The sequence below is a fragment of the Carassius carassius genome, chromosome 1 (genome assembly GCF_963082965.1).
Source record: "Carassius carassius chromosome 1, fCarCar2.1, whole genome shotgun sequence".
Classification (NCBI taxonomy): Eukaryota; Metazoa; Chordata; class Actinopteri; order Cypriniformes; family Cyprinidae; genus Carassius; species Carassius carassius.
The window spans coordinates 32,791,034-32,844,361 of NC_081755.1; the positions used below are offsets into that span (position 1 = coordinate 32,791,034).

Sequence of the window (53,328 nt, forward strand, 5' to 3'; positions counted from 1 at the left end):
GGACCATGGTTTATACCTGTTCTTAATTGTCCAGCAAACTCACCTGACCTTAACCATATAGAAAATCTATGCGGTATTGCGAAGAGGAAGATGCAATATGCCAGACCCAAGAATGCAGAAGAGCTGAAGGCCACTATCATAACACCAGAGCAGTGCCACAGACTGATCGACTCCATGCCACGCCGCATTGCTGCAGTAATTCAGGCAAAAGGAGTCCCAACTAAGTATTGAGTGCTGTACATGCTCATACTTCTCAGTTTTATACTTTTTAGTTGGCCAAGATTTCTAAAAATCCTTTCTTTTGTATTGGTCTTAAGTTATATTCTAATTTTCTGAGATACTGAATTTGGGATTTTCCTTAGTTGTCAGTTATAATCATCAGAATTAAAAGAAATAAACATTTGAAATACATCAGTCTGTGTGTAATGAATGAATATAATATACAAGTTTCACTTTTTGAATGGAATTAGTGTAATCAACTTTTTGATGATATTCTAATTATATGACAAGCACCTGTATAGCAGTGGTTCTCAAACCGGTCCTGGATTACCCCATTGACCTGCACATTTTGTATGTCTCCCACAATTATCACACCTGATTCAATTCATCAGCTCATTAGTGGAGAATGCAAGACCTAAAGTGGCTGTGTCAGATACAGGGAGACATAAACAGTGTGCAGTGCTGTGGGTGCTTCATGGAGAGGTTTACAGAACCGCTGAACTATATATTAGTATTCACTCAGCTTGTGTGAGAGCTGTTTGTGATGAGTTATCCTGTTGTTCGCCACCTATTTTTGGTGATTCAATGTAGATATAATTAATTCAGAGGAGTTGACATATTAACATTATATCAGATATTGAAACAAGTGTTTTTTTTCAGTGAAATGAAGTCTGTAACCTAAAATGTTGTTACCATATTTTTACGGTAAAGTTCTGGCAACCACATCCTCCGGTATTTTGCAGGAAGTGTCACTGATTGATGGTTTATTTATTTTTTTATTATTATCATTATTATTTTTTTTACAGTGTACTTGGTTATTTTGAGATTTTTTTTTTTTAAAGACAAACTCAAACTAGATTTAAAATGACAGAGTGAATGACAGGACTTTATATTATATTAATGTCCAACCTGGCTGCTCAGCTTATTGAAAAAGATCCTCAACCTGAAATTGTTGCCTCATTCTTTTCCTTGTCTTTGTATATTTTAGTTTAAACACTGCACTGGTATTTACCTTGACTGTTTTTTTTTTTTTAAAGAAAAGAATCTCTAATAAAGTTAAGATTCTTTTGTTTATAATGTTTCAGCTCTTAAGTCCAGTTAAGAGCTGTTGGCCTGATGTAACCAGTTAAGTAACAGTCTAACTGTTAAACACTCTTGCAAATCCTCTTGCTTAAATTTGCTTTCATCTACAGTTTTCTCCCATGCAGCGTTAAAGATTATGCAAAAAGAAGCAAGTTAAAAAGTGCTGGGAGGGTGTTTTTTTTACGTTCAAACATTAACACACTCCTCTCTCTCTCTCCACGAGTTATCATGTTCTGTTTTAACAGGCTAAATTATAGCTGATATGGGTTAAATGGCCCTATCCTTGACTGGAGATTGTTTTTGTGATTAAAGTTATGATCATTGTGTTAATTTTTAACTACTCACGCAGATTATGATTTAGCAAATTACAGTTCAGGAGAATCTGTCTGTGCTATCTGGCTCAAACAGGTCAAAACAGTCTTATAGATCTAACATTTTCAGTCATACTGAGACTGAGCTGATTTCTTGCATTAGTAAGTCCAGACACAACACATGAAACTAACATTACGGTATAAGAATGAATCATAAGTTGAATTTCTACTGTGTGCTAACTTCATGCCATATGGACTTGTAAGTGGTTTATTTAAGGTTTGTGCAAAGAAGACAATGTGATGGTAGATGAGTGATCATGCACATAAAGACACAAATAAGATAAGCTCCAGTGGGATGGATGAGTTTCAAGTATGTGCACATCACAGTCTATTTTAAAAATACCAATATTACATGTTGTCTCTCTGTTAACCTATGGTCAAATATTTACTTGAAGATCTCAAACATTCACGGATTAAAAAAAAACCTAAAATCTAATAGGTAAAATTTAGTAGAAAAGTAGGCTACATTTTGACAAGATTTTAACGTGCAGTATATGGGCGGGCAGATTAGGAGGAGGGGCAGTTTTTCAAGCCTAACCCACATTCACATAATGCAACCCCCCTCCCCTCCCCTCCCCTCCCCCCGTTTAGGGGAGACCTCATTTTGACTCGCTGAACTATACGTTGATACCCTTGACTCGTCCTTTTTTCCGTTATATTCACAGAGTGAACCACTTGAGCGTCTCTGTACTGAAGTCAATACCAGGAGAGGACTCAACGGCGTAATAAAATGACTAATGAGAAGTCGACGTTAACTTACGTGATAACCGGAGGATGCGGTTTTCTCGGGCAGCACCTGTTGAGAGTTTTGCTGGAGAAGGAAAAAAATATCAAGGAGATAAGGCTTTTCGATAAAACCGTTTATCCTCTACAAAGTCACAGTACAGGTAAGAAACACTTCAAACAAACTGTTCATTATGATGTCTACGAGCTTGTTAGTGTCCACGGTGATTATGAAATCGTTTTCTTGTTGAACATTGCGTTCGGTGTTGTGTTTTACGTAGTTAACTTACCCTGCAAATACCATGTCATGACCAGATGTTTCTTCAATAATTTCGCACTTGGAGTAATTTATTTAATCTCCAAAGTATATATAAATCACCAAGGATGCTATTCAGTGTTGTTTTAATGCAATTGAATTGTGTTTTTGATAATTGTGTTTTTGAATTTTGACGAAATGACAAATAGCCCCTTAAAAACTGTATATTCACAAGATTTACAATCTTTATTTTCTACATAATGCATCATATTTCATGTCGAGATGGTCTTTCACTTCTCAGAATTGACGCAATTTTGGTGGTTGTGTTATAAATAACGCCACAAAACCTAGAGAAGTGTGATATTTTTTTTTGAAACATTACATACTCCAGGAATAAAGAAATTGTTTGTATATTGTTTATTTAGATTATCATAGTTCTTAAAATGTATTTTTTTTCATGGAGGCATGGAAAAACATTTTCTAAGTTGGGGTGGTGAGACACAAAAGTGGCCATCATTAGAAACACTCTTTGTTTTATTAACTAGTTCCTGATAATTTGTCTGCATCCGTGATGTTCACAGTATAGGGTGTAGTTTCTGTACGTGCCCACGGGAAACATCTGTTTCTGTGACTCCAATAACGGGAAAGGGCATTGAAATGACAAAAGAAATGGAAATGTTTTTCATATCCTTGGATTTATTAGTGTGTATTTGGGCTTGGTTCAGGTCGTAAGGTCAGTCCACACCAGTCATTTCCATCCAGTCCAGTCTCCTCCTCTCACTGGGCATCACCAGGATGCTCCATCCGGCTGATGTCTTGCTTCGTACAATGGGATTATGGGATGTTATTCACTGTATTCACCCACCCTCATTGATCACATTATTATGGAGAAACTGATCTCTCATTTTCAGCAAATATGTAGTGCTTCTTAGCTGAAGCACAATGTCCTTTTGCACTATATCATCATGCAACGTCTGCCAGAGGAATAGATTCACGAGGGAAGTTAGAATTAAAATTTCGGTTCCCTGGTTCTTATTTGTGTTCCTAATGTATTCTAGCCCTCACATATTGCTAGTTTTTAATCCCAGGCTCTAATAGGGGAGAGTTCACTTTACTTCCACAGAGATACTTGAAAAAGCTTAGCATGTGGTCAAAGTCCATATGGCTACAGAAAGAGGTTAGATAACCTTTTTTTTTTTATCAGAAGTTTCAAACATCGACCTACTTGCATAGTGAGCTAGTAAGTGATTTTTGTATGTGACTGATTTTGTGTTACTTGGAAAGCTTTGTTCATAGGCAGACTTTATTTTTTACGATTATAAAGTGAAGTTAACTAACCATCACACAGATGTGATAGAACCTGTTTATTTGAACATCTGCAATGCACAGCAGCTGATAGCGGCTCACATTAATTGTTTGTCTTGTGTAGTGGTTTAAAACCTGTAATTCTGTGGAGTTGTTAAATGCATGTGTCCAAAAGCAAATGGAAAATTCAGAGATCAGAAAGACGCTACAGGAGTTCTTTGCCTGGGAATGAAAAACACTGCATTTTGTTTACCAAGATGAGGGTGTTGCTTCCACCAAGTAGATGGAGTTTATTGTTTGTTTCCTGCTTCAGGATAATTGTCATTGTTATCAAGAATATCACTTAGGATCCCTGAAATCATCAGGAAACTTCCAATGGTTTATTATAGAGATAAAACACATCCCTGGTTACACCCTTATTCACTGGAACACATGAAGCTCACCCACACTTTGTTGTGCTACTAAGAATGCAGATGATTGTCAGTAGACTGGACTACTATTGAAATCTTTTCATCATATAACCGTTGCTTTATTGTATGTACTGGTAGTCACGTCAATTCTCAGCTGCCTGTCTGTTTGCATGACAACTACCTCATTGTACATAAAAACACTTTATATAGATACACCTGCTTATCAGAACTCTAACAATATGCTTTTAACAATGTACTGTATCTTTCTCTTTTATGCGCAGAGCATGTGAAGGTGGTGGTGGTACCTGGAGATATAACAGACTATGGGAGCGTGCGTGACGCCTTTCAGGGAGCAGACCTGGTTTTCCACGCAGCTAGTTTGGTTGATGTCTGGTATAAGGTTCCTGAGAAGGCCATCTATGCTGTCAATGTACAAGGTGAGTGTAGAATAAGGTAGCAGTGACCTTGTAGAAGTGACGTCAGTGTTTTGCACTTTGAAAGGGTTTAGGAGTTGCTTCAGAATACGCTTTAGGAAATAAACTTTGAAATACAGAGTAGATAGACTGGAGATTACTTTAAGATTAAAAACACACTGCTGTTTGGAAAGTCTCTCATGCTCACCAAGGCTATATTTATTTGATCAAAAATACAGTAAAAACTACAGTCAAGGCCAAACGTTTTTGCAGTGACAAATTTGTGTCAAGTTTGTGGTGTTCATTCACATAGTTTCTAGATTATTATGTAGACTGAACAGATACATAATTGCTAAAAGAGTCATTGGCCAAAAAAATGAACTTTTCACAAAAACACACATTTCAGTTTTTTGATCCTGACACAAAATGACCAGCCAACATTTATTGACTTAACATACCAGCAGCAGGTCGGTGTGAGGGCATCTGCACACACAGTGAGGCCAAGAGTTTTGGACAACAACCTGGAGTCAAAAAAGGCAGCAAAAAAGCCACTTCCTCAAAGAGAAACATCAAGGACAGACTGAAATTGTGCAGGAAGTACAAGGATTGGACGCCAGAAGACTGGTGCAGAGTGATTTCCTCTGAAGCTTCCTTCCAACTTTTTGGGAAATCTGAAAAATCAATTGTTCAGAGAAGAAAAGGTGAAGACCATTGAGACCATTCATGTTTGGGGTTGCTTTTCTACCGAGGCAGAGGGCTCTCTCATAATTCTGCCCAAAAACACTGCCATGAATAAAGAATGATATCAAAACCTTCTGCAAGAGTGACTTCTTCCAACGATCCATGAGCAATTTGGTGATCCGTGCATTTTCCAGCATGACGGTTGTGATAAAGTGTTGCTCGAAGATCATAACATTGAAATGTTGGATCCGTGGCCAGGCAGCTCCCCAGATCTCCATCCCATAGAGAACCTGTGGTCAGTCCTCAAAGGTGAGTGGACAAGAAGAAGCCCACAAACTGTGATCAACTCTGAGAACTAATAAGACAACAGTGGATCTCCAACAGTCAGGATTTGGCTCAGAAGCTAATATCCATCATGCCAGAGTGAATTACAGAGGTTATGAAGAACATGGGTCAACTCTGGAAATATTGACTCATATTGCCAATAAAAGCCTTTAAAACTTATGATATGTGTATAATTGTTTTTCAGTATACCATAGAAACGTGGGGAAATAATTTACAAAAACTGAAGCAGCAAACTTTGCAAAACACAAAATTTGTCACTGCCAAAACTTTTGCCTGTGACTGTAATATTGTGGAAATATTATTACTATTTTTATTATTATTATTTCTATTTTAATATATTATGAAACTGAATTTATTCCAGTGATGGTAAAGCTGAATTTTCAGCAGTTATTACTCCAGTCTTCAGTGTCACATGATCCTTCAGAAATCATTCTAATATGATTTACTGCTCAATAAATTATTATTATTATTATTATTATTATTATTATTATCAATGTTTAATTGAAATTGTGAGTTTTTTTTTCAGAATTCTTTGACAAAGTTCTGCATTAAAAAAAAAAGAAAAAAAGAATTTATTTTAAAAACATCTTACTGACCTCAAACAGAAGTGGGTTTTTATTGTTAGAGTAAATGTTAGTAGGCGTTTTGCGTGCTTTGGTTTGTCCGACATTTCCAGTAACCTTAAAGCTGGTCTCTTTGGTCCGGAAATGCATCGTTTACCCTCACAAAGGTGGCAGGAATTCTCATCTCACTCTTCCTACATGTAATAAAGTGAGCATAATAAGAACAAAAATATGTTGTTTTTAACCATAGTTCACAGCAATTGTACAATAAAACCTCCTGCAAGCCTGGACAGATCATGCTTTATGAGAAATAAAGCATACGCGTTTCATAAAGGTCAACGCACACCTGAATGTGTAAAAACATCTTCTGTATATAACCACAGATAAGAGTATTTATGTGTTCATATCGCCTTCATCCCTTTTATTGTTTTACACTTATTCATCAGCATGTTTTCAATTCTGACTGTTTGTGGTAGACCTTACTGGTTAAAGGGATACTTTCCAAAATAAAAATGTTCATTTATCACTTACCCCTATATTTTTGCTTTCTTCCTGTAAAAAAAAAGTATTGTTGTTGCTTCATAATGTTACGGTTGAACCACTGATGGCAGATGAACTATTCTGACGATGTCTTTCATACTTTCTGGACCATGACAGTGTAACTTACTTGGCAGTCTATGGGACAGTCACAAGCCTCCTGGTTTTCATCCAAAATATCTTAAATTGTATTCCGAGGACGAGCGAAGCTTTTAAGGGGTTTGGAATGACATGGGGGTTGGGGGTGATTAATCAATTTTCATTTTGGGGTGGAGTAACCCTTCAAGGGTTCCTAACATGTCTTGAGGCCCGTGTCTTTATTGCATTAGTAGATACAGATAAACCCCTGGTTTACAGATGAAAACAAGAGCTAGAGCTGATGAATGTGTGTTCGTACTGGAATTTTTCCTTTACTTTGGACCCTCTCCTATCATATCATTCTTTCCATTGCTCTCACATTTGCACTCCACCTTACTTCTCTAGAAATCTTCTCTTTAAAAACCACTGAATGATCTGATTAGCAAAAAAGCCAACGCACATCTAGTTACCTTTTTTGTTTTTCCTCTTATCACTTGATCTATTCAGTTTCAGACTTAATCGTTCTCATTAATGTCAGCTTTTAAGTCTTTCTTTTGTTTTTAACCGCGTTCCTGTTTTCTTCACCCTTTAGCTGTTTGCCGTGCATTTTTAATATTTATTATTTTTGGATGTTGTGCTCCATCAGGGACGGAGAATGTAATAAACGCTTGTGTGGAAATTGGTATTCAGTATTTGGTGTATACAAGCTCCATGGAGGTGGTTGGTCCAAATGTAAAAGGAGATACATTCGTCAGGTAAGTGACTTTATTTTAATAGCTGTTTGATATATGCAAGAACTCCTTACAAAGTGGCATGTTTTAAATTCAGAACATTCATTAAAAATAAATAGTTAAAAGTGTTTAAAGATTTGGGTATCATGGAGGGAATGTCTGAGATAACTGAAGGGAAGGGTTTGAACATGCTGAACGCATTCTGGAATGACAGCAGAATTTTACAACATACACAACATTCCATCTTGAAATATCTTTCAAGCTGAAGAATTACAGACCACAGTCAAGATGGACATGCCCTGGGAATGCTATTCCAACTTTAATTATATATAGAGAGAGTCTGTTTATGCTGTTTTCCTATAAGTCACCTGATAAGTGGCACTAATATGTCTCAAAGCACGTCTTGTGATGATTTGTCACCTGATTTCTGAAATAGCAGTTGCCAGCTCTGTAAATAGTTTGCACAGATGGAATCTGGTGTTTTTTCTCCATTTTTTTTTGTGCTGATTTTGAAGGGAGCCCATGTATTTTGCATGTTATGTGGGTTTAAAAGTTCTACACTGATATTGGTTGATGAAAGGACAATCCATCAGCCCAAAAAAACAAACCTGCAAGGGGCGGATCATGTGTAGGAGTTTGTGAATGCTCTGTTGCGGTTTGGCCTGGAAATCAACCAAAGAAAAATGTCACTTGCTTTAGGGTTATGTTTCAGTTGTTTCACATCTGACAGTTTAATAAAGGCTTTTAACTGAAGTAGTCTAGCTAGAACTCTAATTAAAACAGCACACCGAGCAAAGCCTTGGCTTGAAGGTTTCCATTACTGCCACATGCTAAAAGCATTAACATTTTCCTTGGAGAGTGACTAACACACACACACAGATTTTTATTTCTCCCTGAGTAATATCAGTAAACCGAAATATTTTCCTATATTTTTGGAAATAAACATGCACACATTCAAATGAAAATGTCATTATTTAAACAGCCTCAGTATTATATTTCATCTCTCTCTCTCCATTTCTTTCTCCTTTCCTGCACATTTGTATGAAGTCCTTGTGGACTGTTTTGATATTTAATATTGTTGCTAAACATTGGTTGCATGCCATTGGTAATGCCTTTCTAGGGTCATGGTAATAAAAACAGTTTTTGCAGGAAAGTGTGTACGTGCTGTCACAGCCAACTATATATAAAAAAAGATAAAAAGGAAAAAACCTTCACAACCTGGAAATGTTATAATGTCTGCTGCTTTTACATTATATTAATTGCTTAAGTAAAATGAAACAAAGTATTTCTAGAAATAATTGTCATTAATAACAACCATAACCCAACGTTATACTTCAACTAATAATCATACTAAAAAAATAACTAAACTAATAATCATACATACTCAAATACAGTATTTTACCTAAAATTTTAGATTTTAAACTACCTTTTGCAGGATAGACAGGGATAGGCATCAACATTTTTTTGAATCTGTTATGTTTGGGTCATTGTTTGGATATAGTGTGATTCTGTGCAAGCTGTAAGAATGCATCTTTGTCCACTCATTTAGAGGGGAGAATCTCTGCATTATGGGTCTGAGTTGGGGTATAATTTGGCTGCACTGGTCGGTCAGGCACATGACTTCAGTTAAGGACCTCCTGAGCACATCTCGGAGTGCTGTTTCTATAGTAACCGGGACACTTCTAATGGCAGCTGCAGTGACGTGCTGACTTTATTAGGGATTGGCTCTTTCATTTAGAAGGCGGAGTTTCCTGCAATTGAGAGGCCATATTGAGCGTTGCATTTTTCCCCATTCAAAACTATATGAGTGACACGTCATGGGTATTATATAGTCTTTGGTATGAGTAGCTCTGCTACCTATTACTTGAATAACTTTTCATTTTGCAAAGATTTGAACTCTTGGTGTTGTTCTTCCTTTGCACAGAGGGAATGAGGATACTCCATATAATATATTCCATGAGATGCCCTACCCTAAGACCAAAGCTACAGCTGAGAAAATGGTGCTGGGAGCCAATGGTACAAAGGTACAACACAGTCCAGGGGAGTACAACAATCATGCATTGGTTTAGATTGGACCATGAATTTCCCTTTTTAGCATGTTTAATTATATCGAAGAAGTACAATCAGCATTTACAAACACAGAGTTTGATTAATATATTAGTTGCAGCTTTCTCTTATTTTATTTTATATTTAATTTTTTTTTTCTTTAATAAAGCAGTTTCCTATCTTTAATTCACATGTAGGAAGTTCTAAACTCACCATTTGTTTTTAAGACTACATTCTGGAGATGCATACTACATGTTAGGATTTTTGACAGTCTAGAAAGTTTAACTGTTTTATTCAATCTACTGATATTTTGATGAAATTGGAACTCATGCTTCTCACTTTGCACAATGCTGCACCCACCCAAGCCCAAGGGAAAGGTACTGCATATAGCAGTCAAGTTGGAAGCCTTAAATTATTGCATATGGTTGCGTTTAGCTCTTTTTGTTTCAGCAAGCCATGCATTTATTGGCGTTTCCCAGTTAATACTATACATCTTTGTAACACTGTTGATGGATCTTCTGCATCTGAGTGAACTGTAATGTAATCAAAAGACAGTCTCTTTGCTTTTCTGCTGATGTCAGTTATTGATTGTCACTCTTCATGATTAGGTCAAGGGAGGGAACTCTCTCTACACATGCTCACTACGGCCAACAGGCATCTACGGGGAACAGCATCAGCTCATGAAGGACTTCTATCTGAATGGGGTGCGGACTGGTGGTTGGGTGATCAGAGGAGTTCCACAGAACACTGAGCACGGAAGGGTCTATGCAGGTAACCATGGTGACAGCAGAAGACCGTGACCATGGGAACAGTGTAACCCGTTTAGAACTACCGGATAAAGAGAATTTTATATGTGCCGAATATATGTAGAGACTCTCACAGAAACCTGTACATATAATTGTATATGCAGAGTCTGGTAATGCCAGGAAAGTGCCCTGACACATAACTGTACATGTAAATGCTGACAAATAAACACTGTCGTAACCGTTTAGGCCGTTAGGCTAATGTCTTAAACAACATCGTAAAGGTATTCTCAATAGTCAATATTTACATTCATAGCCATGAACAATTTTTAAAAGCCTTTATTATTTTTTAACTCTGTGCAGTGAAATTCACTTTATTGAAAGTTAAGTTTTCATTCATGAAGAAATGTGCCAAAAACGTTTCTCTTGGTAAAAAATAAAGACACTTTAAGATGAAAATGAAGTTACTGTTAATAGCACGGGATGACAGCTGAGGATCACTCATTGGCTGCAGCTGCCATTTCAGCTCCCTCGTTTTTTCATGTCTTTTGATTTATTATAAAATAAGTATTATAACACATTTAGTACTTTATTGCACTGAAGTATAAAGTATAGCAAGTGCAGGAAGTCACAAAATCACTTGTCATTTGAAAAAATAAATAAATAAATAAATAAGGCCAGACAACAGCCTATAATCCTGAATTATTAAAATCCCTTTATAGTTAAATACATATTTAATTAGCTGGTATAACAATTAAATAATGCATTGAATATTTTGAAATGTTTCGATATTATTTAATAACTACATCGTTTAGGTTTTCTCCAGCACAGACGTGTTGCTGCTGTAGTTTTGTTATTCTGAATTTAGTCTGACTCACACAGCTCTGTTTTGACATCAGCTCATCAGATGATTCATTCTATTACCACCGTCAATCATAGCAATGATTCACGGCATGATTTAACGGATTCCCTCGCGTAAATTTAACATTCGTGTTTGCCATTCCTGAAACTGGTCCTCTTAGACCAGGAGTGTCAAACTCAATTCCTGGAGGGCTGGAACCCTGCAGACTTCAGTTAATTGTGATGAATCTAATTTTTATCCAGTCTTTAGAAAGAATCGTAATTTAATTAAAAACTAAACTCAACATAATTCTGTGGTCCCCCAGTACTCTTGGCTTTATTAAAAAAAGGAAAAACAGCTGTACATAAAATGTGAATTTATCTGTGCTGTTTGTATATTTATGTAATGGTTTTATAATTGCTGTAATTAAATTGCATAAGGTTCAGCCCTGTAATCTTCAGATTATGTGATTTTGTGCATGCAGGGAACGTGGCATGGATGCACTTGCTAGCAGCACGTGCTCTGCGGGAACATCCTGATAGGCTGGGTGGGGAATATTATTTCTGCTACGACGACTCCCCATATAAGAGCTACGAGGACTTCAACATGCAGTTCTTGTCGACGTTCAACTTTCGCTCGTTGCACGTGCCCGTGTGGGTGCTGTGGTTCATAGCGTGGATGAACGACTCGATACGCTGGCTCCTGAAGCCGTTCTGCAACTACACCCCACTGCTTAATGGATACACACTCGCTGTGGCCTGCACATCCTTCACTGTCCGCACAGACAAGGCTTTCCGTCACTTTCAGTACCGACCGCTCTACAGCTGGGAGGAGTGTCTGGCCCGCACACAGAGCTGGGTCAACACGTTCCCTTTAGAAACCCACACTAAGGACTCCTAACAGCTGCTTCATTGTCAGGAGGACAGTTTTCATAAACACATCTGTGTCCAAAAATGAAAGATGAGGTTTTGTGACTCTGTGTGTAAAGCATGTGTGTCAAGCATTTGACTTTTCACCTGATGATGAACATTTGGACGTTGTTTTGCAGTATTCAGTATGTGTTTTCATATAAATACACATGAACCAAGCACCTCTTAATCATATAAGCCCTTTTGATTTGTTCACAGTGATCTATTAGATTAATAAAAATATTGAATTATTAATGTCATAGTAACAGCTGGGAGCATAATCTTTACATTACATACAAGCACTTTCATGCAAAATGCACAAGTGAGGCTATTTAAAGAATAGTAATCCTGCAATTAAAAAAAACATTATATTCTGTTAATCTGAATCTACTTTATCAGTTAAGTTTTGTGTATAGTCCACCACATATGGGGGTATATTTATACATTTCTTTGTCCGAATCATTTCACAGGAACATTACATAACATCACTGTTAGACGATTATGTGCTAATAAGCACAAGCTTTTAAGTTAATTGTTTATTAAAATATTTAATTGTTTGTATGAAACATTGCTAATATATACACAAGTATTAAGCTTTTTGAATTTTATGCACATATAGTGCATGGACGATATTTAGTTTTCAACACTGCTTTTAACAAAAGCAAAACAGCAAGATTTATTTGACCTAAGAATAAAAACTTCAAAAATGCTCTCTAATCATTCTTGTGGTATTTTGATGTTATACACAGAATGGTCTGTCCAGTGCTGCTTCAAGTCAAACACCTTCTGTGTTTGTCAGGAGACGCACAACAATGATGTACAGGGAAAAAAAATCAATAGAATAAAATAATTGTGATTAATCTCATGATTTCTGACTAGTTTTTAAACTGCAAAAGGAAACCTAATTTGGCTATTTTTTTATTTATTAATTATTTGTGTGTGCGTGTTTATTTGTTCTATTTAGAAAATGTGTCAATTTATCTACATTTTACACCTTTTACACTCAAAGATTTTGCCTCCTAGCACTTTTGGGTTTACTGAAAAAAAAAATTGCAGTACATAAAACTTTATAATTTATTGGTGCTTTTTAACAACTTTTAAATTGCTATAATTAAGCTGCTAAATCCCTTGTGTGTAACTCAATTGCAGTTTTGCTCTCTGAAACACAATCTTAAAGAATTATTACAGTGACTCACAAAAACCATCTCTGCCTGGACAAGATTAAGACCAGATTTTCCACATCAGCTTCTATTGTTATAGACTAGAGTTATAATAGCAACGATTCTACGTATAGACGATTCTATCTGTTTAAAGGTGAATGTTTGAAATGCATAGGACACGAGATATCTTTTGCTAATTTAGTTGGAAAGTATAGTTTTTTATTTCTGTGTGTGTTCCACAAAAGAAAGCAAGCTCATGCATGTTTGCTATATCATGATGAGGGCGGTCTTTTCATTTTCGTGTGGACTATTCCTTTGAATGTTGTTTGAAACTTTAAAGGGGCAGATAAAAATCGGAACCTTGAAGGATCAGAAAAAACACACGAGTGTTCTCAACTGGCTTCAATTCATGGGCATTATTTTACAATGAGCTGTAGTACTGTGACTCATGGGATTTCCTCTGGCAGAGCTTCCATAGTGATCCTCACAATATTTACTCTTCTGTAATGGATGAGTGACACTTGACAGTTTAACAACCCTAATTGCCTGTGGTGTAACCTCGAGTGAAGTATTGACATTACAGTAGTTTAAGTTACAGATACAAACTGTGTGTCCACTGCGACATCTAGTGGTTAATACACATGACCTATCCGAGTATATCCGAGTTCTTCTGCTGCGTTCCAGGAGGGGGTTTTTGAGCCCGTAAGTCACGATTTGAAACCACGACTCACGACTTTATAGCATTCCAGGCAAGTCACGCCAAACTTCCTGAGCGCAAGCAATTGTAGCTAGATTATTAATTTTATTGCAATGTTATATTGTCCTAAAATTGTTTTTTCAACGTGCACCACTTGCGTAAACACTGCATCCATAGGCAATATTATCCGTAGAGGCATGCCATTGTTGTTTCGCAGGCTATGTGACGTCAGAGTTCGTAACTCGGAGTACATCTATCTGAAAATATTTTAACGGCGCACGTTCTGGAGACCAGTGTTGCCAGATTGGATTGACGATTTCCAGCCCAAAATCTCAGAATAAAACCGCCCGAAATAATGTATGTCAGTCAAGGTTGTTAGGAGCAGTTTTTAACTACTTAAAACAAAATAATATATAATAACGATAGCCTAAATTTCCCATGAATCATATGGGGGCAAATACAGCTCAAATGTGATTAAAATATGCAAGCAGTCATTGTCAAAACGTCAATCAAGTAATTTACCGATACCCTCGAAAAAACACATGCATCATTTTCAGTCAACAGTCAGAATTTAAATTCAAAAAGTGCCCAAGATACAGATGCATCTGAATAAATTAGAATGTCGTTGAAGTTCATTTTAGTAATTCAACTCAAATTGTGAAACTCGTGTATAAAAAAATTCCGTGCACACAGACTGAAGTAGTTTAAGTCTTTGGTTCTTTTAATTGTGATGATTTTGGCTCACATTTAACAAAAACCCACCAATTCACCATCTCAACAAATTAGAATACTTCATAAGTAATAAAATAAAATTAAAAAAAACATTTTTCTGGAAAATACTTTCCTTCTGGAAAGTATGTTAATTTGCTGTACATTTACTCCATACTTGGTAGGGGATCCTTTTGCTTTAATTACTGCCTCAATTCAGCGTGGCATGGAGGTGATCAGTTTGTGGCACTGCTGAGGTGATATGGAAGCCCAGGTATCTTTGACAGTGGCCTTCAGCTCATCTGTATTGTTTGGTCTCTTGTTTCTCATTTTCCTCTTGACAATATCTCATAGATTCTCTATGGGGTTCAGGACTGGTGAGTTTGCTGACCAGTCAAGCACACCAACACCATGGTCACTAAGCCAACTTTTGGTGCTTTTGGCAGTGTGGACAGATGCCAAATCCAGCTAGAAAATTAAATCAGCATCTACAAATGCTGGTGAGGAAGCATGAAGTGCTCCAAGATTTCTTGGTAAACTGGTGCAGTGACTTTGGTTTTCAAAAAACACAATGGACCAACACCAGCAGATGACATTGAACCCCAAATCATTACAGACTGTGGAAACTTAACACTGGACTTCAAGCAACTTGGGCTATGAGCTTCTCCACCCTTCCTCTAGACTCTAGGACCTTGGTTTCCAAATGAAATACAAAACTTGCTCTCATCTGAAAAGAGGACATGGGCAACAGTCCAGTTCTTCAATTCTTGAATCGATTTTGCTTGACAATCCTCATAAGGCTGCGGTTGGTTGTGCAACTTTTTCTTCCCACTCAGCTTTCTGTTAACATGCTTGAATACAGCACTCTGGCAATGAATGTTTGTGGCTTAATCTCCTTGTGAAGGATGTCAATTATTGTCTTCTGGACAACTGTCAGATCAGTGATTGTGTAGCCTTGCGAACCAAACTGAGAGACCATTTTGAAACCCAGGAAACCTTTGCATGTGTTTTGAGTTGATCAGCTGATTGGCATGTCACCATATTCTAATTTGTTGAGGTTTGTTGGATTTTGTTTAGGGATGGGCGTTTTCCACAAATATCACATTCGAATATTTGAGCTCACAAAAAACGAATATTCGAATATTCGTTTATTTAAATTAAGTTTAATGAGTCAGACGTTATTTTTCAGCAACATTTGTTTTCGTCATTTTGAAAAAGCTTACAATAAGCTTGAACATTACACATCGTGTTTTGTAGCTGAAAACCTTTAACAATGCGTGCAAACAAACAAAAGTACAGATTAAAAGCAAAAAAAAAAAGTGAACAAAGAAAAAACGTAAAGCAGCCTGCAGCAATTAGGCTATTGTACAGAATGTAGCTTACACTTAACTTTTAAACTGTCAGCAAATCTTTTTTGCTTTTTTTCTGTTGTTTCAAATGTTCTTGTTAAGAAATACGGGCATGTAAACATGATCGGAGGAAAGTCGGCTCTTTAGTCTGTTAACAATAAGGCCGGCCGTGGAGAAAACACGCTCTCACGACACAGATGTTGGCGGGACTCACAAATAACGGTGTGCTAAGCGAATCAGTTTTGTGAAGCGCTTCGTGTTTTCGTTTCACCACTGAATGGGATCCTCATCTGGTGGAATACATGGCTCCAGCAAGAACTGTTCCCACTCGTCTCGGCTGGACTCTCTGTAATCATCGCTGAAGAACTGGCTCAGCCTTTTCGGACGATTGAGCATTGCATCCTCTTCATCGTTGGTGACAGCGGCTGCATCCGCACCACTCGCATAAAGGGAACAGGGCACAGCATCGTGTTAAAAACATCTCAACTTTTCAGAATGCCGCAAGCAAACCGCGGGTCATGTGACAAGAACTAAACATTCAGCTTCATCCTTTCCTGTAACAACGTTGAAAGCTCAGCCAAGATGAAGGAACAGCTGATCATAGCTGTATATGGATTGCCATTTTGAAATAAATTTAGTAGCAGAGCTACTGAAAGCGATTTTTTTTTGTGCTGCAAATCCATTTATCCTTTGCTGAAATTTCCGCGTCTTCATGGAGAGAACACGTCGCCTCAGGAGCGCTTCTGCCCGAGCGCTTTGGAAAGAAGGAGAAAGCGGCGCGCATAGCCTTTTCCACGCCTTATTAGGCGCGATATGTGAATGGCCCCTTAATCATTCATTAATTATTTTTTGCTTGCATACACCTTCAAATATGCCGTGGAGAATCACAGAAAGTGACCAAATTAGGTTTTATTGTGAACTTTTTTTTTCTTTTTTTTTGGGGAAATTCGAATATCATTTTTATTTATCGAATAATTAGAGCAGAACGAATATTCGAATGTTCGACTATCCGTGCACATCCCTAATTTTGTTAAATGTGAGCCAAAATCATCACAATTAAAAATAATCAAAGACTTAAACTGCTTCAGTCTGTGTGCATTTAATTTATTTAATACACAAGTTTTCACAATTTTAATTTAATTACTGAAATGAACTTTTCCACAACATTCTAATTTATTGAGATGCACCTGTAAGTGATAGGAGAAATAAATGTAATTTAGACAATAAAGGTCCACATGAAAAACAATTACCGTCCAAATCGGGCTTAAGTCTTTTGTGAAGTTCATACAGTATTGTAGAACATAAGGCTACATTTCTTTGCAGAGTCAAAACTATCAAGTCTATCAAGTATTGGTGAGATCTGTGCGGCTGCCGACTGGTTGTTGCCATCCACATTTGCCAGATTTTATGACTTAGATATCCCTGCTTTAATGTTCCACTCTTTCCCCTTTGGCAAAGTTGGTTATATTGGTGCTTCTCAGCTACTAGCTTGGAGCACAGTGTGCTCAGGTTCTTAGGGGTCATTATGAGTGCTCCAAGACTGGGCTCGCAGAGCAGGATGTCCTGTATCTGCTTATAGCATGGCGTGACTGAATGCACTCCCCATACACAACGTGATGTAAATGTTCGAAAGGGAACGCTCTAGTTACTGACATTACCTTGGTTCACGAAACGAGCGCTCGGTCACTTGCCATTCTATAAGTTTCACGCAAATCGATGACTGACACTTCAGTCAAATGATTTGATGAACTGCAGCTCCAAGCCACCTTATATACAAGTCGGCTCCAATGGCGGGATAAAGTGCCATTGGTTTGGCAGCTACACAAACGTGAACACATCAGGCTTCAGTACAGAGTAAAACAAGAGTTTTTCCATACACAACACTGATTCCCTTATCTCAGGGAACCTGAGTTTTTTTTTTTTTGCTTTTTAGAAAGTCAATGGAGAATGTTGGATTGCCCCCCCCCCCCGGTGTGGGTGTGGCCTAAATGCACTCTCTCTGTATAGTCCTTTGCCACGTCACAAAATAGCAGAAATGAAAATATAGAGATGAAAATAGCAGGAAAAAAAGCTTAAAATTAACAAGTTTTCTCCAACAATTAAAATTAATGGATGCTAACATTGTCTTCTATGATGTGCAACACAATCACCTCTGCTAAAATCTCAGAAAAAGTAGTTTGGAGTTTCATGACCCTTTAAACCAGTGGTCACCAACCTTTTTAAGCACAAGATCCCTGACCTTGGCCTTTATGAAAGACAAGATCTAGGCTACATATCGAAGAATTGATAGGAAAAGACATCCCAGTTTGTACTTCCAATTTGAGGCCTTTTATTTAGTATTTTAATTAGTGATGCACCGATCATGACTGACTCAAAATCAAGTTTTTTTTTAGGTGTTGTATTTTTAGGAAATTGGTTGATTCTGATACTGATTGCTGTTTCTCTGCCTGCTCCAGTATTTTCTCCTCTTTGTGCTCATCTTCAGCGTCTCTTTAACGGCCTGTGCGATGTATTTTTCTGTATTTACTGTCCCAGTAATTCCTGAATAACAGAAAAATAAGCACAAGATAATAAAGTACAAAGAATGGAGAAATGTAATGCTTCGATCATGATTGACGGGTTGGCGACCACTGCTTTAAAGTCACCCTGAAATAAAAATGGAAAATTCTTATTTTTTTAATGGAATACACTACAGTCGTGGCCAAAAGTTTTGAGAATTACATAAATATTAGTTTTCAAAAAGTTTGCTGCTAAACTGCTTTTAGATCTTTGTTCCAGTTGTTTCTGTGATGTACTGAAATATAATTACAAGCACTTCATACGTTTCAAAGGCTTTTATCGACAATTACATGACATTTATGCAAAGAGTCAGTATTTGCAGTGTTGGCCCTTCTTTTTCAGGACCTCTGCAATTCGACTGGGCATGCTCTCAGTCAACTTCTGGGCCAAATCCTGACTGATAGCAACCCATTCTTTCATAATCACTTCTTGGAGTTTGTCAGAATAAGTGGGTTTTTGTTTGTCCACCCGCCTCTTGAGGATTGACCACAAGTTCTCAATGGGATTAAGATCTGGGGAGTTTCCAGGCCATGGACCCAAAATTTCAACATTCTGGTCCCCGAGCCACTTTTGCCTTATGGCACGGTGCTCCATCGTGCTGGAAAATGCATTGTTCTTCACCAAACTGTTGTTGGATTGTTGGAAGAAGTTGCTGTTGGAGGGTGTTTTGGTACCATTCTTTATTCATGGCTGTGTTTTTGGGCAGAATTGTGAGTGAGCCCACTCCCTTGGATGAGAAGCAACCCCACACATGAATGGTGTCAGGATGCTTTACTGTTGGCATGACACAGGACTGATGGTAGCGCTCACCTTTTCTTCTCCGGACAAGCCTTTTTCCAGATGCCCCAAACAATCAGAAAGGGGCTTCATCGGAGAATATGACTTTGCCCCAGTCCTCAGCAGTCCATTCACTATACTTTCTGCAGAAGATCAATCTGTCCCTGATGTTTTTTTTTGGAGAGAAGTGGCTTTTTTGCTGCCCTTCTTGAAACCAGGCCATCTTCCAAAAGTCTTGGCCTCACTGTGCGTGCAGATGCGCTCACACCTGCGTGCTGCCATTCCTGAGCAAGCTCTGCACTGGTGGCACTCCGATCCCGCAGCTGAATCCTCTTTAGGAGACAATCCTGGCGCCTGCTGTACTTTCTTGGACGCCCTGAAGCCTTCTTTACAAGAATTGAACCTCTTTCCTTGAAGTTCTTGATGATCCTATAAATTGTTGACTTAGGTGCAATCTTAGTAGCCACAATATCCTTGCCTGTGAAGCCATTTTTATGCAACGCAATGATGGCTGCACACGTTTCTTTGCAGGTTAACAATGGAAGAACAATGATTTCAAGCATCACCCTCCTTTTAACATGTCAAGTCTGCCATTCTAACCCAATCAGCCTGACATAATGATCTCCAGCCTTGCGCTCGTCAACATTCTCACCTGAGTTAACAAGACGATTACTGAAATGATCTCAGCAGGTCCTTTGACAGCAATGAAATGCAGTGGAAAGGTTTTTTGGGGATTAAGTTAATTTTCATGGCAAAGAAGGAGTATGCAATTCATCTGATCACTCTTCATAACATTCTGGAGTATATGCAAATTGCTATTATAAAAACATAAGCAGCAACTTTTCCAATTTCCAATATTTATGTAATTCTCAAAACTTTTGGCCGCGACTGTAGTGTTTATTATAAATTATTTATCTTTGCACTTTTTTAAAATTCATCTTGCCTCCTAATCTTTAATCAAAAACATTAACCTCCCCTCCCCCTCAAAACGCCTCATCTTCTCTTCCAGTCAAGGGCTATGGCACAAGCCAAGGGCGGAGCTAGTGACGTGAGGGGTAAACTCTGGTTGTTAAAACAGAAGCTGATGCTTCACTTTATAGTAATCAATGCATTGACCAGTGCTGACGTAAGCCATGGGGAGTACACTATACCCTTAAAAATGTAAAGGATATTAGGATATTATCACAACATTCCTCTTAGGACATCTCAAACTATTATATATATATATATATTTTTTTTTACCTGACTTAAACTGATGGAGGACGTGCTCAATCATTCAGCCAGTCTCTCTCTCGCGTGAACATGTGCGAGAGCTGTACAGGTGCATCTCAATCAATAAGAATGTAGTAGAAAAGTTCATTTATTTCAGTATTTCAAATCAAATTGTGAAACTTGTGTATTAAATAAATTCAATGCACACAGACTGAAGTAGTCTTTGGTTCTTTTAATTGTTATGATTTGGCTCACATTTAACAAAAACCCACCAATTCACTATCTCAACAAATTAGAACATGATGACATGCCAATCAGCTGATCAACTCAAAACACATGCAAAGGTTTCCTGAGCCTTTAAAATCTCTGACAATCATTGACACCCTTCACAAGGAGTGTAAGTCACAAAAATTCACTGCCAAAGAAGCTGGCTGTTCACAGAGTGCTGTATCCAAGCATGTTAAAAGAAAGTTTAGTGGAACGAAAAAGTGTGGAAGAAAAAGATGCACAACCAACCGAGAGAACCGCAGCCTTATGAGGATTGTCAAGCAAACTGGATTCAAGAATTTTAGAGAACTTCACAAGTAATGCACTGAGGCTGGGTTCAAGCCATCACGAGCCACTACACACAGACGTGTCAAGGAATTTGGCTAGTTGTCACATTCCTCTTGTTAAGCCACTCCTGTACCACAGACAACGTCAGAGTCATCTTATGTTTTGTGCCGTTGATCTTCCTTGTTAATTAAAAAAATTCTTCATGCTAGGTGTCGCCGGTGAATCCAGTGGAGAGAAATTCCCTCACAACTAATCACAAACTGGCATTCAGATCTGCTTAAATTTTGTTAGCAACGCCCCAACTTCCAACTATCCAATCAATTCCAGAAGGGTGAATTCAAGTACCGTCCTCTCATTTCAGATGCTGTTTCAGTCGGATAGATGTCACAGTAGGGAAAAAAGTTAAATCGCTACTTCTGTTTCATGCTGACTTTAAAGGGATCATATGACATGCCAAATCGTTTTGAAAAGCGAGGTGTGTTCTGATTGGTCAGCTATCCAGTGTGTTGGGATTGGCTGAATGCCTCAAGAGTGTGATGGAAATGTTATACCCCTTAATATACTATGATTCCGTCTCCCAGCAGGATGAGACAAAAACAATAAAACCCATTAAAAACGAGGCATTTGTTGCATCCAGTGGGGACAAAATTACTGATTATAATGACTTGTACTGTCTTTTTGCCCGTTGTGTTGCGTATCATGCGTGTAAACATAAAACCATGTCTGCATTTGTGATCAGAGAAACGATAAAGAACAAGCCTACACTACACTGCTGAATCATCAGTGGCAAATTCTTTAAATATAAAAAACGTACTTACAGGCTGTGAGTCAGAAGCGCCAGACTGTCCTTGCAAAGGACACGGCCGTTGGCTAGAGTGAGGCCGGGGGCTAGCGACACCCACATGTGATGACCTCATCCTTGAATTCTGCTTCATCCATGGTGAAAGCCGATCCGGTGATCCACAGCACGAAGTTGATGCATTTCCTCAGCGACGAGCGCAGATCAGCTCCAAGCATGACAAAGCAAACAAAGTCGTTTCGGTTTCACAACGAAACACAGCACAACATGGTGGCAGCGGCAGCAACAACAATACTACAGCAAGAATAAAAGTTACACTTTTTTTTTTTTGCCTGAACATTTGGGCAGTGTTATGCAAATCTTCCCATACAGTGACATAGACGGGGCATGTTAAAACAAGGGTATTTAGGAAGGTGTGGACAAGTCTTAACTTTTATAAAGAATATCTCCTTGGATTTGAGACTTTAGTTTTTGCAACTTTTACAGATCTTCTTTATAAACCAAGAGCTTGTTACACTCCAAAGAGAAAGGAAAATTTTAAAGCGCATCATACGACCCCTTTAAACCATTTCAGCCCGAGTGACTTGGCTGGGCGTCGTTGCGTCAGTCGACGCTGCGTGGCGGGAGCGCGCACGTCGCTGTCACTCAGAGTTGGTTGTAGGAAATGCGGACACGGCGAGATGACAGCAGGGCCGTGTTTATCTGTTCCAGCGATGCTGCCCGGTTCACAATTCAGGGAGGTTTCCTGACTTTTTAAAACGCACCACAAGTACTTAATGCCAGCAGTGCTACGGGTCTGTTTCTGCGCGGATAAGTGTTCACGCAGTGTGGAGCGGCAGTGTTTAGCTAACACCGTTAGCCCAGCGGCACACTCAGACCCCCAGCCCCAGCACTCGCGGCTTTATCTTTAGGACTTTTCAATCGGCCCGGCGGCTTCCCAGCGGCCTGCCTCGCTCTAGCCTGTACATCCGTTCAGCGGCAGCGGCGGCGGGGGGGTTACAACAACCGGAGCAGACAGGAGCCCCCCCCCCTCCCCCGGGACAGACGGACAGATAGCTGCGGGTGAGTCTGAATAATGAAGGTCTTCTCTTGTATCTCTTCTCAGAGGGAACAGATATGTCAGAACAGATGAACACGATCAATAGCACTGCCGTAAACCGGGAAGTTGATCTGATCTGCCGCACCGGATAACGTTACCGTAGACGTTAGCAGGCCAATCTCACCAGCTAACAATGAGTCACGTTACATCACCATTAAAACTTGTCAATCCCAAACCATGGAGCGAATGGTGGTTTTAGCAGTATACAGGCCGTGTGTGTTGTTGACAGACAGCACGATTAGCAGCTTTATGTTAAACTTGGCAGTCCCAAATCCAGCGACTCCTTGTCCTCAGGTGCTGTCTGCTCACTTCATGACCTTGTGTGTTTCATGACTGTATAGTCTTGTGTTTAAAACCGTAATGTATTTTGTGTAGAGGTTGGCCTTTTTAAACGGAGGTTTCCCGGTATCCGGTATCCGGTACCGTGTTATTGTCAAGTCACCTCACGTGTGGTTAATCACAATATAACCGAAAGCTCACAGGTTTATATTATTGCCTTTTTAAAAACTAAAAAAAAAAAACTTAAAAAACACATGTGCGATTTGTTTATTACTCATTTGTCCTCACGCTTCAGATATTACTAGGCTTAACACCGGAACGAGCACAGTTCTTGTGTATGGGTGGAGTCCAACAAAAGTAGCATTGTCCGATTCATGAACGAATTGTTCTTCTGAATCGAATCTTTAAAGTGAATCGATTGAACCGATATGAACGATTCATTCTCGATGTGGGCTTTTTAAATGGTCCGAGCTGTTCGTGAGTGGACAGCTTACTATCTCCAAGTGTGTTTGGAGAATTTGACTGTTTGTCAATAATATAAAAATAACAGCATAAACGTTATAAATGTATTTCAGTTTTATCACCACATACAAGTTAATAAATAATACCATTTTATAAAAATGCACAAAGCATTTCCAGCCAGGGTGTGTCATGTAAATGATCATTTATAATTAGATACCAAGCTTTTTGAGCTGACATCATGAACATAACTAATCACACTGTGTCAAATGAATCACTAAATCATTTTTGCACCTGTTTGGAAAAAGAAAAGATTTGTGAAAATGAGTAAGACTTCCTATCTCTACCACAAAAACACCCTGATGAGGTTTGTGTTGAGATTATTAATTGCCGTTGTGAGATAATGCTTCATAACTTTACGTCATAATAGTCATCTGACTTCTGTGAATTTCATCAGCTGTTTGTAGACAGCCCACAGTCTGACCATCACATCTAGGCTTTGTTCAAATCTAGGGAGCTGTCTGCCTCGACAGCATCTGGGCTTCACAGGCGTGTTCGAATGTTCAGCCACAGTGCTTCTGTCAAGGAACCACTTCCTTTTCTCCTCCTGTTAGCATCTGTACTCGGACACATTTATAGATAGATTGTGCCGAAGTCTAGGAGGCAGATCTCAGTGTAAGAGGAAATACTGGTACCCTGCTCCTTTACACCTAAACTGGACCTGTATTGTGAAAACAGATGACCATTGTCTTTACTTCAGGTCCTCTGTATCTCTTACTCTTCAGGATATGGTTAAAATATGGTGCAACATTTTGCATTTTGTTACCTTTTATTTATTTAAATTCTTATATTACGTGTAGTAGACTGATGAATCTTCTTGTTAACATTATTTATGTGGTGTAACTTTTGTACAAATGGCTGTATCTCTCCTCTTTATCTTCTGCTGTGTTGTATTTTTTTCTGGTTATTTGCTGCTTTTATATAGCAGCCTGTATGTTTAGAAGTACATTTATTTGAGATGGGTCATATTTTGTTATATATTAATGAATTCAGAAATCTATAAATGTTCCCTTTAATTTCAAAGTTGTCAAAGAGAAGGGGTTAAAGGTAGGCTACCAATCAATAGTTTGGGTTATTCATATTAAAAAATGTAATGTTAAAATGATTTGGTGAGTACAAACGAGTTCTTTCATAAAGATCTGAAAATCTTTCAGACCCAAACTTTGTGTATTCTGGGCTAAATACACATTGTAGCTCTCTCTAAGATCTACAAGTTAAGTATGCTGTCATTATTACAGTAAATATTTAAACTCCTGTCGCAGTGTGTGTAAGCAACAAGAAATGTGTGTTAGGTTACCCTATACGCTACCATTGCAAGTGCATGCATTTCTTTACATTTCTTTTACTTTAATTAACATTTCTTTACATTTCATTACTTTAATTTAACAATTGAAAAAAAATAACAATTTAAAAATAATATTCCTGAAATATGAATCTTTTATCTCACTTGTAATATGAATATTATGAGGATAAAGATAAATATAGAATCTACTGTGTTCCACACAGTCTTCACAATATCTTGCAAATGACAAATTAATTTTGTCTTTGATTTATTTAATTTTTTTGTTATAGTTTTGCTTTGGATTAGATTCATCATGCATCTCTCCCACACAGACTGGCCATACTCTAGATTTTTTTTTATAAAGTATTACATTTCAATGTAGTCTCTCCCCTCATTTATTATAATTGAAAGGACAATATGAATATGTGACTTGCGATAATTGTGACAAAGAGACAGTCAAAGTGCTCAGAGATTGTTTTTGGCAACGCCTTTTTAGTTCAACGCCTTTTAGGCGTGTATGTTTTTGGGTGAGTAAAATGTTTCTTTGGGGAGTTGTATGTGAGACATGCTTGTGAAATTTCATAGAGAATTTATTTGGTACAAAAAAATCCTGCATTAATGTTTTCTTTCTTTTCCTGCCAACTGTGAGTGTATTATTTACATCTAAGAACCTGCTTCATTGCAAACAGTGCACAAAATGGGTTTGTGCTTTTAATAATATTGGTGTTTCTTTATTCTTGTCTTATCTGAATAATTGCTGACTATGGGCTTGTTTCTCTTTTGATCAGCGGTATCAGCGAGGAGCAGCTATGTCTGAAGTCTCTGCCCTCACTCCCTCCTCTCCCAGTATGGCTGACCAATCAATGCCTGCTCCCTCCAGCCCACAGCCTCTCCCCTCAGAAACTCCCATCCCAAAATCATCTCTCTACGGGGACCGAGGCGTGATGGGAAACCCAACATTACAGACGAGCGGGAAAAAGTCCTCTTCTTGGGAAAGCACACCTGGCCAAAACAGTGCCGCTCTGTCTTCAGCAGCAGCAGAGAGCGCCGCTGATGCACCGGTTGAGCTTCCAGCTGCTACAGACGGAGAGACTAATGGGAAAAATGATTTAGTTGGCCAAACAGAGTGGAACACTGAAGCACAGGAGCAACAGATGTTGCTGTCGCCTGAACTTAATCCCAGTCCTAATCTCTATCCCAACGTTCAAGTTAACCAGACTTCCAGTCCTGCTCCCTCTGTGGTCATTCCTACTCAGTTTACACCTCCTGTTCCCGTCTCCAACCCGGCCCCCTCTTCACAAGACTCAAGGCAAACTGAAGCACAAACAGTCCCCCAGCCTGAGCCTGCCGAGAACCTCGAAGCCAACAGTCCCAGCACTGCCAGGATGACCCCTGAGCCCCCCTGCACGCCCTCCAAGACTGAGCCCCCAGCCGTGCTGGTGCAGGAGTCCAGTGGGTCCTGGGTTCTGCCCTCCTCTTACTCGCGACCAGCCCCGGACACGCTCAGCTACCTGGAGTCGGCCAGCCTAATGTCTGGCACGCTGGAGTCTCTGTCAGGCTTCGGCGAGGACGGCAGCTCGGTGGGGTCAGACTCGGAGATCAACGGTCCAGTGAGGCGTACTGATAAATACGGCTTCCTGGGAGGAGCGCAGTACAGTGAGTGCAGGTGGGTGTGAACTGAATGACACAAAACCACATCAGCACATGCTATTTTTATTGTTTCCTTTTAAGCACTCAGAGCGAGGAGAAACCACATTCGTTTATAAGAGCATTTGACATTTCAGTATGTGTGTTACAAGAGTATAAATTTATCCTGCAAGCATATTAAACATTTTCTGCATTTACATTTCGACCGTACATGCTACTTAAAACTTAATTCTTAGATTAATGTGATATTTGAATATAATTTCTCTTAAAATGAATGTTACTTATCAGGTTATAGTTCAAGTCAACATGAAACCCTTCATAAACCATTTGACTTCCATAATCTGATGTGTTTTTAAATATGTTAGGATATTCATCTGAATATAGCAATGCTTTTAATGCTGTTTTACAGTATTTGACCATTGTGCGTCTTAAAAAGCAGACTAGTTTTGTGACCGTCCCTGGTTTTACAACTCACATTTCTAGTTTAAACTTAATTGTCAAAAATAATTTTAACAAGAACAGTAACTATAATGATATCTATAAATGTAACTGTGTAAGCATGCACATTACTGCACACAACAGCGTTCTGTTTATTATAAGTACATGCTGCGGTTATGTTGTCTGTCACTCTAAATGGTCATGCTCTTTAACATCAGCTGGATTCTGATTGGTCAATGTTTTTATTGCTCATCAGCTGGAAAAAGAACTTCTGAAAGTGCTCTAACAAACATCAATACTCTGTCGTTATCATTTTGTCGTAATGGTGTGGACTTCCCTTTCTCATTAAATTAGACTATTATTACATCAATTATAGTTCCTCCTCGGTTGTGAACTGGCTTTAGAGTTAGTTCATTTTTATGAATCAGTTCAAATTGTCAGTTACAAAGGTAGAAATTAAAACTATACTTAATTTTCATGATTCACTATCACTACAAATATTCTGAGAAATGTTTTTTCTATAATAAAAAAATATATTAAATGTTTTAGTAAAATAAAGTAGGTAAATATTTATATTTATTGCATAAAGTATATTAATTACAATTTAATACTGTTAATTTTGAGCAAAACATTGGGAGAACATTAACAAGCATTGATTGTTTTAAGCTGGTGCTTTAGTGTTTGTAAGCCATGTTTGAGTGCATAAGCATACTGAAGATTGTTAAAAAGGTTCAAGAGATTTTGTTTAAATCACCCATCCCCATTAACATTAAGGAACTATTTGATTGATTGTGTTTGAGGTTCATTATTTATATAATTGAAATATTTATATGTATATATAGTTAAAATTGAAACGGATATATTTTGTATTATTTCATTATTCTCATTCTAGGGCATGGTTCTAGTTCATTCCTTGGTTTGATAAATCAGAGTAAGCATTTATAATGGATGTGAATGGCAGGGTAATTGGCAGCACCTGATGTGAAGTGTGCTATTAGGATATTAATAATTCACACCTTCAACCGAGAGCAGGATGAGCATTTGGTGCAGTTTTCCTGTGTCTACGTTCACACTGTGAGCCTAAGTGCACAATTACAATTTTTTTCTCAGATCCGATTTTTCGTATAGGTGTTTACATTGTTGTTTTAAACTTGGCCAATATCAGATTTCCAGTGTGAACAGATCATGGTTCTTCTTAACTGACCCACATGTGCAAAAGAACAATATGAACAGGGTTTCCAGATTTTCACAACAAAATCTGCCCAATTCTTTCTTAAAACTAGTCCAATCATGTTCAGAAGGTAAACATCGCGTTAGTGGGGTTGTATCAATCCACTAAGTTGAAAAACATCCCACGGCAACAGAGGAAAAAGTAGCCCAGTTCTGTGATGAAAATGTGGATTTGGCAACACTTGCACAGTACGTCATCAAACTGAAGTAAACATGGAGGATATAAAGTAAGCGATTATGGGTTTATTTATAGGGTGATCTGCAGCAGAAGCCAGCAAAAATAAAGACAAGGATGTTACAAAAGAAAGCAGAGTTTTGAAACTTTTATGATACGAGCCCTCATATTCTGACACATCTCACTTCCACTGATTACCTTTCACTACTGTCTTGATAAATTTGGGTATGTAGAGTGACGTAAAAGCCACATGAAATCCGACGCATTGCAAAACATCTGACATGGATCGGATTTATGGATATGCCGGTATCAAATTTTCCTGTTGAGATTAATTGCTAATGCCTTTATCACAGTAAACGGTATTATCATGGTATTTAAATTTTGTTGTAAAAAAGGGGTCATAATACAGTAAAACAGGTTAAATAACTTTTTTCTTATAACAAAAATAACTGAAGATTTAAATACAATAAAGCAATACAGAAAGATATATAAAGTTAAAGGTTTTACACAGATTAAAATGCAAAAGAACTATAAAGACCCATAGATATCACTTTACAATAAGACCTATTGATTAGTTAACCATTAAAATTCACATTGAGCAATAGCTACATTTGCTACAGAAGTTATTAATCTTTTTAAAAAAAAATTTAGTTCATGTTATTTATTAAATAACTCGGTTGCAACATTCAATTGTAACAACGTATTATTAAATATTGGAATACCTAAGATTAATGAATGTTCAGAAGAGTTTTTCATTGGCAGTTTGTTAACTAATTAATTATCTAATGAAGCCCTATTGTAAAGTGTGAATGAACAATAAAGAATAAAAATACTTTCAAACAATATCCAGGGCATGTTGTAGTCCATATTAAAATGAAAAACAAAAGTCTGAAAATAAATAGCCTATTAAATCTAAATATTTAAGTATTTGGTGCTGTGATGAACATCGTAGCGAATACCCAAATCTAATTGGTTAATTAAAATTATTTAAATATATTTTAAAAAAGTAGTGCAGCAGCTTTATTTATGGGGTTTCCAGGGTAAAGGCTGCATTTTCTGCAGTTTAGTGCCATCTGCTGTCAGAGAGTGAATGTGCTTTCATTCAGCGTCTCTCATGTGTTTCCCCCCCCCTGTGCTTTTCATGATTGTTTGTTTACATCAGAGCAGCACACATACAGCGGTGTTGTGCATTTTGACCATATGATGGAAATAGTATTCTTAAAATGCATTCCAAATTCGGAATAATTTTTTATATATAATTATTCACTTTCTTAGAAGTGCCCACGATAACAATATTGTGCATATAGACGGTTTCATCGGGCGCACGCGCCTGGACCTAAGTTAACTTCCGGTCTGTGTTGTGTATATCGGTCTGGCTGCATTGCCTTCTACAAACGCAGTTAAAGTCAAGGTGATGAGTAGACTGAAGTTGGGCTCAGGTGGTTGTGCTGCGGGATGTGTTTCCCATACATTTATTTATTTTTGGAGACTCGCCACAATTTTAAAACTGATTGATTTTCAAAAAGGCCTCTTTGAATAAACATAAGTAACGTTACGTACTGCATGTTTAATAATAATAATTCCTTACATTTATATGTTTAAATATCAAAGCGAGGCACAGGTGTTTTTATATCGCTGTATTTCTGAAGGAAGACTTGCATGTTATATGCCTGATAAAACAGCATGTGAGCGTAGCTCTGCTTTGTTTACAGCTGTTACTGGGGAAACCTCCATTTCTCGCGCTTTATGTCTATGCTTTAAAACATCTCCTATTGGCAAAGAATGAATTTGCATTTTCATTAAGTCCGCCTGATCCATGCAACAAACATATTTTGTTTGTTATCAAAAAATATCTACTCTAGAGGGACTTGGCTGTTGTTATTGATTCTATTTGGAAGTCTACCAGAAGTTAAGTTAGGTCCACAAAAGCGCGCATGCGCAGTAACGTTTGTTTATGTTGTTGCCGTTGAAACCGTCTATTCATTACCGTGACATTGCATTGCTGAATACCGGCACGTCTAATTGTATTTAGTACCACATATTGAAGTGGCAATAAAAATCTGAATTGAAAAGATCAGATTCTATGTGGTTTGTGCTGTTCATACTGTTATGACAAAAACAGATCTGAGTCACGTGTGAGCAAAAAATATCAGATTTGGGTGACTCAGATCGTGCTGAGAGGCCTCATCTGAGTCAAAGTGCACTGACTGGCTCACTTTTTGTCTCCCTCTTCCCCGGACTGCCTCTGCTTTATCTCTAGTACTGACTAATACTGCTTAAATGGGCACTAACACTGTCGTTTACATATGAACATTTCCTTTTTTTAATTCCTGTTCAGCATGAACTTAAACAGCATTAACCACCACATGCTTTTTCAGCTATTTAAAAATGTGGTCAATGTGAGTTAGTCTTTAAATAAACTTTCTGATATGGTCAGCGTGCTGTCTGTCAGATTTAGTTTTCTGTTATATTTGTTTAATATTTGTAAAACCATAGACACAGGTAGCTGATGTGGCATTCTGTGAGATTTCAAGGCAAAACCATGAAAGCCCGTTCCCACCACAGTTTAGAAAAATATGATTCTGTAAGTCATAATAATGAGAAACGTTCTCATAATTATGACTTAGTATCTCGTTATATTGAGAAACTTTCTCATAATAATGACTTAGTTTCTCATAATAATGAGAAATAGTTATGGCTTCAAACATTCCAGACTAATATTTCAGTTAAGAAATCCAGGCATTTTACGAAGAAATGAAAGCCATTATACATAAATTTAATTAATAGATGTTTATTTTGATGATTTATTCATTTTATTAGCTTTCCCTTTCATGCATCACATGCATACAGTGTTCATACAGTAAGCCATCTCATTTAAAAAGCACAAAGCCTCATTGTTCATTACTACTGCAATAGTCTCAGCCTCAGATGTCATGCCAACGAACCGTTGGCTAAACGTCTGATGCATATGGGACAGAAAAGTGGAAACACTTCAGGAGTCTCGAAGTCGTCATCGGATTGGTTAAATTATACAGGATTTCTGGGAGATGTGTGTGTCGCGTTCTTTAACGATCTGCCTGGAAACAAAAATTTGGTGGTGCCTAGCCCCCTCACGAAAGAAGAAAGCCGTCGAGTGTACAACTTTGACGACAAGCGCTTATCAGTATCAACTAAACGCTGGATATTCAAAAGTATGTGAAAGTTTTAAAGTTCGCGGCATAGAATTTTTAAAATACGTCCGAGAGTTTTACACACTGGTATGTTATTGTGGCGACATCTCCACACCCCGAAACGTGACTCTGAACTAAGTGAACTCTGATTGGTTGTTTGACATGTCAGTCAAATGGCCTAATGGATGGGCCTTGGCCATTGAAAGCTGCCATAGATTCCAGCCCTTCAGCCGTCAGTCTGAAGGTCTGGCTTTGAGAGACTACCCCGGCAACCTCTTGGTCTTCAGCGTCCTACTTCTTGCAGGACAAACTGTTAACATGAAAAATGCTTAACGTGGCTTGAAGTACAAAGACCGATTGAACCAAATTCAGTACAGAAATTAATGAACATCCATATTGTATATACAGGCATTCAAGTGGACCCAAAATATGAATGCAACACAAAACAGCAACGCTTATGCATTTTCTGTAATGGTTTTCTATAGAAAAATGCTTAATGTGCAACTTTGGGTGTTGTGTTCAAATTCTGGGCTCTTATGTTTGCCTGTATGCATGATCAGTAATATTGTATCCTGAATTTGTCATTGTACTTTAAGCCACATTAAGCATTTTTTCACGTTCACATGTCCTGCAAAAAGTGATGTGGGACACTGAAGCATAGATATGTATCTTCATAAAATGTGTGTGATTTTTGTTGGAATATATTCCTCTATATCTGAAGCCATGAACTATCATGCACTGCATTTATTTGCAGAAACTGCACTTATTTGCAATCACAAAAGTACATTATTTGCGTGTACTTAAGGCCTTTCCATTGAAATATTTTATTTGTGTGTCGTTCTAACATGTGCCTAGTCAGAGTGCGTCCACCCGAAGCATTCATACACTAAAATGTCAGTTAAACAGCACCTGATTACTTAGTTATATTAGTTATCTTCTGTAAGATTAATAAGGGAATTAAGATCAATATAACTCAAAGGGGATTGAATTACAGTGAATAAGAAATTAATTAGTATGCAGATTATTCAGAATTAATATCTAACACTTTATCAACTATCTGCCACCATAAATTGAGATTAGGGTATTTTATCAATTCTGGACAAAATATTATCCCGTGGCCTACAGTAATAATATCATAAAATTATGATAACTGATTATGAGCAAGGTAACAGAATCTACAGTTTAAGGCAGTAACTTGTAAGCACACAGCACAAGACACTGGTATGTAAAATCAAACAAGGCTTTATTGAACTACTCCTAATACACACAAACATTCATTCAAACAGTGACAGAGAAAAGTGATGTTATTAACGGGGGGTGAATGGAGTCCCAAGTGTCTAGCGTTAGACAATATTTCTTGACCGCAACCTGAGAGAATCAATCTACTAGCACTTTAATCTTAGTTCGTTTTCTTAATAAGATTTGCACCAATTCAGCCAGAATTAGGAGATCTTGTGTACTTGCATTTGGATGCTCCTTGTGGCTTTGGATGCGTTGCTGGAAGTTGCTGGAGAGGGATTCTCTGGCGCTGATTGGCTGGCAGTCAGTCGATGAAGCGTTCTGAGAGACAGCACTCGATGGTGAGTGGTTGGTTGGCTTTGACGGGTGGCGCTTATAGAGGAATTATTGAGTCAGATTATAAACTAAAAGTCTAAAACTAAAAATCTAAATTTGAAACTTAAAGTCCAAGTCGAAAATTAATTTGGCATTTAGGATTGGGCATTTTGTATTTAGGATAGGGTATTTTGTATTTGGGATTGGGCATTTTCTATTTAGGGTTGGGCATTTGGTCATTTAGCCATTTAGGATTTAGGATTGGGCATTTGGGGATTTAGGATTGGGAATTTGGTATTTAGGATTAGGCATTTAATCATTTAGCCATTTAGGATTGAGGATTGGGCATTTGAGGATTTAGGATTGGGCATTTGAAGATTGAGGATTGGGCATTTGAGGATTGAGGCATGTATGCAAATTAGGAGGCGTGGCCCAAATACTGGAGGCTGGGTTTGAAATGGCTGGTGCGCAGAGGCACCTTATGGACAGCAGAGGGAGCTCCCAGTGCTAAGGAGCACACTGTAATGAAAGTTATGTAATGTAATTCTGTTTCATTACAGAAACAGAGTGAGTGAGCGGCTTGAGCGAGGACTGTGTGATAACTTCAACTTAATGACAGCTTTGTAACATTTGTGGCCTCAAACACAAAGTCACCAGTGAAAGGAGTGCTGTCGTTCTGACGACGAGAAAGCAGCAGAAAGTGCAGCAGGCAAGATGCTAACATTAGCTACTAGTTATATAAGCTGATATTGCTAACACGCTTTAGTAGGGTATTATTATATTGGGACATGCTGTTTTGTTTTTTAAACTGCGGTTAACCCCTCTGACATTAGTAGATACACTCCTTTCACATTGCCACTAGATGGTCTTGTTTCTGTTTTTTTTTTTTTTTTTTTGATGCTAGAGGTCAGAGGAGTATGGACCGACTGATTCAAGCTGATAGAAGAGCAACTTTGACTGAAATAACCACTCGTTACAACCGAGGTATGCACCAAAGCATTTGTGAAGCCACAACTCGCCCATTCTCCTCTGACCTCTAGCATCAACAAGGCATTTTCGCCCACAGGACTGCCGCATACTGGACATTTTTCCCTTTTCACACCATTCTTTGTAAACGCTGGAAATGGTTGTGCGTGAAAATCCCAGTAACCGAGCAGATTGTGAAATACTCAGACCGGACCATCTGGCACAAATAACCATGCCACGCTCAAAATTGCTTAAATCACCTTTCTTTCCCATTCTGACATTCAGTTTGGAGATCAGGAGATTGTCTTTACCAGGACCACACCCCTAAATGCATTGAAGCAACTGCCATGTGATTGGTTGATTAGATAATTGCATTAATGAGAAATTGAACAGGGGTTCCTAATAATCTTTTAGGTGAGTGTGTGTATATACATATATATACACACACACGACATATGACATCAAAGAGAGTAGATGCTCCTTATGCTTTTGAATCGCTCTCGCAGTACTTTGATGTCATAAACCGATCCGGTCTTGCAGTGTGCAGCGCTGGTTCAAGTCGAACAAGCCTAATTTCCTTTCTCTCACAATCTTTATAAAATATATATAGGCCTTATAGCAAAAAAAAACAGAAACAAGACCATCTAGTGGCAATGTGAAAGGAGTGTATCTACTAATGTCAGAGGGGTTAACCGCAGTTTAAAAAACAAAACAGCATGTCCCAATATAATAATACCCTACTAAAGCATGTTAGCAATATCAGCTTATATAACTAGTAGCTAATGTTAGCATCTTACCTGTTGCACTGTCTGCTGCTTTCTCGTCGTCAGAACGATAGCACTCCTTTCACTGGTGACTTTGTGTTTGAGGCCACAAATGTTACAAAGCTGTCATTAAGTTGAAGTTATCACACAGTCCTCGCTCAAGCTGCTCACTCACTCTGTTTCATTACAGAAACAGAATTACATTACAATTACATAACTTTCATTACAGTGTGCTCCTTAGCACTGGGAGCTCCCTCTGCTGTCCATAAGGTGCCTCTGCGCACCAGCCATTTAAAACCCAGCCTCCAGTATTTGGGCCACGCCTCCTAATTTGCATACACGCCTCAATCCTCAAATGCCCAATCCTCAATCTTCAAATGCCCAATCTTAAATCCACAAATCCCCAATCCTCAATCCTAAATGGCTAAATAATTAAATGCCCAATCCTAAATACCAAATTCCCAATCCTAAATCCCCAAATGCCCAATCCTAAATCCTAAATGGCTAAATGACCAAATGCCCAACCCTAAATAGAAAATACCCAATCCTAAATACAAAATGCCCAATCCTAAATACCAAATTAATTTTCGACTTGGACTTTAAGTTTCAAAATTAGATTTTTAGTTTATAATCTGACCAAATAATCCCTCCATAGGCGCTTCGTTCGCGAGGCTTCCTGGATTGCGGGTTGCTATGCAATGGAGTTTGCTCTGGAGCGACCCTGGAGTTTGACGAAGGATCTTACGGAAGAGTGTCGGGTCTCGGGGCTAATCACCTGTCTTTTTGGTGTGGGTGTGTGTGTGTTGGGATGGTTTGACAGCTCACCGCGTCTGCCTGTTTGTGTTTTCCCCGCCTCCCTTGTTTCCCCGTTGTTAACCTTAATTGCTCGCCACCTGTTCTCTATGTCCTTCTAATTTTTTCCCCTTTATTATTCCCTGTGTTTCTCTGTCTATTGTCAGACTGTTGTTATTCATACCAATAGCTCCGATCATCTAGCAGCTCTTTGAACTCACCTTGTCGTGTCTTGTCCTCAGGCTCCAGTGTGTTTAGTTGATTCCTCTGCCCTTGTTCTTACAAGCCTTGAGCTCCTAGTAGCTTCCAGCTGTTCATCCCTCTGGTCCGGCAGTTATACGTACTTCTGTGAAACGTGACTCATCTGCTACTCATCCTGTCACTGCGAGTGAAACCTGTGAAACGTGACTCATCTGCTACTCATCCTGTCACTGCGAGTGTAACCTGTGAACCGTGACTCTTCTCCTCTGTTTCGAATAAAGCCTTGAGTTTACCCGCATCTGAATCCAGCCTGCTTTCTCCTGACAAAGAGATGATGAGTTTTGAGTGAGGTCTTGGTGGTTTGAAGAGTACACACTAGACGATGGAAAGGTCAGCACAAAACATACAGTAAGCAAGAGCAAAGTCACTGCAAAAGCAGGGCAAAAAGCTTGGCAAAAAGCAACACATAGCTGCTTGTCATTGGGTTATAAGCGTGTCCATCTGACCCATCCTTCTTAGTGCGACAGCCAATCAGATTTTGTCTTGGGTGGGACCTACGCCCCGTTCTCCGGTTCTTGTATGCAATTAGCATAATGTCCACGTGATCACGTGTGTCCAAACTCCTGAGAGTTTAAACACTTTAATAAGCAAACTTAATAGTTTAAATATGGTGCATCCTACACACATCTACTTTATATAAAAATTCTAGAAATCATTTACCCATCAAGTAGGTACCAAAATACATATACTTCCCATAGTTGAGGTGGAAGTAAATAAAGATTTAGCCGTGATAAGTGTTTAAAACACAAAATTAACTTGAGTAATATAAAGCATGCATAATACAGAGAATACACATGTATGAGGCAACTTCTGGTAATTAGTTCCTATAACTGAGGTAGAAAACCCTACCAATAGGCTGTAATGAAAGTTAAACACACAGAAATAATTCCACAGGTTATATAAAACATACATGATACTTAAGATATATGTGAGGTAAATACTGGTAATCAATTCAGCTTATTGGAAGCAATTTTGAGACCGTTGTTTGTATTAAACCACAAGTGGGTTAAATTTCAGTCTATTGGTTTTGGAGACAAAGTCTCTGGAATTTATAGCGGCAGAAAGGAGGTGTTCCCTGGCTTAAGGTTTTTGGTGATCCTGGGCCAAAGGAATGCCTTAGCATCCTTCCTTTCCTGATAAGGCTGGGGATTTATGCATTGGGGTCACCACAGGGTTTCTTGGCCATTTGCTCTTAAGTTTGGGGAACAAAGAGAAATCTTTTCCTGCTGTCCTGGCATCGCTGGTATGAGATTAGACCGACACGAAAAGGGAAAAGGGGGTGACATCTCCTTTAGCCATCTTGGCACCATGACTGTGTTTCTGATTGTGGTGATACTGTCGAAAACACACAAGGTTTACATATAAACACAGTTAATTATGTATAAAGTGAATATAAACTGGCAAGAGAGAAATACTGTGTGCATCTCTTAAAGCAGGGGTGGGGAACGTTGATCCTGGAGGGCCTGTGTCCCTGCAAAGTTTAGCTCCAACCCTGAAAAAAAAACCTACCTGTATCCTGAAGACCTTGATTAGCTTGTTCAGGTGTGTTTGATTAGGGTTGGAGCTAAACTCTGCAGGGACACAGGCCCTCCAGGATCAACGTTCCCCACCCCTGTCTTAAAGGGACAGTACTAAACATACTGCCGCTTGTCATTAAAGGGATAGTTCACCCAAAAATTTAAATTCTGTCATTATTTACTCAATCAAGTTGTACCAAACATGTATTATTTTATATTCATTCTTGTGCTGAACACAAAATAATATATTTTGAAGAATGTTGGTAAGCAAACAGTTGCTGGTCCCCGCTGACTTTGATATTAGGATAAAAATAAAAAAAAGTCACTGGGGACCAGCAACGGTTTAGTTTCCCACATTCTTCAAAATAACTAACTATGTTCAACAGAAGAAGAAACTCATTCAGGTTTAAAACAACTTGAGAATGAGTAAATGATGACGCAATTTAAATTTTTGGGTGAACTATTCCTTGAATGTTAATAAAATAAAACACAAAGAGAAAAATAACTCACTGCTCTTGATTGAAGTACATTAATACAGTTGCTAAAGTCCAGCAGTAATAAAATAACCTGACGTTTTCAACAACTTCATATCTTTTTACACCAAATAGTATCGATAACAGTATTGATAAGTATCGGTATTGGTTAGCAGAATCAGACCTTTACACACACACGCACACACACACACACATACACACATATATTATTCTCTATATTTAATAAAATATTGCATTTTAGGGTACTTGCTGTTTGCTCGTCAAACTGGTGTAGAAATCAGCTTTTTTACTTCATATCAGAAGATCAATATCTTTTTTACTACTACTTATCTATATAGTATATAATTATACATTTTATTAACAATATAAATACATTATATTTTTGTTACTAAAAGATTTTGTAAATCAGTGTAAATATTAACTCTGTGCTGCTATCAAAACTGTGTTCTGTGTGTCTAAGCATCTTTACCAGACTGAAATTGTGATTGTAGCTTAATCATTGGTGTGAGTTTGAGGCTGGATTATGTGGTTTGTTTTTTTTTTGACCAATGAAAGACTAGAATTTCTGTCTTGATGAAACATTATTATTTTTACAATTCTGTTTGGTTGCACAGAAACGGCACACTTTGCCTTTAAGTAGGACTCAGTCCGAGCCTCAGCCTCAGTTTCTGTCTCTGGTGTCAGTCACTTTTGTCTGGTCTCATTACTGCTGTGTGTGCAGAGATATGCTTGTTTGTTTGGAAGACGTAATTTATTTACAAGACCTCAAAAACTCAATGATTTCATTATTAGTTCACCAATAACAGAAGATTTCAGGGTTTCTGATTTGTTTCAGGTGATTCAAAAGCAGTAATTGTCTGTATTTTACAGGTGTCTGTTCTCTCAGATTTAATACAAGCCTTTTGTCAGAAGCACAACATTATCTCAGGGCATGAGTGTGTGCTTCTAGGTGTATTTGTTGTGTGTGTTTGTGAATCCCTCTCTGTCTTGTAGTGAGGCGGAGATTGCTGTGGCCGTGGCGAGGCAGAGAGAGATGAAATGGTTGGACATGTTCAGAAACTGGGACAAATGGGTATCTCGACGCTTTCAAAAGGTCGGTTTCTTACTTAACGTCTCACCGAAGGCCTTCCTGACTAGGTCTAGAAAATACTGTGCCAATGAATGTTTATAGTTGCTGAGTTTGTTTTCTTTCTGATGCAGGTGAAAATGCGCTGCAGGAAAGGAATCCCCTCCTCGCTGAGAGCCAAAGCCTGGCAGCTGCTCTCCAACAGCCAGGAGCTCCTCGAGTCCAATCAGGGAAAGTTTGAAGTACGGTCAGGTTTGATACCTCTGTGAAACAGTCATAGTGCTAAATAAACTAGTCCCAAGTTCATATACTGTTGCTGTAAAAACCGCTGACAACACTTTGTTAAACGTTCAAGAAAAATAGCCGTACAATCTTGAGCCCTGTCTTACTTTACATGTCTTGTAAATCTCAGTTGATCTGCTCAACACGCTCTTCTATTCTTATTATATTTTTTCACTCTTCTTGTCTCTCAGGAGTTGGAGCAAGAGGATGGAGATCCGAAGTGGTTGGACATCATAGAGAAGGACTTGCACAGGCAGTTCCCTTTCCACGAGATGTTTGCTGCTCGGGGAGGACATGGGTAAATACAGGTTTTATCAAGGGAAAGGGTGATGTAAGGCTTTTCTTTAGAGCATTACACAATCTAGGAAACAGAAGGAGGGAATTTCCCCCTTTGTTTTTAAGTCTATATTCTTTACTCAATACATAATGTGCATATTGATACCATCTTTGAACTTCCCCTCGCCTTAACCCCACCTCTGCTTCACATTTGATCTATATTGGGGAATATATCTACAGAATACCTAATATCTAAGCATGTAATGTCTCATCCAATTCAAACAGTATACTTAAAATGTAAAAAATGAATGGTTTTATTTATATATCCATACCACAAAAATAAATATCAGTAGTTCTTATGGTCCGATCTTTCATTAATTAGTTCCATCATTATTTTTACCTCATGTGTGTGTGTGTGTGTGTGTGTGTGTCTGTGTGTGTTCAGGCAGCAGGATCTGTACCGTATACTGAAGGCCTACACAATCTACCGGCCCGATGAGGGCTACTGTCAGGCTCAGGCGCCGGTGGCAGCAGTGCTGCTCATGCACATGCCTGCTGAGGTAAGAAGAGTCGAACAAAGCTAGAAAGCTGTCTATGTTGCTCCGCTAGGCTGTTTTTCTTTTAAAAGAGCAACAGGGTGAAGAAAATGTGACTTAGAGAAATATTACAGGATATGAAGCCATCACCATCTTCTTCACTCTTATTTTCTTCTAGCAAGCCTTCTGGTGTCTAGTGCAAATCTGTGAGAAATACGTGCCTGGCTACTACAGTGCTGGGTTGGTGAGTACTCCAACTTAAAGAGACTATTACCAGCACCAGAGCGGAGAGAGTTCTTTTGACTCCTCTTTCTCCTCTTTTTCTGTCTCTCAGGAAGCTATCCAGCTGGACGGAGAGATTTTTTTCTCTCTGCTGAGGAGAGTTTGTCCCATGGCTTACCGTCACCTGAAGAAATTTAAGATCGACCCCATCTTGTACATGACAGAGTGGTTTATGTGCATTTTCTCCCGTACGCTGCCGTGGTCTTGTGTCCTGCGTGTCTGGGACATGTTCTTCTGTGAAGGTCAGTCATATACATTATAAAAAAAGAAAATAGGTTCAACAAATTCAACATGATTTCAATTCAATTCAAGTTTATTTGTATAGCACTTTTTATGATACAAATCGTTGCAAAGCAGCTTTACAGAAAATGAGGTTCCCACAGTATATTTAGTAGGAGCTTCTCAGCGGTGACTGTCAAATTAATGTACATGTGGCAGAAATGTAGGGTAAAATTCAGTTAATGATGTAATCAAATAGACCATGAGAACACTATTATCAGCAATAAATATATATGTTTCAATCAAATTTGGTAGTTTATGTTGTTTCAGGGTTAGCGTCATCTGAGGTCCTCTGAGGGGGTGTCATCATCTCTTCTCAGGTGTTCTGGATCCAGACTAAAGCTTGTGTAAATCCTACACTGTAAAAACTAAAGGTTCCTGGAGGCACCTTTTGGGGTTCTTCACTTCGCCACTCTTGAACCCTCTGAAGAGCCTCTAGGCACCGCTCTAAAAGGGGTGGTTCTCTGAGGAACTTTCAATGGTTCCTGGAGGAACCCTTTTATTAGGATGGCCAGGAACCACCTTGGGTGCTTCGAGGCACCATTTCACTAATTTTGGTTCTTTAATATTTACACCCCCCACCCCTCCCACTAGTTTATTTTTCCTGCTATTGACATTTTTTATAATTTTAAAAGACAAACTGAAAACAAATGCATATAAAACATTGTTTATTGATAATAACAATATCCATAGTTTCAAATAAATAATCAACTTATATAGTCAACACAATAGTGTTCCTGTAGCTCAAGTGGAAGAGCAAGGTTGGGGGTTCGATTCCCCGGGAACACATGATAGGTAAAAATAGCCTGAATGCACTGTAAGTCACTTTGGATAAAAGTGTTTGCTAAATACATAAATACTGCACATCACAATCCCATTCATGGAAACAACAGTGTTAATACTGTTATAAACAAAAAAATTAAAAATTTACACCTTGACACAACTGTAAACAAATAATTGTGCCTCAAATATCTTAGAACTAAAAAAACATTTCATGTACCTAAAAAAAATACATTTTAAATTAATAAATTAAATTCAAATTTCATGTACAATGCATTCAATAGTAAAATTTTCTTTCCTGTTCTAAATGGAGGACACTGATTGGGAAAATTCACACAGAACATTTTAAGAAACTTATAAGCCTCAGGATAGCTGTATGTAGCTTAATATACCTTTTTCACATTTCCTGGTTTCTCAGAAGTGGATGTTTTGTTTTGTCTTAGTTGGATAAACTTTGGAGCAGTGAATGGGAGAGTTTCACAAATATATATTTTTTTAAATTCTCATTTGCTCAAATAGCTAAAGAAAAACTCTATATGTCAAATTTAGCATCCCTCCCAAAGACGCTGCATTAGAAACACCCTCGCATTAGTGCTAACTAGTTTTTTTAATTTGATACAAATGTAATATAATACAAAGTATAGTGTTATAAAAGTGTCATCATATATAGTGTCATCAGACATTAGCACCTGTCCTCTGCCTCACATTTGAGGTGTCCACTACAGAGCCATATTCATGAAACATACGCAGAACACGTTTCTTTATTAACTGCTGAATGAAAAAAAGAATACATGGATCATTTTTTAACGGTTTAATTCAGTTCAGTGTATACAGTCATAAATAATTTTGAATTAGGCCAACCTGAAAGACTATTTCAGTTATTTCAATGTCAAATAAATAAATAATTAAGTAACTTACTTACATAGTGCTGCTCTGTGAACCCTTTAAGATTTTAAGAAAACTCATACTGGATGTTCTGAGGAGAGAAAATGAAAAAAAATAACAAATAGAATAAAAAAATAGAAAAATAAAAATAGGCTAATAGCTTACTGGATAGCCTACATGTAACATGGATGTGTAACTATTTAACAAATGTAAACGGCAACAATAATTTAGAAAAGTAAAAGATGAGTTACAATGACTGAAAGTAAATGTAATGATTAACGTTAAACCTATCAAAAAATTATTGTTTGTGACCTTGTGATTGTAACTTAGTCTCCATTTCGACCCACAAAGTGCTTTAGATTCGTTAGCGATTACATTTTAAAATAAAAACATACAGTTTAATGTGTCAGTGTAGGAATTAGGGTACAGATAATAAGTCTGTGTATATATTTAGGAGCCTTTACTCATCTCGCGCAGCGGTTGTTTCTTTGAGGAAAGGAGCCATTACTTCTTTGTATTTGAAATCGCTCTTGCACGCAGACGCGTGCCCGCGAGCACACAGCAGGAGCGCGAGGACACCAAACCTCATGCATTTTCTTGACGACAGAGAAACAATTATTTCGGAATAATTTCAACTGAAAATTCATAGAGTCATTACTATTAAACTGCAAGGGAATATTTAGATCAGGTGGCATCTGGTTATTTGTTAATCTAGCCACTGTGCTAAATAAAAACCTTGGATTGTTTTCGTTATTTTCTATGAGTTTGTGGATATGCTCGGCCCTGGCAGTTTTTAGAGCCTGTTTTTAGCTGGACATAATGTTATTCCATGCAATTCTAAAAACTTAATAGTCAGTTTTTCTCCTTTTGCGTTCAAGACTATGAGTTTTTTTCTTGAGAGAGTGGGTATTACTGTTATACCATGGCACAGTACGTTTTTATCTAACCTTTTTCATTTAGATTGGGGCAACAGCTTCTGATGTATCAGAGAAAATAGCGCTCATGTTGGCAAGTCATTTCGTCTAGTTCATGTGTGTTTATGGGTACACATAGCAGTTGAGAAAGATCAGGCAGGTTATTTGCAAATCTGTCTTTGGTGGCTGAAACAATAGTTCTGCCCAGACAGTAATGCTGAGACATATAGTTAATATCAGTGATACGCAACGCAGCATGCAACGTGTTTCTGTGGCTCAGTGGTAGAGCATTGCGTTAGCAGCGCAAACGATTGTGGGTTTGATTCCCAGGGAATATATGTTAGGTAGAAAAAAAAAATGCTAGCTTGACTGCAATGTAAGTCGCTTTGCATAAATATAATATAAATATGCACGATACCAGGAAATGATTGGTAACATCATCACTTTGAGGTACGATATCTATATCAGTAAGATCGATTCCATGCGATATAAATTTGAATCTTTATAATTTCTTAATATACTGTTATTCTAAGTTTAGGTTTGGTGAGATTTATCATTGGTTTCGAAGGAAATCTCTTATGCTTACCAAGGCTGCATTTATATGATATGAAAATGCTGTGAAATTTATTACCATTTAAAATAACTGTTTTATATTTGAATGTCATAAAATTCAGTACTCCTGTCTTCAGTGTCACATGATCCTTCAGAAATCACTCTAATATGCTAATTTTCTGCAGAGCAAACATTTATTATTATTATTATTATTATCAATCTTGAAAACAGTTGTGCTGCTTAATAATTTTATCGGAAACAATATTTTTTCAAGATTCTATGAAAAGAAGTAGAAAATAAAGAGAATATATTTCAGATCCAAATTTAATTGAAATGGAACTTTGATGTTACAAAGTTTTTTTGTTGTTGTTATCAGGAGTGAAGATTGTGTTCAGAGTGGGTCTGGTGCTCCTCAAGCAGATGTTGGGGTCTGTGGATAAGCTCCGTGAGCTGCAGGGCATGTATGAGACCATGGAGCGACTGAGAAACATCCCTCCTGAAACTATCAGGGAGGAATTTCTAGTGCAAGAGGTACGCACACAATTGTGCTTTTACGAGAGAACAAGCAATAGAGAAGTACCAGTAGAGCTTGCCAGATCCTTTCTCACACTCTCTGCTCTGTTTTCAGGTGGTGTCTCTGTCTGTGACGGAGGCCCTCATCGAGAGGGAGTGTGGTATTCAGGTGCGCAAGTGGCGGGAATCTCGTGGAGAGTTGACTCACCAACCAGGTCGGCGTTTGCACGGTACACGGGCCATCTTCGAGCAGAAACACCGGGCTGCTGCGATCAGCTCTGGCGGTAGCCTGTCGTTCCTGGCCAGTCACATCCCTCCTCCTGGACCCTTACGTGCGTCTTCAAGCCTACTGTCACTTCCTGGCCTTAGAAAGTCTAAGATGCCATTTCCCTCACAGAATAAGAAGGGCTCCACTTCTGGCAGCTTTGGCCAGGATATCGTCCCACTGCAACCCCTTGGGGGCGGCACCAGTGCAGTGGCCTCAAAACCTCCTGTGCCATCTGCTTCTAACGCTGGAGCCGGTGGAAAGCCACCAGCGCCACATGGGCCCAGTCCGCTAGCTACAACATCATCTACTACCACGCCACCAGCTCCAACTGCACACGCGTCCAGCACGCAGATGCACCAGCTGTCGCCTAAAGTCATCTCTGAACACATCACCCCCACAATCCCGTCGCCCACCGCAAACAACGCCCCATTACCACCTTGCCCAGAAACAGCAAAAACGGCAGTGGAGGAAGATGGGAAAAAGAAAAAGAAAACCAAGGAGGACAAGAAGCGAGAGAAAGAGGAGGAAAAGCAAAAATCACGGGAGAAGAAAGAGAAAGAGAAAACCGAGAAAGAACGGCTGAAGAAGGAGAAGGAGAAAGGAGAGAAAGAGAAAAAAAAGGAGAAGGGGGGAAAGAAAAAAGACAAAGGGGGAGGAGGAGAGACTGAGGACAAGAACGGAGCCGCAGCACCAAAAGATTTGGCCTAATTCCTGCCCCGTCATTCCTACTGCAAGGACAAGGCTGATGATTGGTGATAAGAGAAAGAGAGAGAGAGAGAGAGCGAATTGCCTGGAATGCCCATTTCATCTCAAGTACTATTTCACAAGGATAACTGGATCACGGCATCTGCCCCATGACTCTCATCAACTTGTTTGCAGTGTGCTTTCACCCAATGCCGAAACAGGAAGCAGTTATTACTCAGCCTTTTGTTTTGAAGGTGGATATCTGATTGATGAGATCAGCTGTAATTAGTAGTTGATTCTAGGATACTGGGTGCCATGGTGTACATAGACCTCTAGTGCCATCTGTGCCAGTCCAGCCCCACAATCCCCTTCTGTCCATCACCCGAGAGCGGTCTCAACCAGAATACCTGAATAAAACTGTTCTGTGGTGAGAAAAGTGCTGCGATGGCTAGTAATAACTTATCTTTGAGTGCTCTGGAGGACCTATTTATTCATTGTAGTGTTGATTGTTAGTGTGTGTTAGTGTGTTGTTGTATGTCTTTGCCTTGGCAGTGTAGTGAATCGTGTCACAGTCTCGTGCTGCAGACCGGTCTCGTCTTTCTTCTCTCTTTTCAGTCTCTCAAAGGAGCTCGTCTTTACAGGCGCGCTCTCGTAAGAGGAACTGATAAGTGTTGTGGAGGAGCTAAACTGAACTGAGGGGAAAGGTACGTTCTTCTTTAAAACAGTGGAGAGAGCCACTTTTAACTATTTAAGATTAAAAAAAGGTTCGACTATCTAAGTTAACATAGTTACTAAAAGGAAATTAAATTAGTGTACTGTACCTGTCTATCTCCGCTCAAAGACTCTCAATCTGTCATTGCATCAGACTCACCAAAAATTCCCTTTTGACGCGGAAGAGCTTATTTGATTTATTTCTTTTTCGAATGAAATGCATCACATAAACGTTCAATTCTGCCAAGCATGTCAGTCACTCCAGATATCTGTGGTTTGATGCTGATATGGATGTAGAGGTCAGACTAGAATTTGATTATATTTATGCACTGAGGCCTGTTGATTTTCACCACTAACCTGATTGGTTTTTTAATGAAGGGCACTCTCTAATCCAGCTCACATGACTCCTGAAGTCTGCGCCTTGGTGAACAGGAAGGGTTTGGTGCAGCACTGTAGCATTAACCTTTGACCTTTGAAGCTCTTGACTTCAGGCTGTAATGCTTTGATGTGTAAAACTATTAATTTAATCGGATGAAACCATATACTATCTATTACAGCTATGATTAGTCTCCTTTTGGATTAGATTTTTTATTTTTGTATGCAGAGGCCTGGTAGACTGGAGTTTGGTTTTAAGAGAGCGATGTATTTAATCACACAATTTATTTGACTTTTTTTTTTTTTTTTTTTTTTTTTTAAGCGCTGAAGATTATTTTTGCACATTTTTCTCCCAACATCCTGGAGAACAAAAGCAAGCAGTTGTTATTTATTTTAGACATTTTATAATCACTAGCTTATCTAATATTACTGAAGTATTTGTGTTATGGGAGATACTGATTTCATACTGATTATTATTTCATTCTGACCTTTTTTTTATTTTATTTTTTTTATCCCAATGAATGGGGAAGTGATCCCAAAGAGTTGTGAGAGAAAAGGAATGGATCAATTAAATGTGTGCTAGGCATTTATGTGTTACTTAAACATGTAAAATATAATCCTTAACACAACCTTCACCCAAACAGTGTTACTCTTGATGTGAAGTGAACACTGGCGTATTGAACTCCACCGTAATCCACTGACCTCTCAGTATTATCAATTATTCTGATACATTCACCAGGTGACTGGACCATACTTACTAGACTCCTACTCGATATATAGTATTTTCTGTCAAGACAGAGGAGACCTGAAGTGGTTTCTAGGTTCCAAATACTCTGTCAATGGTTTAATGGTGTCTCCTGTGTTGACTGGACTTGTTCAGTCTCAACTGCAGGGGTTCAAACCACTGACCTCAGTGGTCGTTGCTTCCTCTAAAGGCACTACTGTTCAAATGGAAAGCAAGCAAATTATGTCTATGCAAATTGTATGTTCCTAAATCTGCACAATGTAGATGTTGACATTTATGGTGTGGCCAGTGGGGGCTCAAGCTACCTTCACTGTTGACAGCAGCACAGTGGATGTCTTATTATCCTGAAGAATGGCTCTAAGTCCCAAGCACTAGCATAAACCTGGTTTTGTGCCACCTTCACTAACGCCATCTTGTCTGTACTGCCAAGTGCATTGACAGGTGGACTTAAAATGGTTAATTATTAATGCAAGGCCATCCAGTGTTGGTTTACTTACACTCTTGAGACAGCTGGGACTGGGAGTAAAGTAGTTTGACTTGTCTTGTGGATTTCTGCATTGCTAAATATGACCCAATGTATGTTGTAGGGTTATAAAATTGATCTTAAATCATTTAAAATTTCTTTTTAATTTGTTAAGGTTAGTTTTCTCATCCTGTTGTTTGTATGTCTCATGCTTGTTTTAATGTTTACATTAAACCATTTATAGTTGAAGATGAAATAAATTAATAGATGAAGACAGTTGTTCTAAAACTGCAGTGGAGGAAGTTCACAGTGTATTTAATAATTACAATTGTAATGAATAATAAATCGTAATATATTAAAATCTCGCTCAAGAGTGGGTTTCTTTCTGTTTATGTAATCAACAGAATTCTTTTACGTGTCTGTTATGGAACTCTCGTAATACAGTGAACTAACGTTAGTCATCTTACGACAAAAGTGTGATGTACGGCCTACGTGATTCATGCGTCATGTGCTTGGAAAAATATCCAGATTAATTTAATTTATTTATTTTTGTTCCCTCAGCTAACTGGGGTGTTGGGGTGCATTTTAAATTAAACGTTTATTAAAATTCCTTATGAATGCACCTTACGCGCCTAAACTTGCTCGTTTCGCACGGCTCCAAAAGCGCGCGCATACAAGAAAAGAATGGCGCAAATTCTCGAGGGGACTCTCGGAAACATGATATTCTAATCATCAATTAAAACTCGCATTTTTTTCTATGTAACGAGGGGATTTATAGAAAAATGTCAATGAAATGTTTGTTTCGGCCAAATGAAGGTAAGCAATAACCCTGACAGGTCTTGTATGACCTTGCTTTATTGTGCTATATTGTCTGTTTGATTGTGCATAACAACCGTAGACCGTATAAAAACACAATACGTAACTAATAAATAAATACACTAGATAGCTTAATAGAGCAAATCGAAAAATCAAATTTTGGTTTTACACTTTTAATATCTACGTAAACTTGACTTTTAGTTTGGGATCTTAATTATTCATTTAAATAGTTAATAGAAGTATAAAAACAATTGTATTGGATGTTAAATCAGAAATTCACGGTTTTAAACAAGCCTTTCTTTTTTTGGCAGATTTGAACATTTTCTCTATTAATAATTAAAGAACGAGCAATTAATGCTGGAAGTATTAAAAACATTTTGGACTGATGTGGAAGCTATTCTATGCTATTATTGCAGTTGTAGTACTATCATTGTCCAGCAGAGAGCATGCTCTCAGTATGCTCTCATATACTGCTGGTCACCCTTGTGATTTACTGCAGCATAGACCTGCAGTCTTATGTAATCTAACTTGTATTACCATCTCTATACTCTGTAACTACAGAAGAGACCGTTTCATCCCGCCTATCACACACAGCCAGCAGACACAGCAGTACAAAAAGATGTTTTATTCACAGTTTGTGTCTTTTTATTGGTTACAGAAGAGTTTCTGACAGAGCAAAGCAGGCCCAGATGCAGAAAGCAAAAGGTTAGATTTAAAAAAAAAAAAAAAAAAAACTTGACAGAGAAATAGTGAAGAGGAGGGGAGAGAGGGAGTGAAGAGGATATGTTTTCTTTCAGTCCCTGCTCTCCTCTCTTCCTTGGATGGTCTGTCTCTCTCACTCCCTCCAAGATAAGCTTGGCATCACTTTTAGGAGGCCAACCTCTCGGTACAAAACCCTAATTTTCTCTTTCTTTTTAGTCAGTTATCAGGGGAAAGAACAAGAATGATGACTGGTTCCTCTATTATAGAGTGAGATCACTCCATCTTGCCTCTTTTTCCCTCAGAATGAGCACTCTTCCACATTTATCTAGAGAGAGATTTCAGCCAGAAGTTACAGATGCCTTCAACCCTCAAGACAGCAGCAGAAGATGCAGCAACTTTCATGCATGAGAGGTGGTCGTGGGTAATGAGTGAGAAACAGAGAGAAAGAGAGAGTATGTGAGAGATACAGAAATGATGCTCCTTTTATTGAAAATAATCCCATATCCCCACTTGACAGACACCGTGGTCATGAGCCTCTCCACCCTCCCGATTCAGCCTCGGTGAGACAAGTCTTTGGAGAGATGGAGAGAGTAAGTGCTTGAGAGTAACAAAGACGATGGAAAGGAAGAAGGGAAGGAAGAAGTACAAAGTAAGAGAAGGAGGACAGAGAACACACTGGGAGAGTAAAGCAGTGAGGGATGCATGTTCATCTCTTCATTTTCTGTCTTGACTCCACGACCGTTTACTCCTCCTTCTCCTCTCCGTGTGTGATGACGTAGCAGATGTTCTTGTAGTCAACATTGCCAGCAACATCTGGGGGGAAGGCGGCCCACAGATTCTTCATCTGATTGATGAAGAACAAAGTATTCGGATTAAACATACATTTTTAGGGACTGAAACATATGCATGGAGGAACTTTCCGCAAACAACTATGAAGAGCAAGATCTGATCTCACCTCCTCTGCGGAGAACCTGTCGCACTGAGTGGTCAGAAGCTCCTCAAGGCTGGAAAGAGAAAGAATGAATATCAGTCAGACATGGAAACTATGTTTTTTTTGGCACATTGAAATAAAGAGTGAGTGAATATAGGCTTACAATTGCTTCTTGATGAAGCCGGTGCCCTCTGGGTCCAGCACCTTGAAGGCAGTCACAATGACGTCTTCGGGGTCAGCACCTTTCAGAGACACGGAGAGCGAGTTACACTGACTGAATTCAACAATGGTTGGAAAACCAAAGGGAGAACAGCCAGTAAAGGGGACTTTTGCATACCCTTCAGCTTCTCTCCAAACATGGTGAGGAAAACGGTGAAGTTGATTGGGCCGCTGGCTTCCTTGATCATGGCCTCCAGCTCCTCATTCTTCACGTTCAGTTGGCCTACAGAGACAAGGATGGTTAGCACACATTCATGGATATATTTACAAAGGACACAAGTGACACAACTCACCCATTGAGGCCAACACGTCCCTAAGGTCGTCTTTGCTGATGATACCGTCTCTGTTCTGGTCAATGATTGTGAAAGCCTATGCGTGCAGGACAGAAAAAAGCACATTGTTACAGCAACTTGTGGAAAATAAGGCTGCAAACCAATGACTAAAGAGTCGATTTAACAAGAAATCTTCCCCTTGTAGCCTTTTCTCTTCCCTGACAGTAGTAATACGTCCTTCTCAGTCACATGAAACTCAAGAAGTGACTTTAATAGCAGCAGCTGCTAACTCCCACCTGGCCCCCACAGAGACCCTCACTGATCCTTCTTTCCATCTGGGAGACGTGTTAAGTCAATCCCAACTGTAATGTCAGACATTCCTGGAGAGGCACTTGAGAAGGCTGTATCATTTATTAATAAACCATTCAAACCACTTCACATCCTTACTTAGCTCAGTCACACACTTTCTTGACGCTAATTCCAGTCAACTCACCAATTTAGCATGTGTATACATACTTTTTTACTTAGTGTCTGAGATTAATTAATTTAGATTAACCACAATGTTTAACAGCCATAAGTCAACTACTGGTAAATCTGATTTTTTTTTCCTTCTGGTATTTCTTTTGTGCATTATTTGTCATTTCAACGTCCATTCAGAAGTCTAATATGCATTTAATGTTCCCTTCCTGCAAATTACTTCAAGGGCCCTTAAACAATCCCATTAACTGTATTTTATGTCAACTGTGCCTTCTCTTTTATCTTGTCCATTGTATGTTACACATGATTTCTTTCTGTCCCTCTAGCATGCACTAGGATCTTCAGCTGTCATCCCACTGGAATCAGGAGTTCAGGAGTGTCGGACAGATGGGAGGGCTTTTAGCTTTTAGAGGGGTATTAGCAGACAACACAAAAAGACTAGATGATGTCAATCTGTTGACTCAGATGGTCCATTTGCTCAGCCCTAACACAGATAGGTTTTAACCTGATAACAGAATTTGATCATATTAGAATTAGAATTCCAGTTCAGAAGCAACATCTAGGATAAGATCCATGTCTGGGAACATTTACCCCCAGAAATCTCATTTGGACTTTGATGAAACTAAATAAAGTGAAATAAAGTAACTAAACATATTTACAATATATAATGTCCTAAAAATATGGAGTTTACTTGTAATAATTATAAGATCTGAAAAAATATTTACCTCTTTGTACTCCTGAATCTGGCTCTGCTCAAACATGGAGAACACGTTGGAGGAGCCCTCTCCGCCTCCTGCCCTCCTCTTGGCCTTCTTGGGTGCCTAGAAAGAAAAAGAGGGTTTTTTTGTTTGTTTGTTTGTTTTTTTACAGTCAGCACGGCTGAATAGTGCATATTTCCTCTTTGTTGTTGAAAATAATAGACACTGCAGTGCCACACAAGACTCATTCATAAGACATTTGAACATATTTATTGTTAATAAAACCCTGTTCAGCCACATTCTAATGAAACATACATGTTTACATGTGATATACATCCAAATAATGCTCTTTGCATAGGTCGCTCCTCGATGATTAATAAAACTGTTCGTACATTATGCTATCTTGTAAAACGTGCAATATTCTATATATTCTTAATTTAACATCTTACAGAAAATTAAAAAAAAAAAATCCCATATATCATGGGAAGTGAAAGCAAAACCACTCAGTTTAGCAGTTTATAACTGCTGGTCCAGGATCCGAAAGAACAGCTTCCGAAAAACTGCCCAGTTTATCTCACCCTGTTAAATGCATTATAAGTCCACAGTTCAATTATCCAAGAATCAGACGCTGATTCAGATTGCAAGCTCTCTTCCATTCAACCCTGCTGAGACTGGTGCATTATGTCCTTGGTTCCTATGTGTCCAGGTAACATCTAAGGTTCAGGTTACTCACCATGCTGAGACGGTATGTGTGAAGTCTAAGAAGCTCAAGAAGTGAAGACTGAAGCCGCGTTGTGACTTGTTACTGGGGGGCTTATATACTGCCGAAGGCCCCTTGCTAATTATAGATCCAGCCTTAAGTGTGGCTTGGGAAAAAAGACAGAGGGAAGGAATAGAGACAGGGAAAACTATGAAAGGCGAGAGAGATGAGGTAGGGGTAAAGCGATGAAGGAACACAGGGTGGGATGTACTATCATCTTACAGTGCTCAGAAATAGCTATTAGAGTCTTGGAATGGGATGAATCTGATACCGATGGCAGCAGACTGGGAGTCTCACGTAGACTAATAAGGACATGGAGACGTAAGGGTCTGTTTGAGCTTTGGACAATCGCATAACTCAAGCCATTTGAAATGAAGGTTCTGTAATCAGACTCACATCTATGTTTAGTGGTGGATCAATATTTGGTTTTCACTGTTACTTCTGAATCCTGGCGTTGGGATGGGGGAGGATGCAATAAAAGATACTGATTGATGTAAATCCAGAGATTTTTTGAGCCAATGATTATCTTTTTCATATATGCGTACACGCCCCCCTCTGAAATATAAGAGGCAGAGGTAACATCTTA

General features: G+C 38.5%; 3 protein-coding genes across 4 annotated transcripts; 2 read left to right on the forward strand and 1 right to left on the reverse strand.

Moving 5' to 3' along the window:
- Window positions 1–2,313: 2,313 nt before the first annotated feature.
- Window positions 2,314–12,519, forward strand: LOC132146085 (3 beta-hydroxysteroid dehydrogenase type 7-like). The gene is made up of 6 exons (XM_059556988.1): window positions 2,314–2,560; window positions 4,649–4,804; window positions 7,631–7,739; window positions 9,640–9,739; window positions 10,370–10,532; window positions 11,830–12,519. The coding sequence occupies exons 1-6, from the start codon at window positions 2,404–2,406 to the stop codon at window positions 12,243–12,245; spliced, it is 1,101 nt and encodes a 366-aa protein (XP_059412971.1). The 5' UTR covers window positions 2,314–2,403; the 3' UTR covers window positions 12,246–12,519.
- On the forward strand, window positions 10,403–46,159 carry LOC132146059 (TBC1 domain family member 10A-like). 2 transcript variants are annotated; one of them, XM_059556986.1, is made up of 10 exons: window positions 10,403–10,532; window positions 26,037–26,914; window positions 39,250–39,349; window positions 39,457–39,564; window positions 39,796–39,902; window positions 40,326–40,440; window positions 40,595–40,660; window positions 40,751–40,940; window positions 44,485–44,639; window positions 44,737–46,159. In XM_059556986.1, exons 1-10 carry the CDS (start codon window positions 10,527–10,529, stop codon window positions 45,595–45,597), a joined length of 2,586 nt encoding a protein of 861 aa, XP_059412969.1. In that variant the 5' UTR covers window positions 10,403–10,526; the 3' UTR covers window positions 45,598–46,159. The 2 variants fall into 2 exon arrangements, with proteins under 2 accessions (XP_059412969.1, XP_059412970.1); XM_059556987.1 differs by lacking the exon at window positions 10,403–10,532 and adding an exon at window positions 22,658–23,131.
- Window positions 46,160–49,293: 3,134 nt separating this feature from the next.
- Window positions 49,294–52,868, reverse strand: LOC132146101 (myosin regulatory light chain 2, skeletal muscle). The gene is made up of 7 exons (XM_059556989.1): window positions 52,716–52,868; window positions 52,010–52,105; window positions 50,829–50,904; window positions 50,654–50,758; window positions 50,480–50,558; window positions 50,341–50,389; window positions 49,294–50,229 (listed from the first exon to the last, which is right to left on the reverse strand). Exons 1-7 carry the CDS (start codon window positions 52,716–52,718, stop codon window positions 50,128–50,130), a joined length of 510 nt encoding a protein of 169 aa, XP_059412972.1. The 5' UTR covers window positions 52,719–52,868; the 3' UTR covers window positions 49,294–50,127.
- Window positions 52,869–53,328: the final 460 nt, after the last annotated feature.

Excerpts from the sequence above, each read along its gene's own strand:
- LOC132146085 (XM_059556988.1), top strand. The coding sequence starts at position 2,404 with ATGACTAATGAGAAGTCGACGTTAACTTACGTGATAACCGGAGGATGC. Across the intron at positions 2,561-4,648 it reads TCTACAAAGTCACAGTACAG|AGCATGTGAAGGTGGTGGTG; the intron begins GTAAGAAACACT and ends TTTTATGCGCAG. Across the intron at positions 4,805-7,630 it reads CTATGCTGTCAATGTACAAG|GGACGGAGAATGTAATAAAC; the intron begins GTGAGTGTAGAA and ends GTGCTCCATCAG.
- LOC132146059 (XM_059556986.1), top strand. Across the intron at positions 39,903-40,325 it reads GCTGCTCGGGGAGGACATGG|GCAGCAGGATCTGTACCGTA; the intron begins GTAAATACAGGT and ends GTGTGTGTTCAG. Across the intron at positions 40,941-44,484 it reads GGACATGTTCTTCTGTGAAG|GAGTGAAGATTGTGTTCAGA; the intron begins GTCAGTCATATA and ends TGTTGTTATCAG.
- LOC132146101 (XM_059556989.1), bottom strand. Across the intron at positions 50,559-50,653 it reads GTTTGGAGAGAAGCTGAAGG|GTGCTGACCCCGAAGACGTC; the intron begins GTATGCAAAAGT and ends TGTCTCTGAAAG. Across the intron at positions 50,390-50,479 it reads GGCTTCATCAAGAAGCAATT|CCTTGAGGAGCTTCTGACCA; the intron begins GTAAGCCTATAT and ends TTCTCTTTCCAG.